The 63,489-nt window shown below is 35.4% G+C and overlaps 1 protein-coding gene, 1 long non-coding RNA gene and 1 other non-coding gene across 4 annotated transcripts; 1 reads left to right on the top strand and 2 right to left on the bottom strand.

Annotated features, from left to right (window-relative positions):
• Window positions 1–29,573: 29,573 nt before the first annotated feature.
• LOC141693622 (uncharacterized) lies at window positions 29,574–33,559 on the bottom strand. Of its 2 annotated transcripts, none has more exons than XR_012563160.1 (5): window positions 33,327–33,559; window positions 32,944–33,075; window positions 32,102–32,197; window positions 30,688–30,871; window positions 29,574–29,862 (listed from the first exon to the last, which is right to left on the bottom strand). It is a non-coding gene; the product is annotated as an uncharacterized LOC141693622 (long non-coding RNA). The 2 variants fall into 2 exon arrangements; XR_012563159.1 differs by having other exon boundaries at window positions 33,361–33,558.
• Window positions 33,560–35,592: 2,033 nt separating this feature from the next.
• LOC141694494 (small nucleolar RNA R71) lies at window positions 35,593–35,699 on the top strand. The gene has a single exon (XR_012563797.1). It is a non-coding gene; the product is annotated as a small nucleolar RNA R71 (small nucleolar RNA).
• Window positions 35,700–40,333: 4,634 nt separating this feature from the next.
• On the bottom strand, window positions 40,334–43,321 carry LOC141693109 (uncharacterized). The gene is made up of 6 exons (XM_074498114.1): window positions 42,968–43,321; window positions 42,762–42,838; window positions 42,629–42,665; window positions 42,306–42,492; window positions 41,955–42,174; window positions 40,334–40,823 (listed from the first exon to the last, which is right to left on the bottom strand). The coding sequence occupies exons 1-6, from the start codon at window positions 43,092–43,094 to the stop codon at window positions 40,545–40,547; spliced, it is 927 nt and encodes a 308-aa protein (XP_074354215.1). The 5' UTR covers window positions 43,095–43,321; the 3' UTR covers window positions 40,334–40,544.
• Between the last annotated feature and the right edge of the window lie 20,168 nt (window positions 43,322–63,489).

Here is a 63,489-nt window from a genome sequence, read left to right as displayed (position 1 = left end):
TCATCCAAATTTCAGCTGGGGAAATAATCAGAATGCTATTCAGCCACCATATCAGCAAGGAGTAAGTAAACAGTTTAACCCACCTGGATTCCAGCAACCACAGCAGTATGCTACAAGGCAATCATATCCTCAACAGGGAAGTGCAGCTGCACCTACTAGTGCTGATTTTGAGGAACTTAAGTTGTTGTGCAAGAGTCAGGCGGTTTCTATCAAGACCTTGGAAAATCAAATCGGTCAATTAGCCAATGCAGTGCTCAATCGTCAACCTGGCACTCTTCCCAGTGACACGGAAGTACCAGGCAGGAAGGAAGCCAAAGAACAAGTCAAGGCTATTACCTTAAGGTCTGGAAAAGTAGCTGATGCTGAAAAGGCAAAAGAAGTCGAAGCTGAAGTTAGGGATGAAGAATCTAAGCAAAAGGAGAAAGCGGCGGAACCAAGGAAGACTACTGTTGAACACACTCTGCCTGAGGCTAATACAGGGGAGAAACAGCTCTATCCTCCACCACCTTTTCCTAAGAGATTGCAGCAACAAAAGCTGGATAGACAGTTCGGGAAGTTTCTGGAGGTGTTCAAGAAACTTCACATCAATATACCTTTCGCTGAGGCTCTGGAACAAATGCCTAGTTATGCAAAGTTTATGAAGACTATTCTTTCAAGGAAGGTGAAACTGGATGACCTTGAAACCGTTGCTCTCATGGAAGAATGCAGCGCTGTTCTGCAGCAAAAGTTACCACCAAAACTGAAAGATCCAGGAAGCTTCACCATTCCTTGCACCATTGGCAATCTAACTTTTGACAAGTGCCTTTGTGATTTGGGAGCAAGCATTAATCTGATGCCGTTGTCTATCTTTAAAAAACTGGATCTGCCTGATCCAAAACCCACATACATGTCGCTACAATTGGCGGACCGTTCCATTACTTACCCAAGGGGCATTGTTGAGGATGTGCTTGTCAAGGTGGATAAGCTCTTCTTTCATGCAGATTTTGTTATTCTGGATTTTGAGGAAGATAAGAAGATTCCCATAATCTTGGGGAGGCCTTTCTTGGCTACTGGCCGTACCTTGATAGATGTACAAAAAGGGGAACTTACTATGCGGGTCCAAGATCAGGATGTGACCTTCAACGTATTCAAGGCAATGAAATTCCCTACAGAAGATGAGGAGTGTTTAAAAGTGGATGTGATTGATTCCGCAGTTACTTCGGAACTCGATCACATGCTAATGTCTGATGCATTGGAAAAGGCCTTAGTGGGGGAATTTGACAGTGATGATGAAGATAGCAACGAGCAATTACAATATCTGAACGCTTCTCCATGGAAGCGAAAGCTTGACATACCATTTGAATCTCTTGGTACTTCTGACCTTAAGAATGCTGAAGGGAAGCTCAAACCATCAATAGAGGAAGCGCCTACCTTAGAGCTCAAACCATTACCTGAACACTTGAGGTATGCTTTTTTAGGTGATTCATCTACGTTACCTGTTATTATTTCAGCTGACCTTTCAGGTAGTGAGGAAGATAAGCTCTTAAGGATTTTGAGAGAATTCAAATCGGCTATAGGATGGACCATAGCAGACATCAAGGGGATAAGTCCTTCATATTGTATGCATAAAATTCTGCTAGAGGAAGGAAGTAAGCCAAATGTGGAACAGCAACGAAGACTGAATCCCATCATGAAGGAGATGGTGAAGAAAGAAATTCTGAAATGGCTAGATGCAGGCATCATTTATCCTATTTCTGACAGCTCGTGGGTGAGCCCTGTACAATGTGTTCCTAAGAAAGGAGGTATCACTGTGGTCGCAAATGAAAAGAATGAGCTCATCCCTACTCGAACAGTTACAGGATGGAGAGTATGCATGGATTATAGGAAATTGAACAAAGCCACAAGAAAGGATCACTTCCCTCTCCCATTCATTGATCAAATGCTTGACAGATTGGCGGGACATGAGTATTTTTGTCTTCTGGATGGTTATTCCGGGTATAATCAGATTTGTATTGCACCAGAGGATCAGGAAAAGACTACCTTCACTTGTCCATTTGGCACATTTGCTTTTCGTAGAGTTTTGTTTGGGTTATGTGGCGCCCTGGCCACCTTTCAGAGATGTATGATGGCTATATTCTCTGACATGATTGGAAATAACATCGTAGTGTTCATGGATGACTTCTCCGTCTTTGGACACTCATATGATGAATGTTTGAATAATCTGCGCACCGTACTCAAAAGATGCGTGGAAACTAATTTGGTGCTTAATTGGAAGAAATGTCATTTTATGGTGCGTGAAGGCATTATCCTTGGGCATAAGGTCTCTAGCAAAGGTCTGGAGGTGGACAAGGCCAAGGTGGGAGTCATTGAAAATCTTCCCCCACCTAATTCGGTGAAAGGAATCCGTAGTTTTCTCGGTCATGCGGGTTTTTATCGGCGATTCATCAAGGACTTTTCAAAGATATCTAAGCCGTTGTGCAATTTACTTGAGAAAGATGTGCCTTTTAAATTTGATGATGAATGTTTGGCAGCATTCGAAACTCTCAAGGAGAGTTTGATCACGGCACCAGTTATTACAGCACCAGATTGGACAGAACCGTTTGAGATGATGTGTGATGCGAGTGATTATGCGGTAGGTGCAGTTCTGGGACAGCGCAAGAAAAATCTCTTCCATGTGGTCTACTATGCGAGTAAGACTTTAAATGGGGCCCAATTGAACTACACCACTACTGAGAAGGAGCTTTTGGCTATAGTCTTTGGCTTTGAGAAATTTTGATCTTATCTGCTTGGTACGAAAGTAACAGTATTCACTGATCATGCAGCTATTCACTATCTGGTTTCTAAGAAGGATTCGAAGCCGAGACTCATTCGTTGGGTGCTTTTACTTCAGGAATTTGAGTTAGAGATCAAAGATAGAAAAGGTACTGAGAATCAAGTAGCTGACCATCTCTCTAGGTTGGAGAATCCCGATTCTACTTCACAAGATAGAACGTTAATCAATGAATCTTTTCTGGATGAGCAGTTGTTTGCAATTCAGGAGGAAGAACCATGGTTTGCAGATATTGTAAACTATCTTGTCAGCAATATAATGCCTCCTAATTTGACATCCGCGCAAAAGAAGAAGTTTCTGCATCAGGTGAAGTGGTATATGTGGGATGAACCATATTTGTTTAGACAGGGAGCTGACCAGATCATCAGGAGATGTATCTCGTTCTGTGAGACGGAGGGGATATTACGAGACTGCCATTCCACGGTTTATGGTGGACACTATGGAGGTGAGAAGACGGCAGCTCATATTCTGCAAGCAGATTTTTTCTGGCCTACCTTGTTCAAGGATGCTCATCAGTTTGTTTTAAGGTGTGATCGTTGCCAAAGAGTGGGAAATTTGTCAAGGAAGGATGAGATGCCATTAAATGTGATGATTGAAGTCGAGGTCTTTGATGTATGGGGAATCGATTTCATGGGGCCTTTTATCTCGTCTTGCAATAATCAGTACATCTTGATGGCAGTCGATTATGTCTCAAAATGGGTTGAAGTTAAAGCTTTACCGACAAATGATGCAAAGGCAGTGCTAAATTTTCTTCATAAGCAAATTTTCACAAGGTTTGGAACACCTCGGGTAATCATAAGTGATGAAGGATCGCATTTTTGCAACCGTAAGTTCACTTCTATGATGCAGCGTTATAATGTGAATCATCGAGTAGCTACTGCCTATCATCCGCAAACAAATGGTCAAGCGGAAGTGTCTAACAGAGAGATAAAGTGCATTCTAGAGAAGGTTGTTTGTCCGTCAAGGAAGGATTGGTCTTTAAAGCTCGATGAAGCTGTTTGGGCTTACAGAACAGCATACAAAACTCCTCTTGGGATGTCACCGTTTCAGTTGGTGTACGGTAAGGGATGTCATCTACCGGCGGAGCTTGAGCATAAGGCCTACTGGGCATTGAAGAAATTGAACCTGGATTTAGATGCAGCTGGTAAGAAAAGAATGCTTCAGCTTAATGAACTTGATGAATTTCGACTTCAAGCGTACGAGAATAACAAAATGTATAAGGAAAAGGTAAAGAGGTGGCACGATAGGAAGCTACATCCTAAGTTATTTGTGCCAGGGCAACAAGTTCTGTTATTCAACTCTCGGCTCCGACTTTTTCCTGGGAAGTTGAAATCAAGGTGATCTGGACCTTTTATTGTCAAAACTGTGTTTCCACACGGAGCGGTGGAAATTTTTGAGAATGATTCGGACCAAGCATTCAAGGTTAACGGTCAGCGGTTGAAGCACTACTATGGGGACATGGCAAACCGAGAGGTGGTTAGTGCCGTGTTGTTGACTACGTGAGAAAGGTACGGAACGTCAAGCTAATGACGAAAAAGAAGCGCTGCATGGGAGGCAACCCATGAATTGTTGTTACAGGAACCCTTAGAAGTTAATAACCTATCCAAAAACACAAAAAAATCAGAAAACAGGGGCTGAAAAAAAAAATTCCAGAGACCCTCTGCGCGCCCGCGCAGCTATGCTGAGCGGCCGCGCAGCTAGCTGCGCGCCCGCGCAGAAATGCTGAGCGGCCGCGCAGGGGTCCAGTTCCAGAAAATTTTTTTTACAGTTCAGAAAAAAAAAAAAAAACAAAAACAAAAACACACAAAAAACCCATCACAGCCCATAAACCCACGAATTCTTTTCCCATTACCCCATGATTTTATCCCTCAACCCCACTCCTAATCTAATTTAACCTACTCCACACCCTATATATACATACACCTATCCCACATATCTCCCACAAACTTCCTACACTTAAACCCTCTCATAAACATCAAAAATCAGTTCTTACACACTTTTATTCACAAATCAATGGCACCCAAGAGAGCACGCACTATTGACAGCAGCAGCACAGTTCCTACTGCTGATTCATCAAGGGGTACTGCTGCAAGGCCTCGGTTAACTGACAGAGCCGCGGAGGAGGAGTACACTAGGCTGTTGGGGAAGCCGATTCTGAAGGAGAGGGGGTTTTTACCATCAGGGAGGGATGGTGAGTTGTTGCCCATGATTGCAGAGAAGGGGTGGATAGCTTTTTGTAAGTCACCCGAAGCAGTACCGATGAGTGTTGTTCGCGAGTTCTACGCGAACGCGAAGGCTGAAAAGAATGGGTTTTCTGTAGTTCGTGGGCTGACGGTTGATTATCATCCTGCGGCGATTCGCCGTGTGATTGGACAGCGAGAGAGGAAGCCCGAGGAGGAGAACTGGAATGAAAAGACTGCTGAGGACTTTGACTTGGATTTGATTTGTGCGACTCTCTGTCGACCGGGCACAGTTTGGAACCGCAGTCCAGCCAATAATGAGTATCGTCACTTTCCGGCGATCGCCATGAACAGGTATGCCCGTGCATGGAATGCATTTATATGTGCTAATATTTTGCCTTCTTCACATGCACACGAGGTCACAGTTGAGAGAGCATAGTTGTTGTGGGGAATTCTGAATGAGGAATACTATGTGGACCTTGGTGAGTTTATCTACCAAGGAATTCTGAAGTTTTTGAGGGGAGCAAAGCATATGAACATCCCTTATGCATCCACGGTTACGAAGCTATGCCGAGCAGTAGGAGTGAACTGGCCGGCTCATGAGCAGTTGCAGTTGCCAGCAGCTCCGATAGATTCTGGCACTCTGAATGGGATGCAGGAGTGGACCGGTGGTGAGCCTGAGGAGCATGGGCTGGGTTATCGTCTTCCAGGAGGGCGTCCAGCACGAGGTGCTACTATGGCTAGGCCAGGGCGTGGTGAGGCTGGTTCTTCGAGAGCTCAGGAGGGTGCTGGGATGGGTGATGCCCAGTATAGGAGGCTTTCACGGCGGATGGATGCCATGTATGAGACGCAGAGCAGGTTTGCTCAGGAGCTCACCCTTGCATTAGGGACTGCTTTTCGAGGCCTTGGAGCAGATATCCAGTGGCCAGTTTTTGGTGAGGACTCTGCATACCCGCCGCCTGATACTCCACCCACTGAGGGTGATGATGATGATGACTCCGAGTAGGTATACCCTGTGTTCCTTTCTACTACCTTCACTGGGGACAGTGAAGATTTTAAGTTTGGGGGTGGTAGTTAAGGAATATTTTGTGTGTGTCATATAGCTGCATATTCATGATAGTTAGTTCATATAGTTGCATAATTTTTGCCATATAGTTTTTTTTATATAGCTTTAGTTGTTTGTCATATCATATAGCTCATGCATATACCATGATCCCTTTTGCAATGATTTATCGACTGAATTGTGATATTGATGCGAGTGTAGTGATAGCATTAAAGTGATATTAAGTTGTGTAGGTTGATATGCATGCTAGAAGCATTTGTATTGTCACTAAGTCTTAGAGAATGCTTAAGGACTAGATTGTTGTTATGATCTGATTATTTTCGAGGATAATCTATTTATTATGCTTAGAATTTGATAATAGGTTCTTAGTGGTAAAGGCATGAAAAAGAAAAAAAATGGAGTAAAAATGGAATTTGTTGCTAGTTGTGGCTAGGCGTCAAATGGCTAGTAGCCGGCTCGCATGTTATGCGAGTAGTCTAGGGTTGAGCAAGATGGAGCGAAACGCACTTGCTCAGAGAAAAGAAAAAGAGAAAAAAAAAATTGCATAATTGATCAAGAGTGGGCTCTTTGGTATTCGAGTTATTAAGTTCTTAGGGGACTTTGTGCCTAGTGACCTAAGGCTTTTAGAGTCTAGGATCCGCTAACCTAACGCTCGTTACATGGATACCATTGTATAAGTCTTTTGTGGACCTCACTCATTGCACGGTCAAATAAGCATTTGAGTTGTAAATAAAAAGCACGATTCCGTAGTAAGCTCCAGAGTTCTTGTAGTGTTGTATATCACTTTGTGCCTAGAATTTTTATTCTTTGTATAATCGTAGGATTGCCTTGAGGATAGTCTAGTCATAGTAATTGGTCTAGTTCCAAAGCATATCTGTTAAGCATTTGCACACACCACGTTTCTGGAGGTATGTCCGTTTGCATGAGTTTCTTGATCTTTAGTGTCTAACTGCATTCGTTGAGACGTGGCAATTTGGTTGGTTAATTGTAGTAAGGGGGATCGTTGCATTTTTATATAGATTGCATTCATGCATATTTTTATTTGTTTTTGAGTCTGTGACGCTTGAGGACAAGCATCGATTTAAGTTTGGGGGTGTGATAAGTGGCATTTTATACCACTTAGAACGTCTTAAAATGGCTTAAATTGGTGTCTTGAAATCAAGTATTTTGTGTATTTGATGCGTTTTTCTAGTGTTTATGCATTTCAGGGTATTAGTTGTATTTCGGAGAAGGAATCATCAAGAATAAGCCTTGGCATGTGTTCACCATTGCGAGAGGAAAAGAACGGGCAGATTACGGCGAAGAAACGGAGCAAACCTGGAAATTTTCTAGTAGGGTCCTGCGCGCCCGCGCAGCAATGCTGAGCGGCCGCGCAGCAGCCTTGCGCGCCCGCGCAGAAATGCTGAGCGGCCGCGCAGGGTCGGGGAAAAAGATATATTATTTTAGACTTCTACTTCTATTTGGCTTCCAACTTCTATGTAATCTGAGTTTTATGGGACTATTATATAGGTAGATTTGAGACGTTTTTCAAAGAGAATTAAGAGGAGATTATGTTTTAGATTGTGTTTTGCAAGAAGCGAAGGAGATAAGGAAGAAGACCGATTTAGCACACAGCAACGAAGAGGAAGCATATATTCTTGTGATTCTTGTTTCGTTGTAACATTGGATGCTAGTTTTCTTGCTTTGACTTATTTACTCTTGTGATGTACTCTATTTTAATATAATTAGTTTAGTTATTATTTTCTTGTGTTTGTTTATCATGATTTCATATGAACCCATGATGGCGATAAGTTCTATTATGGGCTAATCGTGATCATGGGGTTGCAACGGATTTATTATGGAATTCTTTAGTTAATTGTTTAATACTTTAGTGTGTGATGATTGCATGATATCTAGTATTGGTTGTGCGTATTCGTCTTATGTGCGTCGTGAACATATAAGATAGGGTGTTAATCTCTTGTGAAGCGACGGTGGATCTTGAGATTTAGAACTTACCATGCTAGCATAGGTTCATGTACGTTGTGCATGATTAGTGGGTAACTCTAACAGTTTTATTTGCCCTATGTAATCAAAAGGAATAACTTGTGCTTAAATCGTTGTGTTGTCAATTTCTGTAGACATATAGGAACTCAACATAATTGATGACTATTCAACTTCTATCTTAATTGTGGATGCTTGGTAGAATGGTATTAGTACAATGAAAGTTGGCTTTTATCAGTTTCGTGTTATTCGATTAATATCATCACTGTCACATGCTAAAGGTAATAACAATGGTTATAGAAGGAAGTAATAATGAAGTTGTGATCTCATGAGTGTTTTATTATTGATAAATTGAAGTGTTAGTTCAGTGGTTAATTAAGTAGTTAATTATAGTTAATATTTAATCAACAATTTTAAGTGTTATCTTAACATTGAGAAGTAATCATACATTGGTGAGTGAGTTTAATTAGACAATAACTTAGTCTGAGTCTCTGAGGGAACGAACTAGAAAGTATTCTATATTACTTGCGAACGCGTATACTTGCGTGAATATTAGTGCGTGATTTCGCCCTAACACTAGTGGATAAGGAATATGATCTAGAAGATTCAAATCTAAAATTCCTACTAGCTCTTCCTGAAAAGTGGGATTTGAAAGCTACTACAATAAGAGACAACTATGAACTTGCTGATATGTCTCTTGATGAAATCTATGGGATGCTCAAGACTTATGAACTTAAGATGGAGCAAAGAAAGAAGAGGCATGGATGGAAGTCTAAGACAGTTGCTTTAAAGACTGAAGAAAAGCCAATTATCTCTAGGAAGGCAAAAGGAAAGGCTCTCATCATACAGTCTGATTCAGAGTCATCAGATTCTGATGATGATGATTCAGAACCTGAAAATTTATGTTGATTCAGAGATGATGCAACTGTGTGCTCTTATGGTGAAGGGTATCACAAAGATAGCCTAAAAGAAATTCAGAAAGGATAAGAAGTTTTCCAGGAAAGGTGGAAGTTTTGACAAGAAAGGGTTCAGAAAGACTGAAGGCAAAGGTGGAAAGTCTGACAAAGGAGATAACTCAAATGTCAAATGCTACAATTGTGGTGAAAGAGGCCACATCTCTCCTGATTGCAAGAAAGGAAAAGGTGACAAAGGTCAGGCACTTATCACAAAGAAGAAAAACTGGGCAGACACTTCAGAATCTGAAGAAGAGGTGAACTATGCCTTAATGGCAAATGCTGATAGCAGTTCTGATGCTGCTGAACTAAAGGTACCTCTATCAACTCTTGCTTTTGATACAGAAGATATTACTGAGTTGAGATTATTTCTGAAAAACATTTATATTAGCTATAGAGATCAGACTTTAGAGAATGAAATATTAAAATCTGAAAAACTAAATTACAAAAACAGAAATAGCTATCTTGAAGAAGAGTTAGTCAAGATGAACACTATTCAGACAGGGAGAGATAATGTTGTGTATGTTAAGAATGAATTGCTTAAACCAGATATTTATCTAAAAACTGAATTAGAAAAAGAAAGAGAAATCATCAGGACTTGGACTTACTCAGGCAGAACAACTCAGAATATTCTTAGTAGTGGAAACTAGAAAGAGGGGTTAGGTTATAAAGATGGTAAAAGTGAGAAAGGGGCTTTGCCAATTAAGCTAATTGCTATCAAACAGACTGAAAAGCCAAAGGTAAATCCTGTTAAATTTGTTGCAAAAACTGTTGTGTCTGATTCTGAAGAGATGAAAGACTCTAAAAGAAAAGTCAACTTCTAACAAATTGAAACAGGATAAACCAGCTTTGGTAAACATTGGCTTAATGACAAAGAAGCAGCATAAGTATAAGCTGAAAGACATTAAAAATTTGAACAAGATAGAGGAATCTAGGAAAAATAGGAATGGAAAGGAAGGTGTGAATAAAAGTAATAATTATATGCATGTTCCTAATGCTCCTAGAAAGAAATGCTATAATTATGGAAACTATAACCATCTTGCTTCTTTTTGTAGGAAAAATAATGATATAAACTCTTTACCTCCTATATCAGGAGTTCGGAGTCAGTCTGTTACGTATAAACCACAAAATCCTTGTTTTCATTATGGTAGTTTATGGCATTCTATTTATACTTGTAAGGAATATCATAGTTTGTACTATGATTATTATGAAATAAAACCTTCTTTAAAGAAAATTAGTGTAATTCCTTCTAGTGTAAATTCTGATGCAAAGTTTGATATAAAGTCCGATAAAAAGCATGTTAGCATAAACTCTGAAACTAAATCCGCTGCAAATGCTAACAAACTTAACAAGCCCAAAGGATCCAAGCAAGTCTGGGTCCTTAAAACTAATCAATAGTGGTCTTTGTGATTGCAGGGCAACAGAAAAAAAAATCCTAGTTCTGGACAGTGGATGTTCAGGACATATGACTGGAAATAAAGCCCTGTTATCAGACTTTGTGGAGAAAGCTGGCCCAGGAGTTTCTTATGGAGATGGCAACGTGGGAAAGACTCTGGGATATGGAAATGTCAATCTTGGGAATGTCATAATTGAAACAGTAGCTCTTGTCTCAGGACATAAACATAATCTGCTAAGTGTGAGTCAAATCTGTGACAGAGGTTATCATGTGGATTTCTTTGAAGAACACTGTGAAGTTGTAAGTAATTCTACAGGAAAAGTGGTTCTGAAAGGTTACAGACATGGTAACATATATGAAGCCAGACATTTAACAAATTCTGATGGTTCTGCAATCTGTCAGTTAAGCAGGGCATCAATTGAAGAAAGCTGGAATTCGCACAAGAGACTCTCTCATTTAAATTTTCAATAACATAAATGAGCTAGTAAAGAAAGATCTTGTGAGAAGACTGCCAAAATCAATATTTGCTTCTGATAGTCTTTGTGACTCATGTCAAAAAGGCAAAACAAAGAAAATCTTCATTCAAGAGCAAAACTGAATCCTCAATTCTTGAGCCTTATCACTTACTGCATGTGAAGGGTTTTTAGCATATAAACGTAACGAAAACGTAAATTTAAATCTTAAAAAATTGAAACCCTTCCCAGGATCCATGCGAAAAATAATATTTAATTCGTAGTTCAGTATGTTTACCTTAAGGAAGCTTTACGTTAATGGAAAGATGGAGGTCTTTAATAGAGATCCAAGAATGATGAACGGAAATCCCTAGCAGCTGCTCCTCAAGTGTGAAGCACTCCATCGGTATCCACCAAGAGTACAATGTGATGGAGGAGGAAGAGGTCGAGAGAATTAGTTGCCTCCCTCTTGTTCTACTTTAGAATTAGGGTTAATTATTTGGGTTGAGGCAAATAGGGTTTATAATAGTATATTTATAGGCAAAATTTTTAGCTGAAAATTTTCCATAAAATATTATTATTATTAACCCTTTAATTGATTATTCTTATGAACTAATTAACTAAGAATTAAAATACCTTTTAATCATTAATCCCTTTTCTAAACACTTTAGAAAAATAATTCTCTCACTTGATTTAATTTCCAAAATTGAATTCTTAATTAATAATATTAAGAACTTTTCTTAATTAATTTATAATTAATTAAATCTCATTTAATCAATTATTAAATCTACTAATTATTTATTTATTTCACAAATAAATAATTACCAGCCATTATTAATTAATTCTTCCACCATTAAATCATTCTCTTTAATGGTGTGACCCTATAGGTTCAATATTAAGCCGGTAGTAGAAATAAATAATAATAAAACTATTTTATCATTATTTATATAAATTCTCTAATTCATTAAATATGATTAATTAATAAATTAATCATATTTATTCTACATCGTGAGGGATACTTCTCAGCATATCGCGACTATCCGGATAATACGAATTCACTGCTTAGAATAACAAGAACCTATTCAGTGAGTAGTTACCGTACAATCAATTCCTTCTACCCTGCAATATCACGATTAAATACAAGGCATGGAACTTGTGTCAAGCATATCTTATTTAATCAATTACTTTCCCATTCACTATGCTTAGTTCTATTTAATGTAAATTAGAAACTCCTTTCTAATTTCATTCACTCTGGCCAGAGATTCCTGAACTAGCATAAGTGGATCAGCATTGAACATTCTCTTCCTTCACTGCAAGGGGTAGATCCTTTATTGATTATACACTATCTTCGTGTATAAATTCTTATACCCATTAGAGCCCTTATAATTGTCCCTGGAGACTAAGAACTAAACCAAAGCATAGTTCAGTGTACACAAGATGACTATGATGACCTCAAGTCTAAGGATACTTGTACAACTATCACTATGTGAACAACTGCTGACACGTGAGTGAACTCCATCAGTTGTTCAGCTGTGTGAGTCATGTTCAGTGAACTTATTCTATAATAAGCACTTACATACTAGCTATAGTGTCACCACACAAATGTCTATGAGAACAGACATCCTTCATAATGAAGCAAGCATAGTATGTACCGATCTTTGCGGATTACTAATTACCAGTTAGTAATCCTACGACCAGGAAATATTTAAGTTTAGAGTTATCATCTTTTAGGTCTCATTATTATGATCTCGTCATAATCCATAAAAAAGCTTTACTCTAAACTATGGTATATCTTATTTAAACACTTAAATAGATAAAGCCTGCAATAAAACCAAAACAAGTCTTTTATTAATATCAATGAAATCAAAACAGATTATATAAAAGTTATTTCTAAATCATCATAGATGATTGGACTTAGGACACATCTCTTTCAATCTCCCACTTGTACTAAAGCCAATCACTCTGGTATCTAATACCCATCTTGTCTTTATGACGATCAAAGTGACTTTGAGAAAGTGGTTTTGTGAGTGGGTCTGCTACGTTGTTATGTGTGTCAACTCTCTTGATGTCTCCTCTTTCAATATAATATAACAAATGTTACCGCGCTCCCACTAACCTTTTTGTAGACAGATGGTTTATCTATGTTTTTGATAAAACCAAACTCTTTGATTGTCTCATCAAAACGGATGTTCCATCTATGAGAAGCTTGCTTTAAACCATATATGGTTCGCAGCAGCTTACACACTAGGTGTTCATTTCCCTTGGAAACAAAACCCTCTGGCTGTGTCATATACACTTCCTCTTCAAGTTTCCCATTGAGGAAGGCCGTTTTCACGTCTATTTGCCAGATCTCATAGTCGTAGTAAGCAGCAATCGCAAGCAAAATCCGAATTGATTTTAACAGAGATACAGGCAAAAAAGTTTCATCAAAGTCAATCCCTTGCCTTTGTCTGAATCCTTTTGCCACGAGCCTGGCCTTATAGGTCTCCACATGCCCATCTGCTCCAATCTTTCTTTTGTATACCCACTTGCACCCAATAGGCTTAACACCTTCAGGTGCCTCAACCAGAGTCTATACTTGGTTGGTATACATAGATTCCGTTTCGGATTTCATGGCACTATGTCATTTCTCTGAGTCAACACTACTCATAGCCTTATTATAGGTCACAGGGTCGTCATCATCAATGATTGACAACTCATTGTCATTCTCAATGACAAGGCCATAATACCTCTCAGGTTGGCGAGCCACTCTCCCTGACCTACGAATGGGCTGTTCCACAGAAGGTTGTTCAGTCTGAACAGGTGTTTCCACTTGATCCATAGTAGTTTGTGCTTCTTGAACTTCATCAAGTTCAATTTTAGTCCCACTGTTTCCTTCAAGGATAAACTGCTTTTCCAAGAAGGTAGCATGTCTGGAGACAAACACCCGATGATCGGTGTAAAAGTAATACCCTAAAGTCTCTTTAGGATATCCCACAAAATTACATTTTACGGATCGAGATTCCAGCTTATCTGGGTTAACTTTCTTGACATAAGCTGGACATCCCCAAATCTTAATGTGTTTAAGACTCGGCTTCCTTTCTTTCCATATCTCATATGGAGTTTGAGGAACAGATTTGGAAGGCACCTTATTTAGTAAATATGTTGAGGTTTCCAATGCATAACCCCACAGGAATACTGGAAGATTCGCATAGCTCATTATGGACCGAACCATGTCTAACAAAGTTTGATTTCTCCTTTCAGATACACCATTCAACTGTGGAGTATATGGAGGAGTCCACTGGGAGACTATACCATTTTCTTTGAGATAAGCTAGAAACTCTCCATTCAAGTATTCACCACCTCGATCTGATTGAAGAGTTATAATACTATGTTTGGTTTGTTTCTCCACTTCATACTTATATTCTTTGAACTTTTCAAAGGCTTCAGACTTGTGTTTCATCAAATACACATATCTGAATCTAGATCGATCATCTATGAAAGCAATAAAGTATGAAAATCCACCCATGGCTTGCGTAGACATTGGTCCACATACATCTGTCTGTACCAATCCTAGCAAATCTGCAGCCCTCTCTCCATGTCCACTAAATGTAGATTTGGTCATTTTACCCAATAGACAAGACTCGCATGTAGGATATGATTCAAAATTAAAGGGGTCAAGTAACCCTTCCTTATGCAATGTCCTCAGTTTATTTTCACTAATATGACCAAGTCCGCAGTGCCACAAGAAAGTGAGATTTTCATCATCCCTTTTTCTTTTATTAGTATGTTCAATTTGTAGTAAATTATGCTCTACGTCACATACATACAGACCATTTTTTTAAAATACCACTTCCATAAAGAACGTTATCTCTAAGAACTGAACATTTATTATTCTGAATAACAAACGAAAATCCAGCCAAGTTTAACATGGAATAGAAATAATATTCCTCACAATCGAGGGAACAAAATAATAATTATTTAGAACAATAGTCTTGCCCGTAGGCATATGTAAATGAAATGATCCTACAGCTTCAGCAGCAACTCTTGCTCCATTTCCCATCCGTAGAATCACCTCCTCTTCTTCAAGAGTCCTACTTCTCCTTAGTCCCTGCAACGAATTGCAAATATGAGATCCACAGGCGGTATCTAATACCCAAGTAGAAATTTGACTTCGTGACATATTAACTTCGATCATGAACATACCTGAATCAGAAGCGGTAGTCTCACTACCCTTCTACTTCTTCAATTCTGCAAGGTAAACCTTGCATTTCCTCTTCCAGTGCCCCACCTTGTTACAGTGAAAGCAAACAGCTTTGCTCTTGGGGTCTTCAGCTTTTGGTGGAACCGGCTTTTTCTCACCTACTTTCTTCTTCTTGGAAGGGTTCTTCTTCCTTTTCTTAGGATTGGAACCTTCACCAATTAGAAGAACAGAACTCTTCTTAGGGGGAAAATTCGATTCTGCAGTCTTCAACATGTTGTGGAGTTCAGGCAGGCTCACATCCACCTTATTCATGTGAAAGTTCACAACAAACTGCGAGAACGAACTCGGAAGTGATTGCAAGACCAAGTCTTGGCTCAGCTCCCCATCCATGGCAAAACCAAGTTGTCCAAGACGTTCAATCAAATTGATCATCTTAAGTACATGGGCATTCACAGATGATCCCTCAGACATCCTACAACCGAACAGTTCTTTCGATATCTCATATCGAGCTGTCCTCCCTGCCACATCATACAACTCTTGTAGATGCATAAGGATAGTGTGAGCATCCATATGCTCATGTTGCTTCTGTAGCTCAATGTTCATGGAAGCTAGCATGATGCATTGAGCAACATTTGCATCATCTATCGACATACGATACACAACATGTTCATCATTATGTGCATCGCTAGCAGGTTCAGTAGGCTTAGGTGAGTCAAGCACATATTCCAGCTTCTCAATCCTGAGAACAATTCTCAAGTTTCGAAGCCAGTCCGCAAAATTAGGACCAGTCAACTTGTGAACATATAGTATACTCCGAAGTGATAGTGCAGAAGACATAACGAATATAGTAAATCTATAAATGATGAACATATAACAACACTTAGCAAATATTCAATTTTATTTCAAAACACTATATGAATCGGGTCTTTATTCATAAGTGGCTCTCACTAGTTTATCTAATTTATACAACCCTTAAGTGAAAATTAAGCATTCATAATGCTAGTGGGAATAGGGATCATACATTCCATCACACAACCTAGGCTGTAGCACGAAACGTCATGTGATGTTCAATAGGCAGACAACTCTTGTCAATTACATCTTATGCTATTCCCTAATAAAACTTTAGCCTCTTGAATAATTAAGTCATGGTTGTAGCACGACAAACTCAATATTCTAAGTCAAGTCTAACCCAGCATTTCGTACAATTGAATCAGTCTCCAACGGCCCACGGCTGTAACACGTAACGACCTCTAGATTCTAATTCAATGTACACATCTCTATTTAATAGACAAGTATTTCTTATTTCAAAATCAAAGCCCTCGGCTATAGCACGAAATGACAATGATTTAAAAATAAGAACCACTTTCTACCATGTTGGAAGGCTATGACCGACACAAACCCGTTGTGTCATTGGCCAATTACTACTTGATATTATTTAATTTTAGAGGGATTATATTATGTTACAATCGTAATCATATTATAAAGAGATTCTTCCTTTTAAATTAAATATTTCAAATTAATAATCGATAATCAGATGATTCCCAGATCGGGGGGAGCATTGTCAAGAGGCGTCACTTAATTCCCCTTTCTTACAGATAGAAATCTGCTTTTGACAGAATCATCCTTTCTCTCAATATTGAAAATTCATATTTAATTACGTGTTTCATAAACACAAGAATCTCATGATTGTATTCATAATATTATTGTTAAGGCAAGAAACGATTCATATTCTAGATTTTCTAGAGCATGCCTTATATTGATTTAAGTTCACCTAAATCTATCATCGCATGGTAAACATAGGCATATATCTCATATATAAAATTAAATAAACAAGTAAATGTAAAGTGCAATAAAGTAAATGTGTTTGGTTATGGCCCCATCCTATGTGATCTTTATGAAGCTCATGATAAAGATCAAGGTCAATCTAATATGGTGATGGAAATAAATACAACTACTTATTACATAAGTCTACTTCTTTGTTTAGACTTCTTGTATGCCTCGTCTTCTTCTTTGTATCACCTCCATTGGATAGCCTTCTTGAGTCTTCAATTACATTACATGATTGAAAGTAAAACTAATCTAATGAACTTACAAGAATAACTGGAGTTACATTCGAGATTTATGATTACAAAGATTGACGACATGCAAGTCATATTTAAAACCAAAACCATTACACTAAGGTCGAAAGGCATTAACCATCTACCATGCTCATACAACACATAAAAGCATGTTAAAACACATAATCTGATCTTAACATATCATATTATCCATGATTTAATCATAAAAAAAAATATGACAAAAATCAGAAAAATCAGAATCAGATCAGAAAAATAAGAATCACTGTTTACGGGAAGTAAACGACGTCAAACGCCTTACAAACGAGTCGTTGATAGCTTTAGCTATAAGTTTTGTTCAGACGCTCGTTTACCTATGGAATAGGGTATTCGTTTGCGTAAATCGGACACCAGGCCCAGATTTCAGCAAATCTGCAGCAGCTAATTCAGAATTCGTATCTAATATGATTCTCATAATTAGAACAAACATAAATCATGTATATATCAGTATATATACAGATTACATAATCATCTTATGATTATACAACTCACATGAATATCATATATTCAAAACATACATATATAAGCATATTATATCAACATCAAATCATGGCAAATCACGTACATGCTCATATATCGAAAACAGTTAAACACATAAACGAATTAAAAACTTTTCGCAAGTAGCTCTGATGCCATTGAAGGGTTTTTAGCACATAAACGAAACGAAAACATAAATTTAAATCTTAAAAAACCGAAACCCTCCGCAGGATCCATGCGAAAAATAATATTTAATTCGTAGTTCGGTATGTTTACCTTAAGAAGCTTTACGTTAATGGAAAGATGGAGGTCTTTAATAGCGATCCAAGAACGATGAACGGAAATCCCTAGCAGCTGCTCCTCAAGTGTGAAGCACTCCACCGGTATCCACCAAGAGTACAATGTGATGGAGGAGGAAGAGGTTGAGAGAATTAGTTGACTCCCTCTTGTTCTACTTTAGAATTATGGTTAATTATTTGGGTTGAGGCAAATAGGGTTTATAATAGTATATTTATAGGCAAAATTTTTAGCTGAAAATTTTCCATAAAATATTATTATTATTAACCCTTTAATTGATTATTCTTATTAACCAATTAACTAATAATTAAAACACCTTTTAATCATTAATCCCTTTTCTAAACACTTTAGAAAAATAATTCTCTCACTTGATTTAATTTCCAAAATTAAATTCTTAATTAATAATATTAAGAACTTTTCTTAATTAATTTATATTTAATTAAATCTCATTTAATTAATTATTAAATCTGATAATTAATTATTTATTTCACAAATAAATAATTACCAACCATTATTAATTAATTCCTCCACCATTAAATCATTCTCTTTTATGGTGTGACCCTGTAGGTTCAATATTAAGCCGGTAGTAGAAATAAATAATAATAAAAGTATTTTATCATTATTTATATAAATTCTCTAATTCATTAAATATGATTAATTAATAAATTAATCATATTTATTCTACATCGTGAGGGATACTTCTCAGCATATCGCGACTATCCGGATAATACGAATTCACTGCTTAGAATAACAAGAACCTATTCAGTGAGTAGTTACCGTACAATCAATTCCTTCTACCCTGCAATGTCACGATTAAATACAAGGCATGGAACTTGTGTCAAGCCTATCTTATTTAATCATTTGCTTTCCCATTCACTATGCTTAGTTCTATTTAATATAAATTAGAAACTCCTTTCTAATTTCATTCACTCTTGCCAGAGATTCCTGAACTAGCATAAGTGGATCAGCATTGAACATTCTCTTCCTTCACTGGAAGGGGTAGATCCTTTATTGATCATACACTATCTTCGTGTACAAATTCCTATACCCAGTAGAGCCCTTATAATTGTCCCTGGAGACTAAGAACTAAACCAAAGCATAGTTCAGTGTACACAAGATGACTATGATGACCTCAAGTCTAAGGATACTTGTACAACTATCACTATGTGAACAACTGCTGACACGTGAGTGAACTCTATCAGTTGTTCAGCTCTGTGAGTCATGTTCAGTGAACTTATTCTATAATAAGCACCTGCATACTAGCTATAGTGTCACCACACAAATGTCTATGAGAACAGACATCTTTCATAATGAAGCAAGCATAGTATGTACCGATCTTTACGGATTACTAATTACCAGTTAGTAATCCTACGACCAGGAAATATTTAAGTTTAGAGTTATCATCTTTTAGGTCTCATTATTATGATCTCATCATAATCCATAAAAAGCTTTACTCTAAACTATGGTATATCTTATTTAAACACTTAAATAGATAAAGCCCGTAATAAAACCAAAACAAGTCTTTTATTAATATCAATGAAATCAAAACAGATTACATAATAGTTATTCCAAAATCATCATACATGATTGGACTTAGGACACATCTCTTTCAGCATGTTGATCTATTTGGTCCAGTCAATGTCATGTCTATTGCAAAGAAGAAATATGATATGGTTATAGTGGATGAGTTCACAAAATACACTTGGGTGTATTTCTTGCACAAGAAGAATCAAACTGCATCTACTCTAACTGATCATGTCAGACAGCTTGATAAGTTAGTCAAAGATTCTGTTAAAATAATAAGAAGTGATAATGGCACTGAGTTCTAGAATTCAATCATGGAAGAGTTCTGCAAAGAGCAAGGAATAAAGCAGGAATTTTCTGCAGCTGGAACTCCACAGTAGAATGGAGTTGTAAAAAGAAAGAACATGACTCTTATTGAAGCTGCATGGACTATGCTTGATGAAGCAAAGCTACCAACCTATTTTTGGGCTGAAACTGTGCAGACTGCTTGTTTTACACAGAATGCTACACTCATAAACAAGCATGGAAAAACATCATATGAGATGGTGAAGAAAAAGAAGCCAAATTTGAAATACTTTTATGTATTTAGATGCAAGTGATTTGTTCTTAAGACTCATCCTGAATAGCTGTCAAAATTTGATCTAAAAGATGATGACGGAATTTTTATTGGATATCCACTTTCCACAAAAGCCTTCAGAGACTAATTTAAGAACAAGGGTTGTCATGGAATTTATCAATGTATCTTTCGATGATAAAAAGATTACTGGACTTGAAGATTTAAATGATCATGATCGGCTGAGATTTGAAAATGAAGATGTAAATTCTTATTCTGTAAATTCTGATGACCTAAATCCTGATCCTGTAAGTTCTGACGGATTAAATTCTGATGTCATTAAAATTATGGTAACTGCTCCAAAGGAAAATGCACATGTTCAGGGGAGAAAGCTGATGATCATACCACATCTCAAGACTCTCAAGAAGCATCAGAACCAGTCAAGTTCTAGTGCATCAAGTTCTGATGAGCCAAATTCTGACAATTCTAGAAACTCTAATTCTTCAATTTCTGAAGGATTTAACTCAAATTCTGGAATCTCAGAGAGCATAACTTCAGGGGGAGCATCAGAAAATGCTGATGGAGGCAGCATGGATCATGGGGGAGGATCCAGATCTAGAGATCAACTTCCATCTGTAAGGAAGTGGACTTAATCACACACACATGACTTAATAATTAGAGATCCTGAAGCAGGTGTCAGAACTACAACAGCAACAACAAATGAATGTCTCTATCATTCCTTTCTATCTCAGACTGAATCAAAGAAAGTGGAAGAAGCTCTTCAAGATGTTGATTGGGTACAAGCAATGCAGGAAGAGTTAAATGAATTTAAAAGAAATAAAGTCTGGACCCTAGTACCAAGACCAAAGGACAGATCAATTGTTGGTACAAAATGGGTGTTCAGAAATAAAACTGACAGTGATGGCATAATAATAAGAAATAAGGCAAGGCTGGTTGCTAAAGGTTACTCTCAACAGGAGGGTATTGACTATGATGAAACATTTGCTCTAGTTGCTAGATTGGAAGCCATAAGAATCTTTTTGGCTTATGCTGCTCACAAGAAGTTTAAAGTCTTTCCAAATGGATGTGAAAAGTGTTTTTCTCAATTGAGAATTGGAAGAAGAGGTATATGTTCAACAACCTTCAGGCTTTGTAGATCCAAATTTTCTAAATCATGTCTACAAGCTTGACAAAGCACTTTATGGCCTTAAGCAAGCTCCAAGAGCATGGTATGAGACTTTAGCTCAATTCCTTCTGGAAAGTGGATTTCACAGAGGCACAATTGACAAGACTTATTCTACCTCAACCATGGAAAGGACTTACTTTTGGTACAGATATGTTGATGATATCATCTTTGGCTCTACAAATACAAAACTTTGTGAAAGATTTTCTAAGTTAATGCAGTCAAGGTATCAAATGAGTATGATGGGAGAGTTGAGTTATTTTCTGGGACTTCAAGTCAAACAAACTGAAGAAGGTACTTTTATCAGTCAATCCAAGTACACCGGAAATCTACTCAAGAAATTTGGAATGCAAGACAGTTCTACTGCATCAACTCCCGTGGCCACTGCCACCAAGTTAGATAAAGATACTCGAGCATCAGTAGATATTACTAACTACAGAGGTATGATTGGCTCTTTACTCTATTTAACTGCAAGTAGACCAGATATCATGTATGCTACATGTCTTTTACAAGATTTCAGGCTGATCCAAGAGAACCTCATCTAATAGCTGTAAAAAGAATTTTCAAGTACCTAAAGGGTACAGATGATCTAGGATTGTGGTATCCTAGGGAATCAGATTTTAAGGTTACTGATCTAATGCAGATTTTGCAGGATGCAAAATAGACAGGAAAAGTACTAGTGGAAGCTGCCAATTTCTTGGAGGCAGATTGGTTTCTTGGTTTAGCAAGAAACAGAAATCAATTTCCACATCAAGTGTAGAAGTAGAATATATTACTGCAGGAAGCTGTTGTGCACAGATTATGTGGATGAAGAATCAGTTACTAGACTATGGGTTAGAATTTTCTAAAATACCTATTTATTGTGATAATCAACGTGCTATTGCTATGACAGGATATCCAGTTCAATACTCAATGACAAAGCATATCAGTATAAGGTACCATTTCATAAGGGAACATGTGATGGAAGGTACAGTGAAATTGCATTTTGTTCCAACAGATCAACAACTGGCAGATACCTTCACAAAACCACTATGTGAAGCTACTTTTACAAGACTGATAAATGAACTTAGAATGGTCTCAGGTTCTTTCTCAAAATCTATTTTAGTTTTTGTTCTCATACCTCAGACTTTATGATCAGTGTTTACAGATTTTCCTATCTCAATATAATCTGTACTTAAATTGTAACATATTAATAACTACTTATTATCTGATGTGATTCTATAAACTCTTAAAGTGTTTTGAATGTTCTGTGACTATTCAATCCAATGAGGATTATCTTGTTAGATGCTGACTTAGTAGTCTTTAACAAACTATGTATCCCATATTTGAATTAGTTATTTATGTGGAAATCAATAACACAAGCAAATTTTGATTTTGATCTTAGTCAAATTTACTTCCTGTATCTTATTACTAAGTCACAAACTAGATTATTGCTTCTAATCTGTAAAATTCTGATGTCAGTAAATCTTAAGGATTAACTACATGCTTGATAAGCCTCACTTATCTGAAGAAAATTAAAAAAAATTGAAATCAGGTACTCCTTTGAGATCTAGAGTAATTTATATGAAAGGGAAGATCCAAGTACATTGCTCGTATTAAGTTATATGCATTAGAAAAGCAAATTAATTTTTCTTGGTGACTTTTCACATTCTCTGATTACTGGAGAAATATTCTGATAACAGCATTAATTTTTATGGCAGTTGTAACTCATTTATACTAAGAAGCCCTTGTCAAAAGAATTTCAAAAGATGCATAAAATAAGCACAAACAGTTGAGGTGGATTCTTGCATAACTTTATTCTACAGTAGACTTCACAATTCAAAACAGATTTTAAGCATTTTTCTTAGTTATGCCTTATTTCTAAGATATACTGAAGTTTATCAGACTTTAATCTTTATCTGATCATTTGCACATACACACACTATCACTCCATATAAATGATGAAAATTAATGTGGTGATTAAGTTGTTTCTGATAAACTGTTAAGTATTATTTGCATAAATTCTGAGGACGAGTTCTGATTATATTCTGATGATTAAACTCTGAAGAAACCAATCAGTATTTATGTGAAGAAACACAGAAACAGTCATTCACTTTTTGAGTACAGAAGCCATGTTCTGATGACCGTTAAATTCTGATAATAGTCAAGTTCTGTTGCAAATCCTCATGCTTGTGTGGCATTATTTATTTACTTGACTTATTTTTGGTATTTACTGTAACAGTTATATTTCTCAGAAAAAAATTAGGTGAGATAAAAACAATCATAATCATTTGTTAGTGGGTTGCGTGTTGGTTTTGGTATGTGCATGTGTGCAATAATTACTGCATGTTTACCGTGCCCACTATTTATGTTTTGACTGATTACATGCTGCCAAGTGTAAAAACTGCAAGTTCTAATTCAAAAGAGACGTTACCATGTACAGAGTATAAATATCATAGATAAAAGATTATACAATTTTTTCCCACTCTCTTACTCTACTCTCTCTCTCTCTCTCTTATTTTCTTACTCTCTTATTTTCTAGACATTCTCTTACAAGCATTTTTTTAAAAACACTTTGCAAACACAAAATTTTCACTTGATTTTTCAATAGAAATGGAACCAAAGGATGTCATTTTTAATGGAGCTAAGTTTGTCCCAAACAACTACTCTGTTATCTTGAACAAGGATGAAGCTCCTTCAGAACTTCACTTTGTTCAGGATTTATTGGTTCACAGTGAGATTGGGTATGCTCTGACCCAACCTCAAGCAATCTCTGGTAAACAAGTGCTGGAGTTCTGGAAGACTGGAATCTATGATGATGGAGGTGAAACTTGATCTCCTAGCATCATCATCTCATCAGGAGAAGATGAGTAGGTAATTGTTACTACAGTAAGGCAGGCTCTTCATCTGCCTGAAAACTGCACTTACAACTCAGCACCTGGAGAATCTGTTCTTCAGAACATGATAGCAAGCTTGGGATATGAGAAAAGCTTGTCCAAGCTAGGACAGTTGAAGAGGCCTTACATCATGAGGGAATGGAGCTTTTTCTTTGATTGCATCACAAAGACCTTTGCTAACAAATGCTCCAATTTCGATGCCATTCCAATCATGAGTCAACAAATAGGGTATGCACTTCTTAATCAGACTCATTTTGATTATGCATCTGCTGTGTTAGGCTATATTGGTGACAGAATGAAGGAAGATGTAAATTTAGTATATTTTGCTAGGTTCTGTCAATTAATTTATAGTTATTGTTGTCCTGATAAGCCACAAGTGTTCAGTGACCTAATGGAACCTTTTAAGTTACATAAAAAGTCATTTACTGACTTGTTATCTGCTGATAACAAGAAGGAAGTATTAAGACCTCTCCAAATACCCCAATCTATAAAACAGTTCTTAGTCAACACTATCTCAGACACTTACACAGCCATATTCCATGATGTAGCACCATAACAACCATCCACTACTCAACAACCACAGTCTACCTCACAACCACCAACATCAGCACCTGTTGTCAACACTTCACAGTTCAGGCCCAAATCCAAAACCAAACCAACCTCTGGTACTTCTCAAAAGGTGCCAGTTGTAAAATCTGACACATCCTCCAGACTCAAAACCTCAAGAGCTAAAATATGTTCCTCAATCTCCACCAAGGAGAAAGAGAAGGCTGATTATGAGAGATGAATCAGATGAGGAAGAACATGTCCAGGTTCCTGCATCAGAACCTGTGACAGAAGAAGCTGAAGAGTCAACTCTTCAGAAGGAGAAAGCAGCTGAAGCTTCTGGCATTCAAAAAAGGAAGAGCTCTTCACATTCTGATACAGATCATGTCACCCCTCCATCTAGAAAATTAAGATTGAGAAAGACAAGAGCAGGTGTGCATATTGCACAAACTCAATCTGAGGATGCTGAAGATGCTGAGGAAGGGGATCAGGAATCTCTGATCTCATCAGAACCTATTGTGATTGAAGCCCTGCCAGCAGCTGAAGAAGTTCTGATTCGGAAATCTAAAATTCCTGAAGTCCACAGATCAGAACCTGTACAAGACTCTGTGATTTCTCCACCACACTCTCTAATCAAAGCTACAAATGATGTTGAAAAACAAGAGACAAGTCCTGAAATATATATTCATAATTTGAATATACCTACTATTCTATATCTGGAAGCTCCAACTACAAAACAGCCAACTCCTGTTACTTCTCCAATTTTACAGGCTGAGATACCAACAACACCAATTCTTGATCTTGGAACTGAAGAACAGAATTTAGACAAAGCTGTAACTGCTTCAGAGTCTCCTACAGCCACACACACCTTGGTGTTATCTGAAGATGAGGAGATTCTAGCAAGTTCTGGAGAGTCAGCTCCAGTAAACAATCCAGTGCCTACAGGAAATGAGGCATTATTCCAGTTTGAGGAAGAGGTAGCTCCAGTTCCATGAGAGGAAACCTTTAGAGGGGCTGAGTGGATGCATAATTGGAATGATACTGATTTTATTCCTAGCCCACATATTCTGACAGAACATGTCTCAAAAGCTGATGAGTTGCTGACAAGTTCTGATTTCAAGCATCAACTAAAGGTCACTGATCTCAGTACAAGAACTCTACAAGGTCAACATTCCAAGACTCGTGCAAAAGTTGATAAAATTCAGGAAACAGCTGATAAGCTAGCCATGATGTAAAAACTAGACAAGAAGAGGTTTATCAGACCAATTCAAGAAAAAGTGGATGCTATTGAGCTTGTTCAAACCAAGTAGCAGGCCCAACTGGATGAGGTATTGTAAAATCAAGCTGCTCAACAGACTCAGTTAAATGAGATCCAATCTTCAGTGGAACTCCTTCTTTCTCTGCTCCTGACAGATGATTCCAAAGGGGGGAGAAGGTAGTTAAGTCAAAATGCTCACCAAGCCAAACACTGAAGAAAAAGGATGATCATGGAGATGATCAGGGAAACTCTGAAAAGAGTAGAGGTCAAAGTCAAGGGAAGCAGTTGAGCAGAATTCCCATTCAACAGACAAGTTCTCATCAGAGAATGTCTGGTAGCAAGAACTCTGATAGATCTACTATGCAAGGGAGGAATAAGGAAGGAAAGAAGCCAACAGATCAGGATGTTCCTTTGTTGATAACAAATGCTGAAACTTCAAATACTGATGATCAAGTTCTGACAACTAATTCTGATGTGATAGTCCAAGCTGGAAGCCTAGAGTCACAGAAGTTTTTGCAGACTTTGAAATTCAAAGGAAAGAAAGCAACATTCTTCTACAAAGATCCCAAAATTCAATCTGTTGATGAAGAATTGGCCAAGAGACTATTCCTTAAGGATAATCCAGGAGTGAATTTAGAGGAATTAAGAGAAGAAGAAGCTAAATTTGCTGCTGAGAAGAGCAAACCCAAGTCAAAAGCTTCTGATGCTAAAAAGCCACCAAGGCCAAAAGAAAAGGGGATTGTGATAAGAGAAAGATCTGCCACAGAGATTCCTAGATCAAGGACTAGATCTCAAACTACTACTGATCCCAAAGACAAGGGAAAAGGAAAAGTTGGGGAGACAGTCAAGAAACAGAAGATGAAGATTCCTCAAATTCTGATGGATCCTGTGTGCAAGATGGTTCAAGTCTTTGATGATGCTGCTGCTGAAGATGAAACAGTTGAAACTCTGAAGAGAAAGAGGATGACAGAAGAATCTAAGACAACCTTTGACATAGCTCAAGTTGTTCAGAGTGAAGAAGTTCAGAACTTAATAAATTCTGAAAATATTTCAGAATAGCAAGCTACAGATGAAGCTGCAAATCCTGACCAATTCATCAAGACATCAACCTCTGACACTGCTCAAGTTGACATAGACAGCTTAACATTAGAAGACAAGAAGAAGCTGCTATGGAACAAGTCTATTCCAGTTCGGCCTAAGAAAAATCAGATGTTGAATCAACTTGCAGCATTTGGGGTAAAAGCCAAGCAAGCTAGAGACACTTCTGGATTAGGTTCTGATAGAGAGAAATTCCATACTGGGATAGAAGTTGATATTAGAGATCCATTCACATTGATTGACAAGACATATGAAGAGATCACACAGAAGCACCTTGAAAAAGTGCTTTCTGCTCAAGTAGTGATGGATACTCATGATGATTATGAAGAAAAAGAGAAATTGATCTTGTTTCCGATTGATGGTAGAACTTATAGATTATCTGAATCTGATATGCTGTAGAAATATGTCAAAGAGCTCCAATATATTCATTATCTAATGGAGGTAAATTCTGATGGTACCAGGAAATGGTCAGAATATATTCTGAAGACAATAAGAGATTTACTCAGAATTTTGGGTGCAAGAATGACAGAGTATACTCCAATGATGACTGAGGATGATGGAAGAGAAATTCCTATGAGAAAGAATTCTGCTAAGGTAGAAGTAATTCTGAAAGGAAGATGCTTATGCTATAATGAAGATTCTACACATCCAAGGGTAATCAGACTGGAAGATGGACTTGAAAGAAATTCAATTTCTGAACTAAGAGCTGCCATATATCAGATTGGTAATACTGAAGATGAAGAACTGCAGCAAGTCAAAGCTCAGTTACTTGAAGTTAAAAGAAATGCAGAGACCAGGCTGGTATTAGACTTTGTAAGGAATCATTATGGATTCAGGATGATTCAGTGAATTTGGTAAAAACTGCATGGACTGTAAGTTGTATTTAGTTGTACATATAAACTCTCATTGCATTTTTACTTAAATGTTTTTGACATTATCAAATCTATAAACTTGTATATTTTTATAATTTACAAGTTGGGGAATATTGTTAGATATATTTGTAATGTCATGTCTAATCTGATTTGTTTAGTTTCAGAACTTACTATCAGAACTTAACTGGAAATCAGAACTTACTGAAGACATGAAGTTATCAGAACTTAAGCCATCAGGACTTACATCAGAACTTAAGTGCGGATACACTTCATGGATGAAAAGCGGCTGATTTACAGGAGAGGATCTGGATTAAACAAAAGAAGATATGTTTGGAGAGTTGTACAGCTAAAGGACTACAGTAGATAATCTATGTTTGATGTATTTTAGGAAACAGAACATATCATATCAATTAGGAGATATCTTGTAACTGTGTAGTATATAAACACAGATTAGGGTTTACACTATATGTGTTATCATTCACGAGAATATTATTCATTGTAACCCTAACAGCTTTTAGTGATATTATACATCACTGAGAGAGTAGATTAAACCTACTGTAACAAAGTTTGATATATTGAATAAACTTGTTTTCTATTACATACTTGTGTTTATAATCGAATTGATTGTAGATACTATATTCAACCCCCTTCTATAGTATCATTGAGGCCTAACACATTCCATGTGGCTGAAATTGTTGCCTTTGTGCAAACTGTTGCTGAAAACCAGGAGGATTGAAATGCTTGTTTCCAAACTGCTGGTAAGGCTATTGCATACCACCCTGATTATTGCTCCAGCTGAAGTTAGAATGGTTGCGGTTGTTAGGATGATAAGTGGCAGGAACTAGTTACTGCGACCTCTGAAAGTTGCTCACAAACGGAGCTGATTCACTAGATATAGCATATTGCTCTGTCGCATACGAACCTGCATAAAGTTCACAAACACTAGTTATCTGATGAACACCATAGATAGCCAGAGAATCCACTTTCATAGTTAACGCCTTTAGCTGAGCAGCTATAGCTAAAGTTGTATCCACCTCCAGAATTCCTGCTACCTTGCCTTGTGGTAGTCTCTAAGTTGGATGATATTCATTAACGGCCATCATCTCAATTAGCTCATAAGCTTCCTCATAGCTCTTAGCCCATAAAACTCCACCTGATGCTGCATCGAGCATAGGTCTTGGCTGTGTTCCCAAACCATTATAAAAGCAATTTATCACCATCCACTACACCAAAAGTAGCCTTCTGCATCATTCCACAAACATTGCAACAGGCCAAATAAATGTTGCAACAGACCAAAAAATTTCAACGGCAACACTTTTGTGATGTTTGTATTTTTGGCGTTGCCTTAGGGTTCAAAGGAAACATTTTATTATCAAGGGCATCACCAAAAATTATGTTGCAAAAAGCAATGACATGGCAAAAAAAGGGAGCCAAATGACACGTGGACTGCCACGTGGACTGATACGTGGTACTTTGACATGTGGTTTTTTGACACGTGGCAGTTGTGGGGCCCACTGATAGGTGGGGCCCACTGACATGTGGAGCCCACTGACATGTGGGTCCAGCTTTACATGTGGCACTTTTGCAATACTTTTTAGTACCTATTTGTGACATTTTTAATACCTATTGCAACACAATAACAATGGTCAAATTTTGAAATATACTTTTTGCATACATTAAAGCCCAGTTCTATATTAGAACTGTTTTCCCAATCAAAGTCATTAGAAAGACAATACAATATCACCAGTATGATGAACTACATCATTTAGACAATTTTTAATTACCAAAAGATTACATTTTCAAATGTGATATTACTGGACAATTCTAAAGTACCTGAATTAATACAGCTACTACACACGTTCAGACTTGGAAATTCCTACATAACTCTGCGTTACAAAATCAACAACTACTTTAGCAGATAAAATGGCATGTCCTTGGCCTGGTGTCATGGCCATTATTTGACCACTGTAATGAGGTAGTTCTTATAAAATCTGCCATCATGGGTGGTTTTAGACCAGAATCCTTTAACGGGCTCTCATCATCATAATCTGCACACAAAAAAACTCTAGTTAGTCAAGGGTATATCTTGTATACATACAAATCATGTGTGCAGAAAAAGAAAGGCCACCCCATTTGTCTGGAGAGCGTGGGACTTGGATATTGATCAACGCATTCAATTCTCAATATAAAAAATATCAAGAATCCTAAACACAAAATTGGACACGAGTGCAGGGACAAACCTACAAGGGTGACAGAGTAATCTAATTTGATAAAATCTTTCATTCTTAAACAATGTCTTTTTTCAATTAAAAAAAAGGATTACCAATAAATTTATTTTACTTAATCATATAACTACTTTAAACACAACATCAAAAAGATAAAAACAATTAAAAAAAATATCAAAAGGATAAACTAGAGCCAGTTTTCCAGAGGTCTTGACCCTAACAAATAAGTTTCTCAATGACCTTAAATCCTATTTGCAGATTGGACTGTGCATAAAGTGTAGAAATGCAACATCAAGGATCGGATTCAGAGCCCATACAGTCAAACATACACTGATTTGCTGAGTATGGTAACACAATAAGATAGTGAAATTAAGAGTTTCTAAAATTACGTCTTGCTAATAATTCTTTTTTTCTATTTTGGATAACAAATACAAGATACGCAAATGAGAGAATTTTGCATTCTTCATTTGTTTAAAATTTTGGGGAAATAATATCAAAAGACGGAGCTCGGCAAAAACTAGTTATTTGCGATGTTATAATGTATCAACTCCAATCACAATATTAGACTTGCTTGTACAGGAAAATTAACTAGTGCAGGTTTTATACTAAACGGAGATCAACTGTAATATGTTTGAAGATCAACATTACCTGATGATGCAGGAAGGTGATAGTGTAATTTTAAGAACTGGGATGCTTCTTTATCTTTCTTGTGGCATAAAACTATAGCTAATGTACTAGCATCTACCACGTGCATGTGCTCATGCTTCTATGATTCGACTCCTGTCGGAATGAGTTCACTTGCAGTCATCGGCATCTAGATCACAGATTCAGTCTGACAAAGAATAGAGGGAGGGATACATTGTGAGCATACTAACAATCATGTGTATAAAAACAGAAAGATTTACCAAATTGGCCACCACAAACAATTAAAATATTATCTGAAATATCGAGGAACTTGATCCCTGAAAAACCTGAAGAGAGAACAAATTTAAAATTTGATAGGCAAATTGTGCTTCATTCTCAACTAGTGAACGGGGAAGGTCGTCACCATCAGCTATGAAAAAATCTTGTTCAAGAAGGATGGGAATATGGTGAGTACTAATTGTTCTAGATTAAAATAAAAAAGGATTTGTTTCCTTTGATTATTATGGTACGACATATAGATAAGTATTTAGTTTGAAGAAATTAATTTCATGATTTGCAAGTAATTTCAATACTGATGCTCTGCTGAAAAATGTAATTTCACGATGATTGTACTAATTCTCTGCAAAAAAACTCACCTTTTTACCCCTAATCCTTATTATGTGTAACAAAATAACCACTTTCTTTCCTCAAACTCATACTCCCTCCGTTCCGAAAAACGTTTATTTTTGTGTTGGACATAATTGTCAATGCACACTTTTAATCATTAATATCTTTAATTTTGTACTAATAATAAATGTAAAAACTTCATCATATGAAAGTAGTTATAAATACGAATCCAACAAAATCACTCATGATTATATTAAATCTTACAGATTAGGTATAATTTAATAATTTATCTCATGTTATGAATACGTAAGTGACAGAGGGAGTACCCTTTCTTAAGCACATAATGCACCCAGTGAGCCCAGCAAAATAAATGTACATGTACATATGAAGCTCCCTATCTAACCAAAAAACAAGGCATTCATGTAATTGCATATTTTTCCAATATTTGTATTATCAACAAGACAATGAACACATAATGATCAGATCTGCTTTCTCAATCTGAACTTATTAATAATCATGTACATACAGTTACATTCATGCAAAACATTAAATAAGTGATCCTTATAAAAACTACACTTAAATTTCGATACATTAGGAACAGGAAATTTTATTAATTTATCTCAATTGTTATTTATACTCAAAATTAAACTGACATTGGCATCAATTAATTATTTATTTAACGAGATTATTAGTAAAAATCAATGAAAGTTTTTACAGTTACCTGACAAAGCAGCTTGTGGTTAACCGCTAAATTGTAGAAAAAACCATTGTACTAAGGACATGTACTGTTTCTTGCACAGAGAACCCTTACCTTTAATATGTCCAGGTCCTCATCCATCAATTTGACATCTGCATCAGAAAATGCACAAGAGGGCCCCCCATCCAGAAGTATCCAAACATAGCCAACCTATACTAGGACATTTCCATATCAATACATTAGAGCTCGGGCCTTAAATGAATAGCCTCACTAGGAGAAAACATACCAATGATGCCTTACAAATGCTTGCCACCATAAGATCTCTAAGTATGTCATCCACATAACCACATATATAATTGAGGACATGTGTATTAGCTACAAACATCACTACGGGTTCTAAAACACATTACCACAAGTTATAAACATATACAAACAGTTGCAGGGGAGAGAGCACTTTCAACACTACCACGATATAATCTAAATACAAATGAGTCCCTCAAATCCTGGAACACGACTCTTGCTCCTACAAGTTATGAAAAAGTTAAGCTACTTGCAAAGACTACCAAGTAAAAATATTAGGGGTAAAATATAAAATAATACATTCTATCACCACATTAGTTCTTATCAAGTTACTAGTCAAAGATAGGTACCTCGGAAAGTATAGTAACTCAAGATTTTCACCCTATATTTGTTACAGCTTATAAAATGGTAAAAAGGGATGTTCTATAAATGAGAAAACACTCATCTAATTTACAAAATTTTATTTTGGGTCACTAGCATTAGAATTTGGGTTTTGCATATGTTTTAGGTGCACCTTTGACTCCATTTATTGCTTCTTTTTATTATTCTCAATATGTCATTTCTGCATGATGCTCCTATCACAGATTTTAATGACAGTACTGAAACTTGCACTAAGAATGCACTACAAGCCGTTGCAATCAATTTTACTGACTTACCTATGAATTCACAAGTTCTTCTGATAACATCAGCTGCTGTATCCTTTAGGCTGTCAAAGGTAGCAACAAATAACTCATCAACTGATTCTCTATACTCGAGTATAGTTTCTAAAGCCTCTGAATTCTCTTCACCTATATAATGTACATATAACAGTAAGAAATTGTTAACAGAAATAATCGTAATTAAAATAGGGACTTAGATAGCAAATGCTGAAAAAGTCTGAAATTAAAATCAAAAAATTGGGAATTGCACGCAACAAGTGAAGAATAACCCTAATTAAAACCCCTAAAATTAAAAATCCATCAAGTTAAAAAAAATAATCAAAAACCCTTTCTAAACAACTTTGAAGAGCTAAAACGTAAAACAGGCAAGTTCATCTAACCACTACACAAAACACACACTGACGGAGGACTGACTTCTAAATCAGTGTAAACTGATTTACAATCTTCCAAGCCATCATTCTGAGCTACTCTGTCGGAGGACTAACTTCTTCTTGGCCGACATCTTCTTTCCTGCTTTGGGAGCCAACACACAAATCTAGGGTTTGAGAATTGGGGGAAGGGGAGAGAAAGAGAGAGAGAGAGAGAGAGAGAGAGAGAGAGAGAGAGAGAGAGAGAGAGAGAGAGAGAGAGAGAGAGAGATTGACTTGTGAATTTGTTCGTAAGAATTGAGAGGGATTCGAGATGTGTATATACAGAAGTTGTGTTTCTTTGGATCGATGAGCTGGCATCATTTACAACCGTTGGATTCAGTTTCTTTTTGTTGGATTTTGATTTTGTTAATAAAAAACTTATTTATTAATTTCTTTTTAATATTTTTAAAAATTCTTACTTATATGTAAATATTTTTAGATTTCGTATGTGATTTTATTAATGTTTAGTGTCCTTTTATTGTTTTTCATTTATTTATATAATTATTAATTTAAAAAAAATCGACACTTCATTCGGAAATAATAGTGGAGGTGTTAGTCTATTTCGAGTGTTTTGACTATTATACAACCCCACAAAATAAATATATAATTCTAAAAATGATGGGATACCCCTAAAACGGATAGTTTTAAACATAAGTACGGTTGGATCGTCGAGATTTTATTTTAAAAGAATCGATACTTCATTCGGGACAGTAGCGCATATAGGGCTTATCCTATTCCGAGTACTTTGACTGCTATACAATCCCGCAACATAAATATATAAAATCCTAATAATGATGGTACACCCCTAAAATCGATAGTTTCTAACATTCGTACGGACGGATCGTCGAAATTTTATTTTAAAAGTATAGATACTTCATTCGGGACAGTAGCGCAAATAGGCCTTGGTCTATTATCACTGCTTTGACTGATATAAAATCTCACAAAATAAATATAAAAAAAACCTAATAATGATGGTACACGCCTAAAATCGATTGTTTTTAACATCTGTACTGATGAATCGTCGAAATTTTATTTCAAAAGTATCGATACTTCATTCGGGACAGTAGCGCAAATAGGCCTTGGTCTATTATCACTGCTTTGACTGATATAAAATCTCGCAAAATAAATATAAAAAAATCTAATAATGATGGTACACACCTAAAATCGATTATTTTTAACATCCGTACGGACGGATCGTCAAAATTTTATTTTAAATGTATCGATACTTCATTCGGGACAGTAGCGCAAATAGGCCTTGGTCTATTATCACTGCTTTGACTGATATAAAATCTCGTAAAATAAATATAAAAAAAAATTAATAATGATGGTACACGCCTAAAATCGATTTTTTTTAACATCCGTACAGACAGATCGTCGAAATTTTATTTTAAAAGTATCGATACTTCACTCGGGACAGTAACGCAAACAAGGCTTGGTTTATTTTGACTACTTTGAATGATATAAAATCTTGCAAAATAAATATAAAAAATTTATAATAATGATGGTACACATCTAAAATCGATTGTTTTTAACATCCATACAGACGGATCGTTGAAATTTTATTTTAAAAAAATTAAAGGAGTTAAAAGAGCCTTTACTTTAAGTAGAAATAAATTATTTCTATAAGGTTATAATTAAATAATGTGGAATAAAACACATTGTTTTTCTTGGTGTAGTGGTTTGCACTACACTTTGTGAAGTGGGAGGTCTTGGGTTCAAATCCTGGGAAGTGTAAAATTTCAGAAAATTTTTGATTTAATACTTCACCACTGCCACGTCAGCAGGGTCCCATTGCCACGTCAGCAAAGTGGGGCCCACATGGGGGACCACCTGCCACGTCAGCATGGTGGGGACCAGGTGTGACCCAGCTATCATGTCAGCAGGGAACCCCCCTGCCACGTTAGCAGAGTGGGGCCAACATGGGGGACCCATCTGCCACGTCAGGAGGGTGGGACCCACATGGGGTGACTAACCTGCCACGTCAACAGGGACCACCTGCCACGCCAGCAGTGTGGGGACCCAGCTCTGCCACATCAGCATTTATTTATTTATTAATAAAAAAATGAAAATTTTTTAGTAATATATGTATTGGCAACACTTTACGAGATCTATGCTAACATAATTAAAACATGTTGCAGTATGGTACATTATTATATAGCTACTGCAATATTATCTACGGCAATATCACGTAATTATGTGGTAGAAGGCCGTTTATGGCGTAGTGATCCAGTCAGGCATTCCATGATGAGGACACTTCCTAAGCATCTCCTTGTAGCGCTCCCAGGCTTCACATAGAGATTCACCTGATTGTTGCGCAAATTGAGAAAGAGCATTCCTGATTGCAGTTGTCTTTGCCATAGGGAAGAATTTAGTAAGAAATTTCTGAGCAAGATCCTCCCATGTCGCAATAGAACCTGGTGATAGAGAGTGCAACCAGCTCTTAGCTTTATCCCTCAGAGAAAATGGGAAAAGTCTCAGTTTCACAGCATCTTCAGAAACAATGTTGAATTTAAAGGTCTCGCAGATCTCAATGAAATCCCTAATGTGCATATGGGATCTTCCGTTAGAGAACCCCCAAACTGGACTGAATTCTGTACCATTTGAATCGTGTCAGGCTTGATTTCAAAGGTATTAGCTGCAATGGTTGGTCTGATAATGCTAGACTGAATGTCATTGATTTTTAGTTGAGAATAATCCTTCACCGCTTTTGTTTCTGCTATTGGTTCTCCCATTGCAACAAAAACGTTTTCTTCAACTTTTTCAACTTCTTCAAAAACTTCTTTTTCCTCTTCTTCAACTTCGTCTAGTGTTTCCTTACGAGATTGAGAACGTGTTCGCATACACGCTCTCTGGAGTACCTGAAACACACGAACAAAGTAAACCTTATAAGAAAACAATCTGAGTCGGTGAACTTTAACGACCACTAATGACAAGCACATAAACTAAATTTAACAACGATCTCCGACAGCGGCGCCAAAAACTTGTTCGCACAAAACCACGCAAGCGTACGCGATCACCAGTAGTATAAGATTAAGTTAAGTTCGTTCCCACAGAGACTGGTTTAAACAGAATATGCACTTATGCAATAATGTATGGTTATTATTCACTGCTAAGACAAGTATCAATTTTGAGTTGATTAACTAATTAAAGTGATTATACTACCATGCATTAACTAAGAGAATAAAATTGATTTACTTATATGAGATAAAACATGAGATTCTAACTGCATTAAATACTTCATTCAGAGTTTATGCCTTTAATCTTAGCATGTGATGGTGATGCAACTAATCATATTACACGAAATTAGTATACGTTATCTTTCGATATACGTATACCCTACTACTAAACATCCACAAATAAGATAGAAGTTAAGCAGACATCAATTATGCTTAGACCCTATATGTCTGTAAGATTTGAAAACATAACGGTTTAATGAGCAAGTTATCTATTGAGATTACATAGGGCAGCGTAAGATGGTTAAAATTACACTAAGAATCATGCATGACAACATACCTAAACCTATGCTAGCATGACAAGTTCTAAATCTCTATATCCACTTTCGCTTAAATAAAGATTAACAAACGACTTAGATGTTAGCTATGAATCTAAGAAGAATAAGTACAACCATACGAGGAAATCATAAATCACCACACACTAACGATTTAGAACAATCAATTATTGAAATCCATAAATAAATCCGCTAGAACCCCATGACAATGATTAGTTCATGATCGAACACATCGTCACCATGGGTTCCAGTGAAAACATGATAATAAATAAGTTCAGAATACTACAAGATATATAAAAGTACTAGGGTTTAGAACAAATCAAAAATAAGCATCCAAAAGTATCGTCTAAATCGAAGAATACAAAAGTGAAAACTAAATCTTCTTCTCCTTAACCATCTTGTGTGCTTTAGGTCTTCTTTATGTTCTCCCTGGCTTCCTTGTTCTTAAAAACGTCTTCTTTTCATTATATATAACCCTGGGTGACCTGGACTCTCGCAATAACCAAATTACAATCAAATCAGGATTCTGCAGAATTTGGCTAGCGCGGGCGCGCTCTGTGTCTGACAAATGGGGTGTGGGCGCGCTCCTTTGGGCGCGGGCGCGCCTGCTTTCTGTAGAATTTATGCAGCTCTCTGCTTTTTGCGCTCCGTACTTCGTACAAACTTTCACGACTCCTTCCCTGATCTCTTATCAACATATAATCATTTAAAAGCTCATTTCCATCTCTGACTAGTGCCCTGCAACGACTCAACACAAAACACATGAAAAATACCAAATATTTGATTCCAAAACATCAACTTAAGCCGATATGAAGCGTTTCAAGTAGATATAAAATCCATTGATGAGAGGGTGCCACCCGCGGTGTTATGCTTTGACGACAAATTATGGTAATGACTAAGCATTGGCGGCAAGTTAATGGTATTATGGGCATTCTAGAGTTTTCCACCGTTTTCGTAATTGGTCTATTAATGTTATTGTCTTCGTCATCAAGCCACTGAACCCATACTATTATGCTAAAATTGACCCATTAAATCGTTAAACTATCATTTGAGATGTAACCTATTGACGATGATGTGTACTGGGGCTTAAAGTTACGCTACCACTATGCGGCTAGTGTACTTGAGTTCAGGGGCGGACACAATATCGAAAACTGAAGGGGGCCAAAATAAATTAACTCATAATTAAATGGGAAAATATTTTTTTAAAACAATTCAAAATAAAAATCTTTACTCTTTCAAGTCAGGAAAATATTTATAATCTGTAGATTAATCGTGTGTCCATGTAATATGACAAGAAAACTTGTTTAAACTAAAATATAAGGAGAAAAAAAATATTAAATAGGATTGTGTAAAATACATAAAACGAAATAACAAATAGGGTATACGAGCAAAAAAACATAAAAGCAACTTCATATAACATAATAACAACAGTAAATAAAATGCTGGTTATACGAGTTTAACCAAGGCCCCCACTAGCATCTACGGGAAGGCCCCACCACACCAGTCCCTCTTTCATTCCCTGCTTGAGTTCCAATATATTTATGGGTGTTGATGATGTATGGTATGTTCAGATCATGATAATACAGTATTAACAACTTAAAAACTAATTATTTTATAAAAAAACAGAGGTTTTCAAATTCTTTGTTTAGCGTCTAATTATAATTTTTTAGCTTACCGTATGATGGTTTTTTAAATTTACTTGTTTTATTTTTTAATATACATATATATTATTATTTCTGATATTATTACAATACTGTTTTAATTTTTTATGGTTTATTGGAATATTGTTACAACAGATAAGGATATCGAAAAATATAGAATATTGAATTGAATTAGTTTTGTGATAAAATATATTATATAGCTATAGTTATATATAGTAAAATATTTAATTTTTTTATTTATGTTTGTATCATTGTATCATATGTTGGTATTTGAATAGTACTACAACAAAGAAATCTTTTTATATTTAAGATTAATTTAATCTCTAATCATATTTAATGTAGAATTTTATTTGGATATTATTATCGTATTTTAGTGTTTGAATAATACTATTAATTAAGGTAATCATTTTCTATAAGTGATTGTAATTAGATATAATCTGGATGGTATGTTTTTAAAAATATCAGATCAATAATAATTAAGATTGTTTGACCAAAAATTTTTATAAAAAGTCTTTACACTTTTGATGCTTAAAGTAATGCAAGAGTTAAAAAAAGTTAAAAAATATATTACAAAATAAGGTGGTACCAGTGATGTGGGCCGTGGGGTATGAAATTGGTTTCAGTGTGAATACAGGACACGTGTGGTTTTGTAATTACTTTGTGAACTAAAAAATCAACCCGATCCTTAATCGAAATAGATAAAAACATTCAATATATTCCACTTATTGTTGAGAGGAAGGCTTGTGCATGATAATCAAGTACGACTACTGCAAGTTTCTTGTAATTCATTACGGTTTGCAGTTAAGTACAATATAAGATGATTTAAGGACACCAAGATTGGAGGGGGGGAGGGGGAGGTAAAGTATCGTTAAAATTATTCAGATGCAGTAGCTTTACTAGACCAAAATTAATGATTTAGGATTGTAGCTGCAGCTGCAGCAGTTAAAGAAATCGTTTCTGATTTAGTTGTGGACCTGAGCTGCCCAGAGGTGCACTCCCTGGTACTTAATTCAAAATAGCTTGCTCTAAATAATTTGCTTGTTATATTCATGCTCATTGTGACCAGATAATTCACTTTTCAGCTTTCGCCTTTCGGTTTTGGTTAAAACGCTTCCATTTCTACAATACCAAGTGTTTAGTTGGTAATTAGGATCTCAGTGTTCTGTCACAGCCTTTAAGAGTAAACTCTGCATCGAAGCTTAGATTACTGATATGAATATTATACAAGTAACGTGAAGAAGAAAAGCAACAATCTTAGAGTGCAAAAATTGAGTATATCTCAACTTCGCATTAAGTTGGTTTAATTATCTGTTGGCGCTTCCAGCAACTCTGCTGCAGAGTCCACTCTTGACCTGCAAATCTATCTCTTGCAGCGTTCTTTTTTCTTTCCTTTAGGTCGCTACCTATTGCTTTAGTATACTTTTAGTGGCTTGGACTTGAAGTTTTAAGTCCCTTTTTACAGTTCACTTCATTGTTCTGACTTCTGAGTTCTGATACATGTACATTATTGCTGTTATTTCAAAGACGTGAACTTGAGTACTGGGTAAAAAGGGTGATGTTTTAGTTTTCCTATTTATTTGTTCAAAATATTAATTATGATACCAAAAAGAAAAAAAAATCTTTACTGCATTAATAGACTTTTGGTTAAGTTTTTTACCTGAACTTTTTGCAAACTTTCAATTCATGCTATATAATATATATGTTTAGTTGTTTACTCTTTCCTCCATTGATGTTTATTCCTTCTTGTATAGCTGGTCAAAGATATTCCTTGTATTGGTAGTAAACATCGAATGAAGTCTAGTGCTGAATCACATTCAAAGCTAGAAGTTTTCGACATGCAATAGATTTACAAAAATCCCTACGCAGCCTTATCAACACGAAACTCAGAGCATGACAAATTACACACGAAAGAACCAAACCATTAAATGACATTTAAATTTACCCTAGAAGTAGATTAATGAAATTGATAGATGAATGTGCCAGACTCTGAAAACCACAGAAAACATGATCACTGGGCTTTCAGGCACCACACAAGGAAATGGATAGATCTAAGTTAAGTTCCTGTGATGAGCCAAAGGAGTTATTCAAGTTGGCCTTGAAATATGAAGACGAAATCGCTTCACTGAAATCACTCGTGGAAGAAGCATTGCTCCTTTGAGTTGATGGATGCTGTAGTGAGAGTGACAATGATAATCCACAAGCATCAGTCACATTGTGAGCTTCGTGTATATTTACCGGGTTCTCAAGTTTGTGTTTCTTTCTCGCTGCGGTGCATGCTTTATCTTCTTCTTCAACAACCTGTAAAAGGAGGGAAAAAATCCATAACTGCTGCTTGTAAAATTTAATCCTTCTAGAATGGTCGCAAACAGTTAACATAACAATTATTCAGCTTAATGAAATATAGGCTATTCTATTTGATGCATAAGGTGCGTGGCCTAGTGGCCCCAAAATATACATTGCCAAAACTTAAAGACTGTTGTTTCTACATGTTACAGTACTGCAATATTGCATTTAAGGGGCTTGGCCTGTTAGCCATCTTTAGATCCCAAAGTAATGGCCTCCACAGTAATGCAGAACTGGACCACAATTTGAAACTGTTTTACACTAGTAACATTATAAAGATATAGCAAGTTACCATGCATCTTATTTGCTGCTACTCGCTAGTATAATGGACTTATAGTTAAGTTATTAAGTATTGCCTCGTTCAAAACCTCAAGGTCTTAGGCAGAGGGAACACCCTGCCGCTTCAAAATCCCACAGTTTTCATACTAAAATCCTCAGAATATTGAGGTCCCGAGGAACCGTTGGGTCGAAAACTCTTGTTATATCAATGTTAGTTATATATGAAATTTTTTAAGTGCTGGTAGAACGACTCAAGTGATGCTAATTTTGTTCTAATACATCTATACTATTATTAAAAAAAACTGGCTAGCATCTGAAGAGAATAACCAGAGCAGTGTGTTTCATTCATGATCTCAATGACTAATATATAAAAAGCATAAAATTCTCAAACCCGTTATACAGACCATAAATAATTATAAATATTGTTTACTACAGAAACAAGCACAGAGCCTAATTAAAAGTAAGATTACAGTTCAGAGTATTATACTCTGCAATAGATGTTACTAAACAGAGAAAAACCCACGAGGGCAATTGACACTGTTTGTCCCAAAAAGCAAGTATATACTATCTTTACGCAACCACTGTCCATTTAGGAAACCCTCTGGTATTATACTCTATGCACACAAAATAAAATACATAAAAAAAAAAAATCTGCATGAGTCATGACTTTAAGTTCAAATTTATTATGGTAGTTTGATCAGTATCAGGTTACTTAAAAACATGATGCACTATGTGTTATGTGTATCAAGCCAAAACTATACTTGCCCCCACTAACCAAAGCACAAGATTTTTGAAAAAATTAATTACCTTGATAAAATGAGAATCTCCGATCAGCTCATGGGTAAAGGTATTGAGGTTGTGAAAGATATGATGTGGCAGAGAGAAGGCTGTGTAAATTGGAGCTTCTTGGCTTCTTACTAGTTCCTCTTTGCTTTTCTGAAACCCCGTAAAATTATCGTAACTGTACCGATTCATCGACATGGTCTCATGTTGGTTGCATTGCAGATTCTGGTCTGTGTTTCTAGCTCTGAAGAAAAGTGAACACATAACAAAAAATTATACAAAATCTACAAGTTTCTTTTTTGTGTGTAAAGATGAGTCCTTGAGTTGTAAAGCTAAAATTGTGATTATTAGTAAAGCATGAGCTTTAGAGGGTACCTTTTTGCAGGTGGCATAGGACTGATATTGAAGCCAAAGTGGTTATGATGAGAATTAGATACTTGCATGAGGGGGTTTTGTAATGATGCAAGATAACCCACACTTGTCTCTTCTTCTATGCATCCATCATTATCATCTTCTTCTTCTCTACTCTTTTTTCTGCTTTGCTGGATAAAGCTACTCCCCTCTGCAATTTTATTAACTTTTTATACAACAACTATGTAAAATATCAGCAAATTCACTTTTTTACAACAATATCTTAGTTTTCTAACTCTATTTTCAGCTGTGAAATCTTTGTGTGTGTGTGTGAAGAAATAGAATACCTTCACCATTGGAGTCGGTCTTCATGCTTCTGTACATCTGTCAGTAACACATAGAAACCATAAAAATAAAAACAACCAAAATATTAGAGGCGAGACATGCAGATAATTAGAGAAAGAATGTAAAAGTGCAGACCTGGAGATGGCTTTTGACATGTGAAATAGTAAGTCCTTTGACATCCATCAACTGAAGAACAAGCTTTGGAGTGGCCTCTGAGAACATATAAATATATCAGATCAAGTTAATATCACATGTAAATTTTCCTAAGATAAATATGCATGAAAACTAAACAAAAATTAACAACTCAAAAAATAAAAGGAGTAGATAAATGAAATGCTTACTATCTTGGCCGCCAAGCCTTTGAATGGCATGAACGAAACAGTTATGAAGATCAGGAGTCCATCTTAAACGAGGAACTTTTGATCTTATGTACTGTCTAACCCCTCCATTTCTTGCACAAGAACTCATTTTTATTTTAATGAAATTTGGCTTACAAATAACAGTTGAAGAGAAGAAAGGCTTGGACTTTACAATCTTGTTGAAACTTGTCTAGGTCTAAAGTAACAATATTAGCATGTCCATAGAGAGAAAGGCAGAAAGGCTATAATTGTTATATGTATGAGTATGACTATACGAGGGAGAGAGAGATATGAGGATGAGGAGAAAAGGAAGAGACGAAGGAAAGAGTCTGTAAATTCTTTTTGTGGGGAACTTTAATTGCATCAGTTGAATTATTAATAATTATAGTATCCAACTCCCTCTGTGCAAAGGAAAAAATAATAGTATATCTGATCACGAGCTTTTCAGTTTCTTGTTTTGTTTGCCAAAAATGAAATCAATTGCCCAAAGACAAAATCTGCTGCCACTTTGACTCTACCCTTCCTTTCCTTCCTTTCCTCTCCACATCCCCCTGCAATCCCAAATACGCCAATCTTCGTCATCATTACACCACAACACCCCTTCTGTTAGCCCTGGTAAATCGTTCCTGTCCATGGCTATTTACTGTCGTATATTTTCGTATTTCGTGTACTTGAAGGTTATGCACAAAATCAAAATCGACATATTTAGGATTTGTGTACTTTCATGATTGTCGACTTTCGTTTCGTGTCGTTTTGTGTCTTGTTTTTGGTGTAAAATTGAATATTAATATTAATTAGAATAAATAAATAATAAGTTTTTAGGTAAAAAATTTACGAAATATATTAAAAATATATTTAGATCACATTTATATACATATTATAAATCAAATAATTATTTTAAAAATAAATATGCACATATCTATTATAAATATACATATATTCATTACAAACATTAATATTTAATTATAATATTTATTTAGTCGTATACTTCGTGTCGTGTCGTGTACTCGAAGGGAAAACACAAAATCGACACCAAAACTCGGTCGTGTACTTTCGTGTTCGTATATTCTCGTGTCGTGTACTATAAAGGTAAACACAAATACTAAATTTTGGTGTTGTTTCATATCGTGTAAGTCCTGTCATGTCCAAAATTGTCGGGTCTACCTTCTATGCTACTTTTATATGATAGTATTAAAGTACTTATGCACACATTTTCATATTTTCCATTTTTCTATTTTTTTTAATTTTGTTATTTGAAAACTAGTAGAACAGACAGTATATTAAATTCCGGGAAAATGATTTTCTATTTAAAAACGATTTTTCAATCGTTAACAACATTCTCATACGATAACATATTGATCAATGTTGTGTTACGTATATTATATGGTTCAATCTTCAAAGGCTTTAATAATTAGTTAGGTCCGTGTCCGTCTCAGTATATTTCTACTGATTATGGAGAAAGTATAAGGCTTGTATTCTTGAAATCTTATAACAGACTTATAACGAGAGCGCGTAAGACACGGTTACACACTTGCACGGTTGCATTGCACCTATATATATTTAGATCAATGAAATTTTAACTTGTAAGAAATACCACTATTTTTTATTTCATTACGCGCAAGTCATGGGAAATTATTTTAACATCTTCAAATAAAAAGTATATTGAAGTGATACTAATGATAATATATCAGGGAGAGCTGCGTATTTTGGTTGGGGGTGCATTTTCGTGTGGTTGGTAAGAGCAGGTAAATTACTTTCCTATAATGCCATTAATGGTGCTACATTTCATCGACTCATACAATTATTATTACAGTCCCTTTTAATTACATGTAAGCGCAGAACTGCAGAAATTGAAGGCAATATCCAAGTCTGCAACTGCATCATACATAAGTACAAAACTATATATGTTTCCCCTCCAAAATACTAGACGCTAGATTTTGCTATTTACATTTTAGCACTCCAAAGAAAAATTCTGCTATATACTATATTATTATATATTCACTTGCTTCATAGGATAACAATTTCCATTATAAAATTCAGTAATTAATTATTATCTCTGTTTCATTCAATTCACAACATGTTTCTTTCAACACTTTACACGTATTTTAAGATTAATATAGAATATACTTTCATAATTTATTTTAATTTTTTTTTAAACTTTAATCATTAATTTTTTATTTAAAAGAAAAGAATTCAAAATAATTTATATAACTATATTTTATAGAGGAATATTAATATATGTGTTGAACTCTCTATCTTCCAAAAAGAAGAACCATGTAGTTTAAAGGAAGAACCATGTAGTTTAAAGGAGTATTAAAATATGTGCTCAACTTTCTGTCATTCAAAAAAGAGAACCTAATAAAATAGAGGGGAATAGAATTTACGGCAACTAATTATTTTTTAATTTTTTCGGTACGATGCTTGGATGATTTTTTCTCTTGTTGTTTACAAGAATAGTTTTAATGCTACATGTGACATATGAGCTTCTTCCTCAATCTTGGATATCCGAGGAGCACCATGGAGCGACCATAAGCTCAATCCCCACGTTGGCCCGAGTCAACTCAGCCCCCTATATAAAATTTGTGGTTTTTCTAAGAAAGAACAATTCATACATTTTGTTCAGAGTCACAGACTGGGATTTTTCAAGTTTTATCATGGTTCCAAGCCCGTCAAAGTAAGTAATAAAAAACTAGACTCTCTTTTACATGGTGTGATTTAAAGGGACGGACACATAAATAATTTCTAACCGCTAATTAATCGAGTCGTAAATTGTGTCGAGGCCTTTTTATATATATATAAATGGGTCAAGTAAAGCATGCTTTATTGGTAAAAAACTAAGAAATTAGAAAGTTAGAAATTTGAATAAAATATAAGAAAACAATCATTCTTGTGTAAATTTTAGTGGATAAATAAATCACAAACTTTCTTAATTTAAACCTCAAATAGATCACATTTAAAAGATAGATATTATATATTCAAAAAATAGATCATCGATTTTTTTAAATAAACTTTTATAAATATATGATATATATACAAATAAGAAAATAATTATATTTAAAAATATTAAATTAAATTTCGATAAACAATCCAATTAATTATTCTGAGTAATTCTCAATTGTTCGGTTAATTCGACAAATAACTCTGATTTCCGCTTTTTGTAATGTTGATAATAATTTAACAAGTAAAAGTTAGAGTAAAATCCATGAAATCCACATTTTTTTTGATTTTTCTAGGTTCATCTATATTATGCAAGTAAAATATCTTGTAAAATATGTAATATTGTAAAACATGTTTCAAAAATATCACTATTTCAATAAAATCATATCGGATCTCATACATTAGAAGTACAACATGTATGTTCAGTAACTAAATATGTATGTTGTCCAACATGAATATTTATATTCTGCAAATTAAATATATTTTGTATAATATTATATTTTGTAATATTCTACTTATAAAATATATGCAATCTGTAGAAATTTTAATAAAATAGTGATATTTGTAGAATATCATTCGAAAAATAATATATTTTATAATATTTTATGCTATATATTACTTTAAGAATATATATGAACTTTAAGGATTATAATAAAATGAAATAGTGGATTTCATAAATCTTAACTCTTGTAAAAGTGAAAACTAAATTGTGAAACTGTATCAAAACTTTATTCATTTTTATACCATAGTAAAAGAAATTTGAAATTAATACTTAGTGTACATAATTTTTATTATTCAAAAAAATGACTGATTAAATAATAACCATTTTTGAAACAAATATTTCACAAAAATGAACCTTAACCACCTTTCAAACAATAAAAGTAAGGACAAATAGGTTAACCTAATCTCAAAAATTTTGCACTCAACTTAATAAAATGATAAGAATTTATATTTAAGTAATTGTGATTAATATGTGGTTAACACACTAAAGCTGTGCTTCCGAGATTTTTTGGGAGAGAAGAGAAGAGATAAGAGATAAGAGATAAGAGATAAGAGAAAAGAAGAGAAATAGTAGAAAAAAATAAATCTGTCATGTGCTCCCGAGTTTGTGTAAAAAATGAGAGGAAGTGATAAAAAGAAGAAGATAATGTGAGAGGATATTTCTAAATCTTCACATTTTTGGGAAGAAAGTTTTGGAGGAAAATTGTAAGGAATTTTCTCTCCGGATCATTTCTCTCCTCTCACCAAAAAACTCGGGAGCACGCCTTGAAAGGAAAATTTTAAAATTATCTTTTCTCTTCTCTTTTATTCTCTCCATTTTCAAACTCTGGAGCACAACATAATGTCGGAAAGTTGGTTAATTGGCTAAAATAAAATGGAATTGATCGCCAACTTGCAGTGAATAACTTAACTTAACAAATTTTGGAGTCCATCTTTTTCATAAAATCTAAAATTCATAAATATATAAATTTCATAAAATCTATATTTTCATAAAACATTTAAATCTTAAATTTATAAATTTCATAAAATCTGTAAATTCGTAGAACTTATGAATTTATATGTTTTTTTAAAAAATATGTAGGTAAAAAGTATGTAAATGTGAAATATTTTTTAAAACTTTATTGATTATTTAGCAAAAAAGCACTAAGGATTTTATTTAGCAGAAAATAACTAATGGGTTTATTTAGAAAAGAAAAAGAAAAAACTAACAATTATAAAAAAAAACTAACAAATATATTTAACAAAAAAACCAACAGATTTTTTTAATAAAAAAAATTAGCGGATTTATTGAACAAAAAATAAACTAATTATTTTTGTAAAAAAACAAAAGTTAACGGATTTCGTAAAAATGAAAGATGAGTTGATGTATGTATAATTTTTGTAATGTTAAATGACTAAATAATAAGTTAATTCTAATTTTATGACTGGTTATTAAATTTTTTGAGTTCAATGAATGAGGTCTCAGGTTGAACACAAGTTCAACAATGTTTTATAAATCATAAAAGTAAGACATGAATTGCAAATTCTTAATTCCTATCATCAAAATATCAAAAAGTTAAAGTTTGAGATAAAAACCCTTTGCAACTTCAAATTAATACACAAATTAAAAATTATTTATTTATAAAGGAGAGCAGGGGACTAGTATGTCTTTCGAGCTACACTGGATCTTCATCTTCCAGATCCTATATAAAAGACTATGTCCCAGCTTTGAAAACACTCATAATTATGGTTTACAAACGGGACAGGACTGCACGGAGAACAGTCATGAGTTCATGATCTAAAAAAAAAGATTACATTCCATTTTATACTAATTCTTTTGATTAGAATCGGGATAAAATCTGAAAAACTAATATAGTGCGACTAAGGGTCAACCGACGAGAAACATGAAAAGAAGGAAAAGAGAAGCAGACAAGAAAATTTTAAAAGTCATGTCGCTGCATGTAATCTCAGCCGTTAAAATTTACCAACTTTCTGAGAACATATGAATGGTGATAAGTGATAACGAAGAAAAATATACAAAATGGAAGATGTATGCATGTATTCCAAGCTTTTCTGGAATTGTGCGTTGGGGACTGGGGTAAACATCATGCAGCTAACCACTATTCTTCTTTATGTATCTCGAGCTCCCGATGTAACGACAGTAAATAAAATAAATTTACTAATGCAATAAGTTCTCAAAATCGATCACTCAATCAATCAGTAAGTTTATTCAAATTTATTTCTACGGTTAGTATAAAGTCTCTTTGGCACTGTTGGGTCATTTTCTTTTATACTGCATTGTTCTGTATCTATCTGCTAGACTAACTAGCTAGGCTAGGGACTGTGCCGACTTTTTGTGCACCCCGCTCCGACAAGTACAGATTAAAGCGTTAAAATTTTCTTATTCTATTTTTCTAATTTTTTCAATTTTTGATTTAGTAAATAACAAAAATTACAATTAACTTATATTTTCTCTAAATATATTATCATCATTCATAATATTATCCTTAAATTCCCACAACAACTTCCATCAAAATTTTTAAAATCAACTTATCATAATAGTATTCTCCTAAAACTTTAACTTTCCTCCTAAAGTTTCTCGAACATCTTTTATTAAGATTTTTGAAATTAACTTACTATAATTATATTTTCCAAAACTTTTTACTTTCTCTTTAAATAAATTTACTAATCTTGATGTTCTCCTCAACTTCGTTTTTAATACCATTTTTTGTCCTTATCATATATTATATTTTTCTACAAAATTTCCTTTATACTTATATAAAGGAGAAGACATAGACGTTTAGGTGTCGTATATCAAATCGTCTCGTTCTAATTTTCTAATTTTCTCAATTTTTTATTTTATAAATATCAAAAACTACAATTAACATATATTCTTCTAAATATATTATCATCATTCGTAATATCCTCATTAAGCTTGTATGACATCTTCTATTAATATTTTTTAAATCAACTTATCATTGTAATATTCTCCTAAACTTGTACTTTCCTCCTAAAGTTCCTCCGACATCTTCCACTAAGATTTTTGAAATCAACTTATCATAATAATATTATCCTAAAACTTTTACTTTCTTTTTAAATAAATTAACCAATCTTAATATTATTCTAAATTTATTTTTTAATACCATTTCTTCACAATACCATATATTATATTTTTAAAAAAAAATCTTTTAATTCTTAACCTATTAAATCTTACAAACAAAAGTATCTATGAATAATTAGTATCATCATTCATTCGTTATATTCTTTTAAACTTTCTACAACGTTCCACTAAGATTTTTTGAATCAACCTACCATCATAATACTTTTGTTAACGGAGTAATTTGATAACAAAGAGGCCAGACGGTGATCGGTGTTCAGGAAAATCACCGGAGTGCGTTGATTTGTGCTTAAGAAATGACTGTGATTACTAGGGTTTATGTTTGTCTTCTCAAAACTCTAAAACACGTGCCCTCACAATATGCCTACGTACCTCCTTTTATAGAGAATCAAGCTGGACGTAGTTCTTGGGGAACAAGAAACCTATATGGACTTGCTTTCTCATTCCATTGCCCAATAGGAGTTGTCGAACCAACTTCCTATTATAAATCGAACATTAATTTGCTTTAGGAGTGCCCGACGATGCGGCCTAGTCACAAAGGCCCAAAGTGTGACGCCCTCAAATTCGGGGTTAAAAAATGAGAACTCACACACCTTTAAACTAATACTCCCTCTATCCCAACCAATTTATTACCTTTTCCTTTTTGGGATGTCTCATCCAATTCTTTACATTTCAAAACTTACAAATAATAGTCAATGGGTCCCACCACTTTCTCATTTTTCCTCCCTTTTCACACTACTTTTACTCCACTATCTCCCTTTTATATATTAAAAATTGATGGGTCCCACCACTTCATCCACTTTTTTTCTCTTTTTCACTAATTTATACATATTTCTTAACCTCCGTGCCCAAACCAAACGTAAAGAATTGGTTGGGACGGGGGAGTAATAAATAAGCATAAATCCCAATTAACTAATAATAGGATCTAAACAGGATTAAGTTTGAGACAAGATTACAACTACCAACCAGATAATAAATATTACAACCCAAAATAATATTTAATTTACACAATCGATTCCGACTTGGAACTGACAAAAAACCCACTATAACTTTATAAACTTTTCAACTAAGCGCATGCCCACACACAACCTGTACTACCTGCTCTGGCATCTGGAAGCCTACGAAATAGTAGGGGCCACCAGGTACGCTCTTACGAGCAGTGCGACTAAATCTGGTCATCCTCTTGCTTAACTACCATGGTTAGAACAGAGCAAAATATATGAGCATAAAAACTCAGCAAGTAACTAAAAGACAGTTCTATGATGCAATATTCAACATTTATCCACAATCACTTTTAAGGCATTCTACTTTAAATCTCTAGGTTGCAGATTTCTGTCTTTGGGCTATGAAAGGGTTATGAGGAAAGGTTTGGGCTTTCAGGAATCAAGGCTCAAGATAGGGTGAAAGTCGACATTCATCACAAATCATTAACAGGATCTCAAAGACCTTTCAAGTGGAAAGCAGGAATCTATTCAACTCTGCGAATCAACTATATGATTGATAAAAATATCAGAATAAGAATAAGGGTTTTCAAAGCTGTATGCTAAACAGTAACACAATCAACTCATCTCGAATCATTTTAAATCATTTCCTTTTCAAAGAAGCAATTGTTTAGGCAATTTATTCAATATCTTTTTATAAAATGAAAAGGAACCCTTGATTGGACTACTTTAACTTTCATAAATAATAATACGAAGATCAGCCCGTACCGACCTCCATCTGGCCGTTAAGGTACCTATGCATAATTTCAGCCTTAAAATGGACTAGCCCTGCTAGTCTCTTATATGACTGGACTAGTCCCACTAGTCTCTTACGTCTCAATCTAATCCTTCAAGAATTCATTTGGAAAACCTTGTGTTGGAAAATAAAGGTTTTACTAAGTTCATTTTATCATTACCAAGAATATGAAATAATTCAGACTCTTTTAAGTTGAAAATCATTCTTAAGTTCAATTTCAAGAATTCAAAGAAATTGAATGAATCAAAGTAATCAAAGATCAATACTATGGTCGAGATCAAATCACAATCAAAGTACGTAAGTTAGGTAATCAGAACAGTCTTAAAAATCACTACTGAATAAGGTATACAAAGGAAGAATATAGGTTAATCAAAATAATACACAAGGGAGTTCATAAAGGTTCTTCTAAGGTTAACAAGAATTCAAGGAATCCAAAAGAATCAGGATATGAATCAACAGGGTTATGGTAAGGGTTTAAACAATAATCATATCAAGTCGTTACAAGAACACTATCAATGTGTTTCAAAGGTTCAATAACAGGTATGGCACACGAATCAATATCAGGGTTCAAGAATCAACATCATGTTACCATAAGTGTTATAAGGATCAATACTCTATCATGGCATCATCAATATCCTCTCTATAATCGAATTATACAAGTAGACAGAGTTATTTTCCTGAATTCGCTTTCCTGCTTTTCAAGTGTTGAACTACTACCACATAGAACACCTTTCCTTTTCCTAGCGTGAATGCCTTCACGCTCGGAATATACAATTCAAACAGAAATCTCTAATTAGCAACTTATTCGATACTCGACGTTTCTCAGAACGTCTAACGATTACCCCTTTTCGCAATACCCTAAAAGTATATACACGATCTTATTCACATAACAAGTTATACGATATACTCGTATACTTCAAATTAAATAGTCATCGAATCAGATATTGCGACGTAATCATAACACATAGCATGAAATACCTTATACCCAAAACTCTATACTTGAGTTATAATAATGATTGTACAATCCTATATCAAAACAACTCAATCCTTTCTTTTAATTCACATAATTCGAACCAAAACCAACAAATAAACCAAATAATTCTTAATCACCTTACATGCATTCACTTAATGAAATCCTAGAATCAAATCAACCACTTTTACAACCATAATCCATTCGACTTTATCACAAAACGCAATCCATGAATCAAACAATGACATGCAAGTACCAAAATCACTTATAAACTTGAAATCAAGCCAACACTCATCCTTTTAAATCATTTTTAACTTAAGTATTTACATGTAAAGCTATAACTTGGCATGTATTTGATATTTTATCCAAAACTAACTCAATTTCATCCTTAAAACCAAAACACATAATTAGAACCTAAACATTATTGATTATCCACCTTAGCATATAATTCAACTTGATTTCTTAAAAACAATCAAGAACATTCGAAATTTCCAAGAACCGAAACATGCATGCATCACTTTGGGTCTTTAAACCACAACTCAATCTAATTATCCAATAATTTCAAAGAACAATCAACAACAAGTCATTTACATCAACAAAATCAACTTAATCTTTTCAAAAATCAAGAACCCATTCGGGGTTTAAAAGAAACATCACATGCAGACTCAAAATAACTTCTTTTGAATAGGTAGAGCTCAGGCACGCATCATAGCTCACCACCGGTTCGTCGGAGTTCATCACCAGTGGCGGTGGCTTCACAATGGTGCCCTCATTCGAGGGTGTCCAACCACGAAACCCCCAATTTTACATCAATTTCTCAAAACAAACTAACATGCATACCTCAGATATCATTCATTTGTAAGAAATCATGCTTAAAAATGAAGTGATGAAAAGAACCGAGAGGTTCTCGGTGAACCTACACACATTGAACATACACACACACATGAAAGTATGTTCTTGCATCTTTAGAGTAAAATAAACTCAAATATTTGTTTAGGATTGAGTTTTAATGGAGGTTATGAAAGAAACAAAGAGAGAGGGAGATTATACAGAGAGAGAGAGAAAAGAAAAGTCGAGAGAGATGAGAGAAAAGAGAGAGGGCCGGGGTGAGGAAAAATAAAAAAGAGAGAGGAAGGAGGGTATATATAATGAATGGCCAGGGGTATAAAGGTCTTTTTCCCACTAGCTTCTAGGATTTTCTTTTTGCTACTTTTTCTTTAATTCAAAAACGAATTTGATTAATATGCATCTCTCTCGAAAAGATGAAAATGGGAAGAATATCAATTTTAAAATATAGAATTTGAAATTATCTTTCCAACCATATTTTAAAATAATTTTTGAGCGTACGGTTTATTTCTATGGATTTTACAAGATTACGCCCAAAATAAAAATAGAAATCAATTAAATCATTTTAAATTACACCGATCACGAAATAAATTCATCTATCATTTTTGTAAAGTCTCTAGGAGTATTCTTAAGATAACAAAACAAATTTGACGCTTCGACCATACTCGAATGATTTTATAAAAATATATAAAGGTTTAATAAGCCTTATTTTAAATCAAATAAATCCCTTAAAATCATTTAAAAATAACCAGAGCACATAATCAAGCCTATTTTCAAGCAATGACATGTATTCATATATCACGACTCATATCGTAACACATTCGATCATAAGAGTCCCCTTTTAATTAATATACACTTTTCGCATAACGGGCCGCGTCGGGGGCCGCGTCTTGTCTGACGGCCCGACGCTGAGCGTTTTCAATTACGCTTCTCAATCATTCTCTTTATATCAACTGGCACATCACTGGAATATAATACTCACTTAAACATTCCTATTTCACACCATAACACATAGTTCACATTTAAATACCTTAATCTCTTTTTAAGACGGTTCAACCTGACGGCCCGACAACACAGCTTATCCCCTAAGCTGACTCATCAAACTGGAACGGGCCATTTTACGTTCCCAGTTACTATTATACAATAAAGACAATTAACCAACCAATTCATTTAACACAGAATTATACTTAATTCACTTAATCACGTCGCGAAATTCCCAGTCGCTACAATCTAGTCTAAGCAAATAGATGGGGATACTTTTATTGCATTTCACTCTCTAGTTCCCAAGTTGACTCCTCTACTATAGGATTTCTCCACAACACTCTAACTAGAGGTACAACTTTATTTCTAAGCGTCTTTTCTTTTCGATCTAAGATTCGAACTGGTTGTTCTGCATAAGATAAATCTTGTTGTATTTCCACCGGTTCCAATTCGATCACATGGCTTGCATCAACATTATATTTCTTCAGAAGAAAAATGTGAAACACGTTATGAAGATGTTGCATCTGCGGAGGTAATGTTAACTCATAAGTCACTTTCCTGACTTGTTTAAGTACTTCGAATGGTCCAATATATCCTGGACTCAACTTTTCTTTCTTCCCGAATCTGGATAAACCTTTCCATGGAGATATCTTTAACAATACTATGTCTCCGGGCTTGAATTGCAAATCTTTTCGATCTTGATCCGCGTACTTCTTTTGTCGATCTTGAGCAGCAATTAACCTTTCACGAATCATTTCCATTTTCTCTTTTATTTGTTGAACAAGCTCTGGGCTAATTAGTTTGCGCTCACCAACCTCGTCCCAATATATAGGGGATCTGCATTTTCTTCTATACACCGCTTCATAAGGCGGTATACCAATACTCGCGTGATAAAGTTTGTTGTAGGAAAACTCAATCAATGGCAAATGATCGTCCTAATCTCCTTTGAAATCCAGTGCACAAGTTTGCAACATATCCTCGATCGTTTGAATTGTCCTTTCGCTTTGTCCATCAGCCTACGGATGATACGCCGTGCTCATTTTCAATTTAGTTCCCAAATGATCGTGAAACTGTCGCCAAAATCTCGAGTTAAATCTCGGATATCTATCGGACACGATAGATACTAGAACTCCGTAACGCATCACAATCTCGTCCAAATATATTTTGACCAACTTTTCCAATGAAAAGCTTTCGTTGATAGGAAAGAAATGTGCTGATTTTATCAGTCGATCGACTATCACCCAAATCACATCATGATTAGAATTGTTCTCCGGCAATCCCACTACGAAATCCATCGCAATATGTTCCCATTTCCATTCAGGTATATCTAGTGGCTGAAGCAGCCCACTCATCCGCTGATGTTCTTCTTTGACTCTTTAGCATGTATATCATTTACTTATCCATTCCGCGATTTCCTTTTTCATTCTTGGCCACCAATAACTTTCCTTTAAGTCCTTGTACATCTTTGTACTTCCAGGGTGAATTGAAAAAATTTGAGTTATGCGCTTCGTGCAAAATCTCATGCTTTAGCTCCACAATATTAGGTATCCAAATGTGTGAGTTAACGCGATATATTCCTATTTCTTCTTTTTGAGCTTTAACTTCCTTTCCTGACAATTTATCTTTCTTGTGGTTCATTACTTGTTCTTGACAACATCGAATATTTTCCAAAATTTCTGGTTCAAATGACATTGCATACATGGCTCCTCTTTCTAGCTCTAAAATCTGCACTTCTATTTCCATCTTCTCAAAATCTTTGATCAATTCCTCTGATGAAGTTAACATATTCAATCTTTCTTTACGGCTTAATGCATCTGCTACCACATTCGCCTTATCGGGGTGATAACTTATTGTACAGTCGTAATCTTTGATCCACATTCGCCTTATCGGGGTGACAACTTATTGTACAGTCGTAATCTTTGATCAATTCTAACCACCTTCTTTGTCTCATATTCAACTCCTTCTGAGTAAAAATATATTTTAAACTCTTATGATCCTTATAGATCTCACACTTTTCTCCATATAAGTAATGCTTCGAAATTTTAAGAGCAAACACAATCGCTGCTAATTCCAAATCATGTGTAGGATACTTCTGCTCATGTGACTTTAGTTGCCTTGACGCATATGCTATTACCTTCCGGGGTTGCATTAACACACATTTTAATCCTTTATACGCAGCATAGCTAAAGATCACAAACCCTCCTTTTTCATCTGGTAACACTAAGACCGGGCCGGTTACCAATCTCTTCTTCAACTCTTGAAAACTTTCTTCGCATTTATCTATCCACACAAACTTCTCGTTCTTCCTTGTCAACTTAGTCAATGGAACAACAATCTTAGAGAAATCTTGCACAAATCTTCTACAGTATCCTGCTAATCCCAGAAAACTTATGACCTATGTAGGAGTCCTGGGCCTTTCCCAATTCATCACAGCTTCTATCTTGGCTGGGCCCACTTTAATTCCTTCACTATCGACTACATGTCCAAGAAACTGAACTTCCTTCAACCAACACTCGCACTATGAAAACTTGGCATATAACTTTTATTTTCTCAGAATTTCTAAAGGAATCCTCAAATGTTCCATGTGGTCTTCCCCCATCTTGGAATATATCAATATATCATCGATATATACTATAAAAAACTTATCCAAATACTGTTTGAAAACTCTATTCATATGATCCATAGATGCGACTGGCGCATTCATCAAACCAAATGCCGTTACCAAAAACTCATAGTGTCCATATCTCGTTCGAAATGCCGTCTTGGGTATATCTTCCGCTTTAATCCTCAGCTGATGATACCCAGATCTTAAATCAATCTTTGAAAAAATAAGTATCTCCTTTTAACTGATCGAACAAGTCATCGATTCGCGGTAGAAGGTACTTATTCTTAATCGTCAACTTATTCAATTCGCGATAATCAATGCACAATATCATACTTCTGTCTTTCTTCTTCACAAATACCACTGGTGCACCCCACAGGGATATACTTGGGCGTATTACTCCTTTATCCAACAATTCTTGCAACTGTGTTTCTAACTCCTTCATCTCAACTGGCACCATACGATAGGGAGCTTTCGATATTGGTTCCGTTCCAGGAGCCAAATCAATCGTGAACTCTATTTCTCGATCTGGAGGTAGTCCAGGTAATTCATATAGAAACACATCGGGAAAATCTCTTACTACCGGAATATCCTCAATCCTTACGGATTCTTTTTCCATATCTTTGACATGAGCCAAATAAGCTTCGCATCCTTGACGTAGCAATCTCCTCGTCTGAATAGTTGTTACAAACTTCTTTTCTTGTCTTTTCCCCTTGAATATCACTTCAACACCATCTTTAGTCTTTAACTTCACCTTCTTACTTTTACACTCAATTTGCGCCTCGTGGTTTGACAACCAATCCATTCCTAATATAACGTCGAACTCCCCTAACTTAAAAGGAATTAAGTCAGCAGAAAAGTGCCGACCTTTAATAACCACATCACTATTTGGACAAATCCTACTAGCAGTAACTTTCTCTTGATTTGCTACTTTTATAATCAAGTTGGGTTCAAGAGGGTACGCAACACATTTTAGTCTATCAAGAATACTTTCTGCAATAAATGATCTAGTTGATCCAGAATCCATTAATACTTTTACTTCTACTGAGTTTATAATGAGCATACCTGCCACCACATCTACATCTTGTACAGGATCTTTCATTGTCATATTGAAGTTTCTAGCTCTGGGATGAGCTTGAGCTGAGGGTGATGGGCGGTGGTCCAGCAATCCTAAGAATATTTGCCTTTTAAACAGGCTCCTTACAACTTCTAGCCATATGGCCCACCTTTCCACACTTAAAACAAGTTACTTCTAGCTTTCTAGCTCCACTTGGGCACTCCAAAGAATAATGCCCTTTCTGATTACACCTAAAACATGTCACATCCAGCTTGTTACATCTTCCCGGGTGACTTTCCCCACAAACTTTACACTCTTCAATCTGAGGTCTATTATCTTTTCCCGATTGTCCAATCTTCTGAAAACGATTCTTTTGAGCTCCACTCCCAGGTTTAAACTTCTGAAACTTTTAATTCTGACCTCCACCATTCTTTCCAAACTTCCCTCTAAACTTCGAACTTCCTTGATCTTGTTTTGAGTTTTCAAACTTCCTTTTCCTACCTTCATTCTCTCTTTTTGCAGCTTCTCGCTCTCCTTCTACTATCATTGCCTTCTGCACCAATGCGACATAGTTCTAGATCTCCAACAATACCACTTGACTCCCTATCCATGGATTAAGTCCATGTTGGAACCTTTTGTCCTTCTTCACCTCCGTATTCACATACTCAGGTACAAACCTAGATAACTCCGAAAATTTACTTCATATTTCAACACAACCGACATATCCTCTTGTCTAAGATCCAAAAACTTCATCTCTATCTGATCATGCATATAACTTGGCAAGTACTTCTCCAGAAACATCTCGGTGAACTTTTCCCAGGACAACTCTTTTCCTTTAAGCAAAGCCTTTGAAAATTCTCACCAGTAACTTGCATCGTCCTTAAGGTAATAACTCGCATACTGTGCTTTCTTTTCATTCTTAACTTCTGCTAACTCAAACGTTTTCTCCATTTCTCTTAACCACGACTGAGCTTTTATCGGATCTGGAAAACCTAAGAACTCCGGGGGATGAACAAATTGATAATGTTTGAAGTTTCTAACTTTAGGGGATATGGGTTGTTGCAGAAGCTGAGCAAGTCGGTTCATCGTATTGGTATCTTGGTTTACTTCTTGGTCTTGGAAATAAGTTTCTTCTTCTTGGTGATCTGGTGAGTTGGCCATTTCTTACAAACCTGATTGAGCAATTATTTAGCAATACGATAGCATGACATTGATATATAACAACAACATTTTACTATGAAATAACTTTAACAGGGTTTAAGCTTTACCCAACTTGTGACACCCTCAATCTCGGGTTAAGAATGAGGACCCACACACCTTTAAGCTAATAATAAATAAGCATAAACCCCGATTAGGATCTAAACAGGATTAAGTTTGAGACAAGATTATAACTACCAACCAGATAATATATATTACAACCCAAAATAATATTTAATTTACATAATCGATTCCGACTTGGAACCGAAAGATAACCCACTGTAACTTTATAAACTTTTCAACTAAGCGTATGCTCACACACAACCTGTACATCCTACTCTGGCATCTGGAAGCCTACGAAATAGTAGGGGCCACCAGGTACTCTCTTACGAGCAGTGCGACTAAATCTGGCCATCCTCTTGCTTAACTTCCGTGGTTAGAACAGAGCAAAATATATGAGCATAAAAACTCATCAAGTAACTAAATGAAAGTTCTATGATGCAATATTCAACATTTATCCACAATCACTTTTAAGGCATTTTACTTTAAATCTCTAGGTGGCAGATTTCTGTCTTTGGGCTATGAGGAAAGGTTTGGGCTTTCAGGAATCAAGGCTCAAGATAGGGTGAAAGCCGACATTCATCACAAATCATTGACGGGATCTCAAGGATCTTTCAAGTGGAAAGCAGGAATTTATTCAACTCTGGGAATCAACTATATGATTGATAACAATATCAGAATAAGAATAAGGGTTCTCAAAGACGTATGCTAAATAATAACACAATCAACTCATCTCGAATCATTTTATTTTCAAAGAAGGAATTGCTAAGGCAATGCATTCAATATCTTTTTATAAAATGAAAGGGAACCCTTGATTGGACTACTTTAACTTTCATAAATAATAATACGGGTGATCAGCCCGTACCGACCTCCATCTGGTCGTTAAGGTACCTATGGCATAATTTCAGCCTTAATTTAGACTAGCCCCGCTAGTCTCTTATATGACTGGACTAGTCCCACTAGCCTCTTACGTCTCAGTTTAATCCATCAGGAATTCATTTGGAAAACCTTGTATTGGAAAAGAAAGGTTTTACTAAGTTCATTTTATCATTACCAAGAATATGAAATCATTCAGACTCTTTCAAGTCAAAAATCATTCTTAAGTTCAATTTCAAGAATTTAAAGGAATTGAATGAATGAAAGTAATCAAAGATCAATACTATGGTCGAGATCAAATGACAATCAAAGTACATAAGTTAGGGAATCAGAACAGTCTTAGAAATCACTACAGAATAAGGTATACAAAGGAAGGATATAGGTGAATCAAAATAATACGTAAAGGAGTTCATAAAGGTTCTTATAAGGTTAACAAGAATTCAAGGTATCCAAAAGAATTAATAGGTAATCAGGATATGAATCAACATGATTACGGTAAGGGTTTAAAGAATAATCATATCAAGTCGTTACAAGAACATTATCAGGGTGTTTCAAAGGTTCAATAACATGTATGGCACAAGAATCAATATCAGGGTTCAAGAATCAACAGCATGTTACCACAAGTGTTATAAGGATCAATACTCTATCATGGCATCATCAATATCCTCTCTATAATCAAATTATACAAGTAGACAGAGTTATTTGCCAGAATTCGCTTTCCTGCTTTACAAGGGTTGAACTACTGCAACCTAGAACACCTTTCCTTTTGCTAGTGTGAATGCCTTCATGATTTGAATATACAATTCAAACAGAAATCCCTAATTAGCAACTTATTCGATACTCGACGTTTCTGAGAACGTCTAACGATTACCCCTTATCGCAATACCCTAAGAGTATATACACGATCTTATTCACATAGCTTGTTATACGATATACTTGTATACTTCAAATCAAATAGTCATCGAATCAGATATTGCGACACAATCATAACACATAGCATGCAATACCTTATACCCAAAACTCTATACTTGAGTTATAATAATGATTGTACAATCCTATATCAAAACAACTCAATCCTTTCTTTTAATTCACATAATTCGAACCAAAACCAACAAATAAACCAAATAATTCTTAATCACCTTACATGCATTCACTTAATGAAATCCTTGAATCAAATCAACCATTTTTACAACCATAATCCATTCGGCTTTATCACAAAACGCAATCCATCAATCAAACAATGACATGCAAGTACCGAAATCACTTATAAACTTGAAATCAAGCCAACACTCATCCTTTTAAATCATTTTTAACTTAAGTATTTACATGCAAAGCTATAACTTGGCATGCATTTGACATTTCATCTAAAACTAACTCAATTTCATCCTTAAAACCCATTTAAACACATAATTAGAACCTAAACATGATTGATTATCCACCTTGGCACATAATTCAACTTAATTTCTTAAAAACAATCGAGAACATTTGAAATTTCCAAGAACCGAAACATGCATGCATAACTTTGGGTCTTTAAACCACAACTCAATCTAATTATCCAACAATTTCTAAGAACAATCAACAACAAGTCATTTACATCAACAAAACAACTTAATCTTTTCAAAAATCAAGAACCCATTCGAGGTTTAAAAGAAACATCACATGCAAGACTCAAAATAACTTCTTTTAAATAGGTAGAGCTAAGCACGCATCATAGCTCACCACCGGTTCGCCGGAGTTCATCACCGGTGGCGGTGGCTTCACAATGGTGCCTTCATTCGAGGGTGTCCAACCACGAAACCCCCAATTTTCCATCAATTTCTCAAAATAACTAACATGCATAACTCAGATATCATTCATTTGTAGGGAATCATGCTTAAAAATGAAGTGATGACAAGAATCGAGAGGTTCTCGGTGAACCTACACACATAGAACACACACACACATGAAAGTATGTTCTTGCATCTTTAGCGTAAAATAAACTCAAATATTTTTGTAGGATTGAGTTTTAATGGAGGTTATGAAAGAAACAAAGAGAGAGATAGTTTATACCGAGAAAGGGAGAAAAGAAAAGTCAAGAGAGATGGGAGAAAAGAGAGAGGGCCGGGGTGAGGAAAAATAAAAAAGAGAGTGGAGGGAGGGTATATATAATGAATATCCAGGGGTATAAAGGTCTTTTTCCCACTAGCTTTTAGGATTTTCTTTTTGCTACTTTTTCTTTAATTTAAATACGAATTTGATTAATATGCATCTCTCTCGAAAAGATGAAAATTGGAAGAATATCAATTTTAAAATATAGAATTTGAAATTAGCTTTCCAACCATATTTTAAAATAATTTTTGAGCGTATGGTTTATTTTCTATGGATTTTACAAGATTACGCCCAAAATAAAAATAGAAATCAATTAAATCATTTTAAATTTCATCGATCACAAAATAAATCCACCTATCATTTTTGTAAAGTCTCTAGGAGTATTCTTAAGATAAAAAAACAAATTTGACGCTGCGACCATACCCAAATGATTTTATAAAAATATATAAAGGTTTAATAAACCTTATTTTAAATCAAATAAATCTCTTAAAATCATTTAAAAATAACCAGAGCACATAATCAAGCATATTTTCAAGCAATAGCATGTATTCATATATCACGACTCATATCATAACATATTCGATCATAAGAGTCCCCTTTTAATTAATATACACTTTTCGCGTAAGGGGCCGCGTCTTGTCTGACGGCCCGACGCTGAGCGTTTTCAATTACGCTTCTCAATCATTCTCTTTATATCAACTGACACATCACTAGAATATAATACTTACTTAAACATTCCTATTTCACACCATAAAACATAGTTGACATTTAAATACCTTAATCTCTTTTTAAGACGGGTTCTGTTCGACCTGACGACCCGACAACACAGCTTATCCCCTAAACTGACTCATTAAACTGGAACGGATAATTTTACGTTCCCAGTTACTATTATACAATAAAGAAAATTAACCAACAAAATCATTTAACACATAATTTATAATTACAACACAGAATTATTCTTTATTCACTTAATCACGTCGCGAAATTCCCAGTCGCTACACAAAGCTCGGTTACGACTTCGGGACTTCACGGATAAGAAAACTCCTTGGCCAAAGGATATCCCCATCTACTAACGTTACTTTCGTCGATCGTAACCGCGGGTATAACCATGACTTACTGCAAATGCCAAAGTGCATCATTGCCCCCGATGAGGATAACCCACCAGACTATAGGACATGTTATCCCAAGCGTAAAAGTGCAAAGTGCGAGATAACCCCAAAGTCTCCCGTCGAGGACAACCCGCCTAATATGGAGACAAGGCTCCCAAAGCACACACCAGATGTTTACGATCGTTCCCCTATGTGGATAACTTGCAAGACTATAGAATGACCTATTTGACATGTTTTTTGGGACGACAGGCTCCCTAAGGCCCTCTTTTTCTTCACAGGGCGCGCCATGTGAAGGGTTGGAGTCCTCCGGGGTCCTCTTTCATGCCTAGGGCGTGCCCTAAGCATAGAGATGTCCTCCGGAAGCTCCTCTTCCTTTCTTATGCGGTTTTTATGGTTTATTCACTTCCTAGTTTAGTTGTGGGAGCAACCTTCTTGCTAATTCTTCT

This window comes from Apium graveolens, chromosome 10 (assembly GCF_009905375.1).
Source record: "Apium graveolens cultivar Ventura chromosome 10, ASM990537v1, whole genome shotgun sequence".
In the NCBI taxonomy this organism is placed as follows: Eukaryota; Viridiplantae; Streptophyta; class Magnoliopsida; order Apiales; family Apiaceae; genus Apium; species Apium graveolens.
This window is presented reverse-complemented; position numbering and strand designations above follow the sequence as displayed.

Excerpts from the sequence above, each read along its gene's own strand:
- LOC141693109 (XM_074498114.1), bottom strand. The coding sequence starts at position 43,094 with ATGAGTTCTTGTGCAAGAAATGGAGGGGTTAGACAGTACATAAGATCA. Across the intron at positions 42,666-42,761 it reads ATGTCAAAAGCCATCTCCAG|ATGTACAGAAGCATGAAGAC; the intron begins GTCTGCACTTTT and ends TGTTACTGACAG. Across the intron at positions 40,824-41,954 it reads GAGATTCTCATTTTATCAAG|GTTGTTGAAGAAGAAGATAA; the intron begins GTAATTAATTTT and ends CTCCTTTTACAG.